The sequence below is a fragment of the Mirounga angustirostris genome, unplaced genomic scaffold (assembly GCF_029215605.1).
Source record: "Mirounga angustirostris isolate CCGP_5_RB_7025 unplaced genomic scaffold, mMirAng1.0.hap1 SCAF_2, whole genome shotgun sequence".
NCBI lineage: Eukaryota > Metazoa > Chordata > Mammalia > Carnivora > Phocidae > Mirounga > Mirounga angustirostris.
The window spans coordinates 133,458,579-133,519,526 of NW_026991710.1; the positions used below are offsets into that span (position 1 = coordinate 133,458,579).

General features: G+C 38.4%; 2 protein-coding genes across 4 annotated transcripts; both read right to left on the reverse strand.

The window, feature by feature from the left end:
- Nucleotides 1-10,546: 10,546 nt before the first annotated feature.
- Nucleotides 10,547-60,112, reverse strand: GASK1B (golgi associated kinase 1B). Of its 3 annotated transcripts, none has more exons than XM_045880233.3 (5): nucleotides 59,993-60,112; nucleotides 57,610-58,758; nucleotides 41,778-41,992; nucleotides 16,343-16,569; nucleotides 10,547-13,452 (listed from the first exon to the last, which is right to left on the reverse strand). In XM_045880233.3, exons 2-5 carry the CDS (start codon nucleotides 58,517-58,519, stop codon nucleotides 13,245-13,247), a joined length of 1,560 nt encoding a protein of 519 aa, XP_045736189.1. In that variant the 5' UTR covers nucleotides 58,520-58,758; nucleotides 59,993-60,112; the 3' UTR covers nucleotides 10,547-13,244. The 3 variants fall into 3 exon arrangements, with proteins under 3 accessions (XP_045736189.1, XP_045736191.1, XP_064441279.1); XM_045880235.3 differs by lacking the exon at nucleotides 59,993-60,112 and adding an exon at nucleotides 59,463-59,602; XM_064585209.1 differs by lacking the exon at nucleotides 59,993-60,112 and adding an exon at nucleotides 59,459-59,598.
- LOC123848133 (small ribosomal subunit protein uS10-like) lies at nucleotides 21,862-22,383 on the reverse strand. The gene has a single exon (XM_045880236.3). The coding sequence runs from the start codon at nucleotides 22,265-22,267 to the stop codon at nucleotides 21,908-21,910; it is 360 nt and encodes a 119-aa protein (XP_045736192.1). The 5' UTR covers nucleotides 22,268-22,383; the 3' UTR covers nucleotides 21,862-21,907.
- Nucleotides 60,113-60,948: the final 836 nt, after the last annotated feature.

A 60,948-nucleotide genomic window follows, 5' to 3' on the forward strand; every position in this document is an offset into this window, starting at 1 on the left:
CGTTCTTGAAAAACTGTGCCTGCCTGTCTATAAAAGGAGATGTATATATTTTTGCCTCTCAATCTTCCCAATCCTCAATATAAAGGTCCAAAGCTTTATATAAGCCAACCAAATAGATATTTAGTTGTTGAGCATGTATTGGGGATTCATTACCATTTTTAAGAGTGCTGTCACTCACACAACTGGAAACAAGAATGCAAAACAGTGTTTCGATCACAACAATGGTATAAAATTGTATAAAGTATTACACTTTGGTCATGAAAATCAGCTTTTTTTATATGACTCTAAGTGAAAGTAAGCATTCTTTCCCAGCACAGAGCTGATTTTATATGAGTTTAAGTGTGATTTTATATGAGTTTAAATACAAAAAATAAATGTATTTTTTCAATCTCTTGCTTTAAAACACACTAACTAATCAGCTGACCAAAGCTCTACTGGCTATTATATCTACTTGCAAACTAGCAAATTCAATTTTCAACATAACAACACAAAGTAAAATGAAGTGGAATGCTGTGATTTTAAGGGGGCTTTGCCCTCCTTTGTTCTGTGAACTTTACTGGCTTTCACACCACAGCAGTCTCACAGCTCTTTGTTCAAACTCAACATCGAATGTAAAGAATGGCTTTACATTGTGATTTTTCTTACGCAAGGAATCCAAATGTATCAAGAAAAATGCTCATCAAGGCTTGGAGCAGAAAGAGATATTTATTTTACATGTGCCCGAGTTCTGTGTAACTCAACATCATGGCAAATGAGTTGACATTGCAATTGAGAGTTGAAATTCTCTTTGTTTCCTATGAATCATAAAGCCAAAACACATGGCCCAACATTACACTTTCAAATATTAGTTGCTGATAGTGGGAAACATTAAAGATCACCATCTCATATACCTAAGTAGAACCGGACATGTGAGAGATATTGCAAACTTGACTGGCTTCTGCTTCTTATCTCTGTCAGATGTCTATTAGTCAATTTTCCTCTTAAACACAGTTCATAGTTCCTGCAATTATCCCAGTGTGCATAAGAAATACAAATTCTATCCGGGAGGTAAGTCACTTTGAAGAGTGGAGAGAACACTGGATGGAATTGGGAAGGGAGTGTGGCCTAATCGTCATAGCATAAGTTGTGAAGTCAAGCAGATTTGGATATGAATCTCAGTTTGGTCACTTCCTAGCTCTTTGTTCCTGGACAAGTTATTAACTTCTCCATTCTTCCATTTTCTCACTGGTCAGATAGAGTCATGAGGACTAAATTGGATGAATAGTATTTTTGAAGTGCATCACACCATGCCAACTTCATAGTAGGAACTTGATATGGGTGGCTGTTATTAAATTAGGAGAACTACCCCATTGTTTCATGCCACAACTCCCTGGAACTCATATGCAATCATTTTCAAAATACAAATGAAAAATTTGTACCAAATGAGCCTAAATAACAGCCAGATCTCCAACTGTGTTTATACTATCCATTATTTGCCTCTTGCTTTATCTCATGCTCTTTGAGTTGATTTAAATGGTGACCAATATGTATATAAGAAATTTTAAAGGGTTAAAAGATCAGAAAAGCAAGATGTTTGTAAAGTATTCAGGCTAATTTAGCTGCCATTTGTCTAAGCAGCAGAAACAAAGCTATGAATTTTTTGAGAGCAAAAATATGGGGGTGGGAGGGAGTAGATAGAGCCTAAGGGGAAGTGAGGAAAGCATGAGAATAGGAAAGAATTCTAAAGTCTGCATCTCTGTATCTTAGAGAAAGAGGGGAGAAATCAGCACTAAAGAAAAGGAGAAAGAATTGCTGGAGATTTTGCAAAAATGACCAGGCTGTGTATTGCAGAAAAGTTATTCCAATGATCAGAAAATACATTGAAGAGGCTTCTAGAAAAGACAAAATAGAAGTAGCAACTCTACAATGCAATTAAAAACAAAATGTAAAGAAAAGAAAAGAAGACTGCTCATAATAGAGAAAGGGATCTGAGATGCTGAAGGCCCTTGAAGGGGATCATGTTGCAACAAAGGAAAGCAGGCTTATGGAGACGGCTTCTTGAACTTCGCTGTCTGATTCCCATTACTCTTACTCTTCAAAAAATGTCATCCATTTCTTTCAGAGAAGAACATTTTGCCAAATATGCTATTTAAATATTGATTGTAGAACATTTCCTTGATTTGAAAATATACTACCAAGATTGGCAAAAATCCAAACTATTTCTTTCTGTAGTCTCTGTCATGATTTATACAGGTGGTCCTTCTTACCAATACAAAATGGAAAGAGAACAGAATGTAAACTGCACAATACATGCAATTCCTGACAATAAAATGCATTGGCTGGAGGTATTGTGAAGGATATTTGAGATATTACTCGAGAGATTCTGATTACGTCCACAAATATATCTGAAAAATACTGTTTCTGTTTTTAAGAGGAACATTTGAAGAACAAAAAGGGAAGGTTAAGGGAATGCTATAAAATTAGTTCTTCTCATGTATGAAAAAATTTTGGCCAATGCTTCTGATTTTCATTATATTAACTTTACAGTTTAATTTTCAAAGATTTGAAGAAAGGAAATTGTTAAAGATGCATGTGCTCACTTATTTTTCTCTGCTATGTCTCAAGACCTAAAGCAGGGCCTGGAACTGAACTGACACTTGAAAAATATTTGTTACATGAATGCATAAATAAAGCCTCAAAGAAATCGAATTAGCAAATAAACTCTGCAATCATCACTAGCTGAGAGCTAACTGGGCCAGAACATCCTGAGATATAAATTTAATCTCATGGTTTAGGGCACCCCAACCTGAGTGCAGAGCCTCAATCCTGATAATAGTAAATAGCTTGGTTTAAAATCAACTGAGAGGAGAAATCAGCTTGTTCATTATGAAAAAAGAAAAGGAAACAATCTAGCTCCTTATCTATTTATTGTTTCATGTATATGCCCACATGGTTATATGCATGTGTGTGGTGCATCCATCCATCCTTCTGAATCTTTCCATGATACAAACTCGGTCACCTTGTCTGGTTTAGATAGGTCTCTTTAGACAATACTGCTGTGGTGACTACAGCTGAAAAAAATATATCTAAAGCCCTAAGCAGCATGTTTTACATAGTATTTCTAGAATATCTTCAAGTCATCTCTAATAGCAAGGATACTTTTCTCAGAATTGTTAGTTAATTCCCTTTGAATCTTAAAATATGTAATGGTCCACAATTATGTATGAAAAATACTTCAAAATTAGACTCATTCTACCTCATCCCTTGATTATCTTATGCCTAAGTAATTTCGAGAACTTCCTAAATTACTTCTCTACATCTTCCCCACCCTCTCCCCCAACACACTCTCCAATCCAGTCTAACACATGGCTCCCTAGCTTGAGAACTTATAATGACCCCTCAGTAAAACATGGCAAGGGAAAAACAGCTTAAGATTATTCTTAGGAAGCCATTATTCTTAGGAAAGAATGATATATCTAGTGTAAAGCTATAAAACGACAATCACCAAAACCAGAAAGCACTGTGTAGATTTCTTTGAAAATAAACGATAGGGTTCTAAGAGACCTAGTTAAAAGAAAATGGGAATAATACCAGCGAAAACACTGCCAGTTTGGACTAAAAGGAACAAGAGAAAGTTAAGACTCTTAGAAGAGGCAAGGCTGTCGAACTGCCTAACTGCAGATCTTGAGACTTCTCAGCCTCCATAACTGCATGATCAACAAGATGAGACTGGAAGCTATTGGGTTGTGAATGTGCACTATTCCTCAGAAAGAAAAGGGAAGAACGATGCAGAAGGTGATTCAGAGATCATCAGAGCTGCTATTTTCACCCCAGGCCCCGGGACAGAAGGGGTTTCTGCTGGTTTCAGTGGGCCAGGATGCTGCCACCAGGTGCCTCAGGGGTAAGGCTGCCCTCCCAAGCGCTGTGGGTAGGTCCCCTGCAGAGAGTCCTGGGGCGATGGCAAGCTAAAGGAGCAAGACCAAGCCTTGCAGCTGTGAGAGTAAAGCTGTCACTGCAATGGGCCTGGGAGATGGGACATCAAGCCAGAGAGGATGATTCTCAACACTTAAAAGCCAAAATTTGCCTTTCTATGTTTGGACTTACTTGGGACCCATCACCCCTTTCTTCCTTCCTATTTGTTCCTTTTGGAATGGAGTGTTTCTCCCGCGCCTGTCCCAACACTGTATTTTGGAAATATGTAACTTGTCTGGTTTCACATGCTCACAATTGGAGAAGAATTTTGCTTCAGGATGAATCATAGCTCAAGTCTCCCCCATATGTGCCATATGTGATTTAGATGATATTGAGATGAGACTTTGGACTTTAGATTTTAGAGTTGATGCTGGAACAAGTTAAGATATTTTGGACTGTTTGCATGGAATTAATGTATTTTGTATGTGAGGACATGAATTTGGGATGATTAATACTATGGATTGAATTGTGTCACCCCAAAATTCATATGTTGAAGGCCTATGCTCAGTGTGATAGTATTTGGAAATGGGGATTTTAGGAGGTTTAGATGAGGTCATGAGGGTAGAGCCTTCATGATGGGATTAGTGTCCTTATAAAGAGAGACCGCTGAGGGGCGCCTGGGTGGCTCAGTAGGTTGAGCGACTGCCTTCGGCTCAGGTCATGATCCTGGAGTCCCAGGATCGAGTCCCACGTTGGCTCCCTGCTCAGCGGAGAGTCCGCTTCTCCCTCTGACCCTCCCCTCTCTCGTGCTCTCTCTCTCTCTCTCTCTCTCTCAAATAAATAAAATCTTTAAAAAAGAGAGAGACACCTGAGAGCTTGCTTCCTCTCTCTCCACCTCCATACACCAAGGAAAGGCCATGTGAAGATACAATAAAAAGGTGGCAATCTACACCCTAAAGAGAGAGCCCTTTCAGACATTGACCCTGCTGGCATCTAGATCTTGAATTCCCACTCTCCAGTACTGTGAAAAATAAATTCCTGTTATTAAAGCCTCCTAGCCTGTGGCATTTGTTATGGCAGCCCAAAATAACTAAGACAGACACCAAAACCCTAACCTAGATACGCTGCCTGGCAGATCAGGTAAGGGAGAAGAATGGGGGGAACGAGCAACTGCTGCTGAGAACAGAAAATATAAACCCCACCACACAAGAAAATACACAGACCCCAGTGTTCTACAGCAACATTGGCCCACAGGCTTTTCTACAATGACAGAAATGTTCTGTATCTGTGCTATCTAATATGATAATACAGTATCCATAAAGCACGCGTGGCTCCTGAGCATTTGAAACGCTGTGTGACTGAATTTTTAATTTGATTTAATTTTAATTTTAGTAGTTCCAAAAACTATTCCCTGCAGTCTCAGAGGACATTTTGAAAAACTCTTTGAAAAATTAGTTCAAATTTATAAAAGAATGAAAAATGAAGAGTCAATCAAGAGTTAATAAAGCCACCAAAGATGAAAGCTGAGGTCTCTAGAAAGAAATTTGAAGATAATAAAATCATTAGGAGAAATTAAGACTAGTGGGAAGCAGGAGGAAGCAGAATAGATGTGGCTGAGATAAAGTCTTAGATATAAAGGAAACGCTTGAGAAAATACATTTTGCAAGGAAAAAAAAAATACAGGAAAGTAAGCAAATAAGGAAAAACCAATTGATTCAGAGGCAGATTCCACACACACATAATAAATCTGTCTTTACCTGAGACAGAACAAATAGAATAGAACCAAAAAAATATTCAAATATATATTGTAAAAAGAAAGAAAATATAAGTATGTTGGTTCTGTGTTGTATTTCAGGAAAATCTGATGCAGAACAACCAACCTTAAGACACATCCTGAGGGTTTATTAAAATTAAAGGATAAAAAAAAAGAATTCAACATGCATCAAAACCAGAAAAGCAAATCACCTACAAGCCAGAGAAAAACAAAATAAAACAAAACAAAAACACAGTCTGGCCTCTGAAATCTTATCTGCAATGTTCAATGCCAGATGACAGTGTTACAATGTCTAAGACTTCCAAGGGTATTTTGTTTTGAAAAAAAAAAAAAAATTTTTTTTTAAGTGTGGAACCCAAATTTTATATCACCAGGCTGTTTACATACTTAAACAAACAGAATGCTATTCACAAATGAGCAAGGCTCACTGAATATGGAACTCATGGATAACTCTGTAAAAAACCATTTGATGAAGCCAGTCAGCAAAGAGATGAATGAGGAAAACAAACAAAAACCTCAGGAATGAAGAAGCTGTAATTGATGGTGGGCAGGAAACCCATTCAAATATAAAATTAATGCACCTGTGACAAAGTGGAAACCAGAAGGTAAGTATTAAGAAGAGGAACGTGTAAGCATGATAAATATTTTAGAAGTTGGTTTGTGAAGGAAAGAAGTGGGGAGGGAGGGGGGATTTAAGAGCATGAACATCTTTACCTGTCATAGGAAGAACTCATGATATACTTTCTAAATTTGATAAGTTAGAAAAAGACTTAATTACCTTAGAAACTAATCATAGATTTGGCGTCGGTTGCAATTACCAGAAAAGCTATCAACACAGATTAAGCTGAAGCAAAAAGGTGAATTAAGAAAGGACCCTGAGGAAACCAAAAATCGGAAGGGACCCCCCAGAGCAACTAACGCGAAAGCGTCAAAAGATACCGGACGTCCCCATCTCACCCGCCAGCACCTCTGAGAGTTTATCTACATTAAATTTTCTCCATTCGCATAGAGGAAAAGTCTGACGAAGAGCTCCAGAACATTACCCATTACTGCTTTAGGCTTGGGTCTTGGTTTCTTTTTCTGCTTATCCGTTCTAAAATCCTGAGGCAAGTTTTCTGAGTGACCTGCTTAGGTCAGGTGTTCAATTTTGAGCCAATCAATTACGACAGGAAACAGAGCTGAAGAAAGAGATGTGATTGGCCCAGGGTTAAGTCACATGTACTCCGCTGAACCTATCAACTGTGGCCTGGACGCCCTGGCAGAGGTCAAGCGAGTGGGGTCGGCGGGACGGGGGTATCCCCAAAGGGGAGAGTTACTGGATAGAGAGTAATAGATTTAGGTCAAGTTGGCCTCAAATATGCTCAGAGTTACCAGCACTACTTACCGAACAGCTCAAATTTCCTGCTTTTGTCCAGTTAGTTGTGACAAAGTGCAAAGCCCTTCAGAACTTTCTTTCCCTCAGGTACAGAAATAGAAACATCCAGGCTGCCTCATCAGGTTGGTTCTCTAGGTGTTTATGGGGAGCAAAGCCCTCCTGCCAAGCTGTGGTGGACATATGCTGTGAGAAATAGACATTTATCGCTTTAAGCCACTGAGATCTGATGCATTTTGTTACTCCAGCATCACTTAGCCTACCCTGTCGATAGTCCATTCTTTTCTTCTATTTCCGCTGTGATTCCTCACTGCCTATTGGCTGCTAACTGCATCACAGCGGAACAAGTCCGCTCTGATGCACTTTGCTACTCTTCTTCCCTCCTGCTAGTAAGGAAACACCCTCCACTTCTTTTGACCCTCTGTCAGCGGAGGTTCCCAAAGGGCTGTAGGGTCCCTGGTGAGAATATGGCTTCTTTATATTCCAGGCAATCTTCTCAAAGACGGCAGATACTGGGCCCCGGGACAGACGAAGGTAGAGCGCAGATTTTTAAGCACTTTTACTTCAACCATCATCCATTCCAAAATTTTTACCCTGATATTTAATTTGTCATAGGTTCCTAGATTAATGCTTCACTTTTCTAAAATTTTTATTTCAAAGCTGAATATGTCTCTTCCTCCTATCATGTGGCTTCTTTTATTGATCTCTTTCTCCAAACCATCAGACCTCAAAGGGCTCTGAGTGATGTCTTACAGTGTGGCAATACAGTCTAATACAAGGACTCTGACAGAGGAAACCTTCATAAGCTGAATGTGAAGGACAAAAAAACAAATTAAAAGGTTTACTTTTTATGGAAGACTTTCTATCAATGAATGTACTGAAGCACGAAGAACTAATGGTTCTCAACCAGGGAATGACTTTGCCTCCTAAGAGGACATTTTGCAGGATCAAGAGACATTTTTTGGTTGTCACAACTTGAAGGCATGTTACTACTGACATCTAGTAGGTAGCCCAGGCTAAAGTCGACTTCATTAGGAATTTGTGTCTTTAATTAGGACTTTGCTACTTCGGAGGCTGCCATGTCACTTCTCCTTGAACACAACATGCTATCTCTACTTGCAACCAACCGTAAGTACGACAAAGGAAATGACACAATACAAGTAGCAAATAGCATTGTCCTAAGAGTCACCAAAACTCAGGTCCTATATTGTAACTCTCACTTGTTACCTGATTAAAAGTGGAAGGTTGACTCTTAAGAGAGGCTGTAAATTATTTCCTCATTCTCTTAAGAAAGACCTGAATCTTGCAAGCTTAACAATAATGTATTCTCACAAAGTTAGAAAGGATATCTGAATCACAGTTGATTTTTTTTTAAAGTTACTAGGAGGTAAAAAAATAAATGTTGACCTCCATTTTAATACCCCTGAGGTCCTGAAACAAGGATGCAGAACAAGACCTCTTGTTCTCCTAAACAGAAGTCGAGCCAATAACATAGGGCACTTCATGAGCCAAATAATGTCTGGTGTCCTGGAGCTAAAGAAAATGTTGGCACATCTTGCAAAATCACAGCTGTTTCAGTCTCATTTAGTGACTGTCCCACTCTCTGCAGCCCAGTTTGCCTTTTGAAATATAGCACAGCTAGCTATGCTGCAGCATGTGATTAAAGCAACTGACAAGGGAGGTTTTATTTTTTAGCTCTTTGTCTCAAAAGCTTTAGAAATCTTGACAAGCACTGCTAAGAAACACAGATTACTTTTTTAGAAAGAAGATGCATAGAGATTTCTTAATGTGCACATGATTGTGCACATTTTTATCAAGAAACTAAATGCACTTTGGAATCATGATGGTAAAAAGGTAGCTTTCTAAGATAAAAAAAAAAGTTGAACTAATTTAATCATACACAGTGCTGTTGTTAAGAAAAGATCTCTGCGACTTCACTTACCATGTGCATTTTTGTAGGTTGCAAAACAGTCTGCCAGCAAGCCCTTCAGAGTCAGACCTTTGAACTAGATAATCAACTGATAACCATTAAAAAAATTAAAAGGTTAAATGAAAATAAGCTCCAAATGCTAATCACATGGTACCATTCAGTTCTCCAATTATATAACTGTGTTTTGAAAGATTGCTAAAGTAAAATTTTCAAAAAATTTAACATCATGACTCTCAAGCAAATAAAATATGAGTCTGTGGTCAAAAGTTTAAGGCAAAATTTTCAAAAAGGTAAAACAGCAATTCCTATGTAAATGTAAAATGAACATACATCAAAGATTTTATTTAAATAATTCATTAGCGAGGGAACCACTAAGATGGTAAAACCATTTCAAAGAGTGTTTCAAAAGCTAAGGTAATATTAGGATAAGATTGCTGGACTAGATATAAAACTGGTTAATGTCCAACAGAATAATAAACTGTAAAGCCATTAGAGTTGTCTTTTCCACCAGGCAGAAATTATTTGCGTCTCTATGGGATAAAAATCTATACGTTAACCTCTGCCCTACAACATTGTTAAGTAGACCATTCAGTACAAAAGCAAGGCCAGCTTTGCATTGAAAGAACACTCAAAAATCTCTTCTGGCTATTTCCAAGTGTCAGATAATTTTTCCAGTAAGTCAAATTATCTTCCATGAATGAAAGTTCTTAATTCTTGATGATACTATTTTTATTTTTATTTTTATTTTTTTAAAGATTTTATTTATTTATTTGAGAGAGAGAATGAGAGAGAGCATGAGAAGGAAGAGGGTCAGAGAGAGAAGCAGACTCCCCACCAAGCAGGGAGCCCGATGCGGGACTCCATCCAGGGACTCCAGGATCATGACCTGAGCTGAAGGCAGTCGCCCAACCAACTGAGCCACCCAGGCGCCCGATACTATTTTTAGAGAAAAGTCTTTATCATCTTTCCTTGACCCACGTACAATTTCCATATCATATTTTCAGACTAGTGCCCTAAGTGTGCCTTCCTTTGTTCTGTGCTGAGATAAACATTAGAATTTCCTGAGATACTATGTAGATAAATCTACATCTAGGTTATTTATTCATTAGATATAATGTAATATATATTTAAAGATATGAGGGAATAAACAGGCTATTATACAAGTTCAGAGATTACAACTTTTTTGAGCGTAAGTCTAAGACATTTTATATTTTGATAAGTTCCCCAGGGTGTCTAATAAACTTAATAAATATGACTGTTATAAAGATAGCCTTAACTATAATTCTAAGACTCACTCCCAGCAAAGAAAAACAAAAATTAAATAGTCTCTTACAGTTTGTGATAGCTGTTACCTAATTTGCATACCACTTAAGACAATGCTCTTTGTACACCAAGAGAAAGCATAAGATCACTAGGAACAATATCAAATATATGCATATACAAACACAATCCAATAAAATTCTTAATTGTTCAATTGTTTCTTTTATCATGGACAGTGGTAGCAGTCTTCTGTACTTAAATTCTGAAAATTAACCCATGTACAAAAGAAAACCCATCTACCAAATAAAAAGCACACATCTTTAATTTCTAATATTTTTATTACAGACTTTTAAGATATGTATTTATTTTCATATTATCAGCCTAAAGAAAATAAGTCACAAAAATAAGCTTTTGTATGTCTGCCAAGGTAAATTGTTCTACTTCAAATTTATCAAGTTATAAATAAACCACATAATATGCTTATGTGAACCAAACCACAGCATAATCTGAGTGCATTTGAAAGGCACAGAGTACTCTCATTGTTTCAATAAGAGAAAAGAAGAGCATTACTTAGGATTAAAAGCCTGGCCCTGTAGCTATCCATTATTCAACAATAATATGGCATGAATTATTCACTGATTATAAAACAAAATACTGTGTTAAAAAGCAAAGGTGACTAAAATAAACATGTGTTCCTGGACCTTTCATTTAATATTAAGCATGTCAGAATACCTGGAAGCAAATAAACAAAGCAAGACCCACATAAGGGAGAACCAAGCTGCCCAAAAGCTGTGTAGCTTGAGACGCAACATTAAAGGTCATTTTTAAGGAGACTGGATTCCCACCACTAATTTCACAAATTTGAATAAAAATGATCTATTCCATAAAAAGCTTATTAAAATGCGAGTATGCCACCTCGATAAGACAAAGTATAAGGCAACTTGACAAAGAGTTCTTTCAAGTCAGTGGCTCAAAATAGAACCTGGGTCTCCAAGCTTTTGTTAGGCTTATTTTTTATTAAAATCCTGATTAATGAGAGAAAAAGGGATCTTAAAAAGCCCAAAGACAGCAGGTAAAAGTGGAGACTCAGGAGAGCCAAAGAGTGCACAGAATGTGTGGAATCAGAGAAAGGAACTCAAAGGGATAATGGAAGAGAACGGTCTGAAGACCACGTCTCCAAGGGTCAGCCCAGCAAATAAGGATGCTAAAATGTAGTACTTGAATGTGAGCCTAAGAAAGTTATGCTTAGACGATCAAATCCCTCTCTCCTTGACCCGTCTTCTCTTCTAGTTACCATGTGTTGTTTTGACATTTTGCCCCTATACATTTACATTAGTTAGAATCTATAGGTATATATTTAAAAAAAAAAAACAGTCTTTATTGTAATGTCTTTAATAGTTCTAATTTACAGTGATATTAAGTGACTCGATTAGAACACATAAAATGCGGTGTTTTAGCAATAACATACAGAACTGAGAAAACAGAGAATTGAATGCATTACAACATCTTAAATTATATTTTTCAACTTTCAGGGAAAAAAGAAGTCAGTATATCAGCTTTTAAATAAGGAGTGGGTGAGGTGGGTGTGGGGGAAATGATGACTTGTTCGAGATTTGAAACCTCTGTATGAACATCTGTCATATGTGATGACATGCATATCTTCCCAGGACACAAAGACCCAACATGTGAATACTGTATGTCTATGTCCTATGCTTAATTAAGAAGTTGGCAGAGGGATGGGCGCCTGGGTGGTTCAGTTGGTTAAGCGACTACCTTTGGCTCAGGTCATGATCCTGGAGTCCCTGGATCGAGTGCTGCATCGGGCTCCCTGCTCGGCGGGGAGTCTGCTTCTCCCTCTGACCCTCCCCCCTCTCATGTGCTCTCTCTCATTCTCTCTCTCAAATAAATAAATAAAATCTTTAAAAAAAAAAAAAAGTTGGCAGAGGGAGTTTGGGGAAAATTATTTGAAGCTTAATGTTGTCCAAATTCACTGTTTTAGTTCTAGTCATGTGCTTTCATTGAGGAGAATTGAAAAGAGTCAGGTTTTAATTTATTTTGTTCATATTTCTCATATTAGAATAAGCTAAACAATATATTTAAATGCACTCAATATCTAGTTCTACTGTCAATATCTGAGCAATATCATTTAAATCAATTTAAATATAATTAGAAGAAGTCTGAAGAAAACCATTATTATTAAGAAAATATACAAAAACTATAGCATATCCTTTGTAAAAATGACAAAATTTGTTAAAAGAACATCCATTAAAAAAAGGCACTCTATAAGTATAGTTTCAAATAGGTAACTTATACCTTAAAATTGTTAATGTCTAAGCTACTAGACATAAATTGGACCAAAATTGAGAAAGCAAAACTCCCTAACACATAAAGGAGGAAACTGTGATTCTTCCTTCTCAGATTCACAGAGATGGCCAGTCATTTATAGATACAATAGAATATATACTGGTGCTTTTGTAAATAACCCACCATTTCTATGCAGAATTATGGTATACCCTGGTGTTTTTGCAGATCACATGCCTCAGTTTTCCAATGCAGAACTGCCTCTGGGTCATATTGGGATGGCTCTGTTTTAACAATCAGCAACTGAAGAATGTCAGTTCTTGGTCAGACCAGTCAATATGGCATAAAATATGCTTTGCTGAAGGAGTCAGCACCTCTGGTTTACACTGTTCTGTTAAATGGCATGACAAATGTTTTAACAAAGCTAGCTGGAATAATAATTGCAACCATTCTGTATAATCAGATGTTGAGACTCACATGATCCAATGTTAGAGAAAAATATGAACAAATATTTTTTGAGGAGTATGTTTTTTAAAAGGTTTTAAGTCTGCTTATCATGCTCAAACCCATCATATACACTTGGTTAAATTCATTTATTTTATATATTCATTTACACTGCCTCATTCCTAAAAAGACTTGAGGTTTGTGTACTTGATTTTAAAACCAAAAACAAAAAAATGCATAAATATATCTAGTATTCTAGCCAGAAGATCCTTTTATTCATTCATAGGTAATACTTTGGCCCCATGTGCATTGATGTAAGTAAGAAGGATTTTGGCTCTCTGCTCTATGACATCAATAAGCTTTTCAATTCCTTGTCTACCTCCTTGACTTTCCCAATAAACTTTATCAAGAAACAGGGACTGAAGGAGTTTCTGCCGTAAGTGCTGGCTCTTCAAAACAGAAACTGCAGATTCGGGAAACCTGAGAAGATAAAATGATATTTCATTTTTAGTAATTGCTTAGAAATATTATGCCTTACCCAATTGCTTTGCCCTTCATTAATCTGGCATAAATCACACTATCAAGTAGTACCTGGAGAATGAAAACATTTTTGTCACTGTCAAGCTGACACTTCTCTTAATAATAATATACTAGAAGAATATGTTTCAAGGGAACTGAATTTTCCATGTTGAATTTTCCATTGATAACTTGGCATACTAACATCTTACATAAAGTCATTATCTGTAGGCAAAGAGAGGCACGGAATTAAAGAGTTCTGTTAGCCCGGCAAAAATACTTTCCTCAATCTTAAGCTCCATTTCACCCATAGAAACCACTTCAATCTGTCAAGTAGAAGAGTATCCTCATAAGTGTCAATGTGGGGTTTTATGCAAGAAAATATGAGAAGCAAAATGCTGACAAATGCATGACTGAATTTAATGTGAAATAATCCAAAATGTAGGTAGCAAAAAGAGAAAGGAATCATTCCATAATGCCCAATTAAATAAAGAATTGTTTCTGATTCAGATTATACTTCAGGAATTCTGAAAATCTGGGAGCATTTTACTAAATTGGAATATTAAAGTGTTTTTCAAATAAATTTAACAACACTCAAGTTTTAGAGCCAGGCATTCCACAGTGACCCATCTCTGGAAAACCTGAGGCCAATTTGGAAGGGTCCTTGTTGAACTACCTTAAGAGAGCACTTTGTGCTTCTTGCTCTGCATTTAGAAAGTAAAAACAAGGGGTCTAGCATGTACATTATCTGAAGAACTTTGTCAAGTTTCAAGTTCAAACTCATAAAGAATGTTTTGCTGAATCCTCAATTGGCCCATCCAGCTTTCTTTGAAATACTGATGAAAGCACAATAAAAATATTGGGGTTGCATAATAAATTTCGCATAAACGTAGTTGCTCCTTAACAACTAAAACAGGAACATATCCTTGTTCGAGGAATACAGTTTGCCCAAAGTTTCAGGCCTCCTAAATGCCTTTTCCAAATTTCAATGGAATGAGCTAAGGGTGGCATTCAGGGAGCATAAATGCAAGGGACCCAGGTGCTCCAATGCTGCAGAAAAACCAGAGGCCACAGAGCTGGACTCGCTTAATGAGTCTGAGTAAGTGTGGAATTAAATAATGCTGATAAGATGCTCTGAGCTCCCTGAAGACATGTACTATATAATTTAGTGGCCATAGTATTAATTAAGTAAGCATTTTTGCTCTATGAACTATTAATAATCCATGATTTACAAATTCTATGACCCTTCAACTAATTTAGCTGTGGTAGAATGTATGAGATAAAACTGTGAAATCCATGGATCTCTTTAGTGACTAATCCTTTTCATAAAGGAAAAGCAAAAAATTACCTGTCTGTGCATTATATTGATTAATAGGAAAATTCTATGCATAAATCTGGGCTAGCAGTGTCTTCATTTTTGCTTTTCAATGTGTGACTTACTTATTCAAAAAAAAATTAACTTTACATTCATTACTCCTCATATTGCATTTAAAGTTAACTTCTTTGAAAGCATAAAGCAGTATTTATACTCATATGAATGTATAGAACAGATGGACCATATTCTTAGGCACTCCTAATTCCAAGAGAAAATTTAGAGATTTAAGAAGACCCCAAAATATCAACTCAGTAAGTGATGCCTTTGGTCAATTTTTCTACACATAAAATTTCCTTAGTTTAGTCACATTAAAGAAAGAATCTGTCATATATTCTACCTTCAATCCATAAAGAGATGTAAGAATGAGTATTAACAGGGCAAGATATGGCAAAAACTCATGAAATTGGGGCTCATGAAACTCTCATGAGAACAGTATTGTCTCTAGTCCTGAAAGTACATAAAATCCACACTACCTGATTAGAAGTGCTAAGAACAACTAATGAAACACACTTCAGAGCATTGTTACCAAGACTAATAGTAACAGCATGAACAGACACAAGTTACTGCAGAAAAATGATTGGACTTGGATTTGGAAGATTGGGGTTCTACTCTCAATTTTAGAGTAGATGTGCTCTTCATGTGCTCTCCACCAGTCACTTAGCTTCACACAGCTGGTTAACTCTTTTACTATTGCACCCCTCTATTTCCAATTCTCAAACATACCCCAGTGTCTTGGTCACTGATTTCTGACTAGGGTAGGAAGGCTATGAAGAGTGGCTATGACCTGGGGCCTAAAATCCAGCCTCAATCTTTGTAGCTAAGGTTGAATGGCCCAGACTCTATAGTGGGTTCCTGCCACTATTAAATGCATTAATTTCCTTTATTTCTTAATACATAAGCTCAAGATACTTTTCTCCTTGGTCTATGTCTACTGGAAAGATTTCCAAATGCTCAAAAACCCTCCTACCTGAATTCAAACAGCCGCTGTCCTTTGATACTGTGCCCTAATTAGAAGATTAGCTCTAATTTCCCACCACATTCAGAGAAGTCTCTTGAGTTTATTATGCCTTTGGACATCCTGCCATGTCAATATCTGTGAGTCTGTTAGTCCCCCTGCCCCATGCCCTGATAATGGAGCTCCTGCCACCTCCTCATCCCTGCTCTGCCAGTTCCTATTCCTAAGGTCCCTGCATGCTTCCAGCTTTACCCACATGGATTTTCACAGTGAGGGCCAAGGAAATGTAGTGGGAGTTTTGTAGGTTGCATGGGTTGGTGACACTTGACACCGTGGCTGCAATCCTGTTCTATTCTGCTTAGGTCTGGTTCCCATTTCTGGGCCTCCATCCCCAGATTCCACATCCACAATTCCTTTCAAGGGTTAGATCAGTCACACATAGCATTTGAGTTTTCTCAAAACCTTTACTACTTATTTAATAGAAATGTGATGTCCCATAGATTTTACTACATCTTAAAACTTACTCTTTGATGCCTTCTAACAATTTGAAGTTTAAGTTATCTTCGCTTCTGTCAAAGAAACCCTTGTTGTCTATGAAGACCAAATGCCTTGGGTCATGCTTTCGCTGGATAACGTGTGCTAGAGCCACAGAATCTTGGTGGTCACATTTTGGCCTCAGTCCATTCTGTACACAGGCATCTTCCTTTCGAGGTCGGAATCCACAGCAATTTGTATCTAAGCGATTATAAATCTGAAAATGGAAAGCGAAAACAAAATCCAAGATGCTGAGTAAAAACAAAACTTGGGAAAGTTAGATTTCTGGAGAATTAGTGCTTTCTAAATAGCTGACTTTCTAGAATCTAATAAGGCCAGGCTCATTTAATTAAAGGCAACTGTCAGAGTAAGTCCAAAGTTCATATCCTTTTGACTCAGCCATGGTTAAAAGCATTTCCAGCTTCTAACAGCTCTAACGTCAGATCATCCAAGTTAGACATCTCCACCCTTAATATTCAAAGTTCCCACTGACATCATATGTAGACACATGGCCAGAAGAATCTCTGACTCTATTCCTGACAGAAGATAGAAACCATTGCACTTTTATATAACTATAGCTTGTTTTTTTCCTTGAGTTGGGTTATAGAAAACCTGAGTTATCTCAGTGGCTCTAAAAGTTTCCTGCATCCCCTAACCAATCTGGACTTTAGAATTACACTATCTAACCTGAAATAAGTAACATAGTACAAATCTTTTGAAAAGATGTGACATCCAATAATGATACAAAAACTACTACCCATATGGAGCCCACAGCTAGATTCTAAATAAGTGAGCAGGATGAACAAAATTATTGGGCCCAGTGGGGTTTATTATGGAAATAGGGTTTCTATCCTATAGAAGAGGTAAACAGATTAACGAGAAAGGGGGAATTGTGTTATTTCCGTTTCTCTTGGGCAGGAAAGAAATAACATTTATTAATCAGGGTCAATTAAAGCTTCAGCTTAGGAATTAGATAAATTTCAAGTCAAATCTCTGTGACCTTGTGTAGATTCCTTTACATCACCGACTCTCAATTTAATTACCTATATAATGGGAATGGTATTATGGCACTGTACCTCGTCAGTTAGTAGGAAGATTAATGAAAATGTTTATACACAATCCAGCCCTAACCCAGGCATCTAGAAGATACTCAAAAAAATGAAAACAGTTATATTGTTGAACCCACACATATACACTATATAAAATGATTTACCTCAAAACAAGCTTCCAAGACAAAAGGCAATTTCTCCATATTAATGAAGACAAATTGAGTCTCAGAGAGGTTGAATAATCTGCTCTGGGTAGAATACAGGTAAGTAGCAAAGTTAAGATACAGACAGCTATATTTGTCTCCAAAATTGCCATACACTCATGATTCAAAAGACGGCTGGCCATAACACTGTCACTTTTATTCCTTTGGCACTAAATTCCCATTATTTCTCTTCCCCTGTTTTTATAGATCCTGTGGGCCTAGCCACTCTAGGAGGTCAATTGCTCAAGAAGGAATGCAGAAAGAGTAGTGCCAAAGTTTAGCCTACTTTGAAATGATCATTCATTCATTCATTCATTCATCCGACAAATGTTTATTGAACATCTTCTCCCATCTATCAGTGGGCTAGGCACCAAGGCAAATGTTGCCCATGGTCATTACCTCCCCCCACCACTACTCCCAAAGGAAAATGAAGTGGTCATTTAATCTTGCCTCATTACCACAGCAAACTTTAAGAACTGGACAAGTGACCTTCCTCTCTGTTTTCTGTACATAAGTGAACTTTGTATCAAATAGCATGTTTTGAGAAACAGGGATTACAAAGAGGTCAGCCTAAGCCAATTTTCTGTGATGTTTATGTAAAACCAGTCACATGGGACAGGGGTGGTCAGTGAGCCAAGAAGCATTTGGATAACACAGAGGGTACATTGCTGATCTACAAGCAACCTACAGATAAAGGAAGGCCTCTGTCAGGATTGGTTCCAGGCAGCTGATCCATGGGGCTATAAGTCTAAGCAATGATTTATCCAAAAGGTCACACAGGCTTACTGCAGAGAACAGTAAGTTTCCACTTCTGGTTAAAGTGTCTTTGTCTGACATGAGGACAGGAGTTGCCTAAAGGTAAGCAAGGGTACCCCAAGCAAATCACTATAGGTTAAATGACAAAAAGCACAAATAAGAACTATTAGAAAAAATTATTGAATCCTTTCTCTTCAAACAATTTGATTCATTTTGTGTAGTACCTTGACTGCCTTTGAATCTAAGAGAAATCAAGTGACATATAGAGATTGCATCTGGTTGGCAGTTATTTAAGTTAAGATCAGAGAGTCAGGGAGAACATGAAAAATAACCCTTCTAGAAGCTGCTTCTCACCCAATCTCCCCCTCCTATAAACATTAGCTAATAATTCCCAAAGATTCTCTATACCATGCTCCAACATCATCATATGTTTATAACCAGTTATAAATGACATTATATAATAGAAAAAAAAACAACCCTATTTAATTTTGACCACAACATGCAAGGTCTGTTATGTTGGATAAATGGTCAGAACTTAAGTTTTAAGGACTAATCTATCAACCACTTCATAAATGGTACCCTGAACCCTGAGCTTTTTCTTCACTGTTGATTTCATACCAGTGAAGAAAGGACTAAAACCTATAGCGACATTTCTGTTGTTTCTACAACAAAGCCATGAGTCAAATATATTAATGTTAAATAATAAGCACATTAGAGTTTAGACCCCAACTTTCAGTACTCCTATAAATATTATACTTTTCTATTTTTAAACTACAGGAGAATGTTAAAAGTCAGAGGTGGAAAAGACCGATTTAGGTCATTTTTTTATTGCCTTCCCAGCATTAGATTGTTTCCTACAGTGTATTTTTAAAGTGCTTTGTCTGATCTAATTTTGAATCACTCAACAGTCTGTGATGATTTCACCACTTCCCTAGCAGACTGTCGTTGTGCCATTCAAGTCTAACAGACCTTATTATTAAAAATGGGTGTGTGTTCAGCTGAACTCCTTGTCCAGAAAATGTTCACCCCCCACCTTCTATTCGGAACTACACGTGAAGTTGGTGGGTATGTTAATGCATGTTGAGTGTGTGTGCGGGTGTGAGCATGTACACCTACAAATATAGAATCAGACTGTAAGGCCTCAAATAATCTGGGTTTCACTTCATTTTTCTTATCCTCTAAGTGTAGCAAATTATGTCTTTGTATTACTGCCCTTGTCTAGCAAGGGTTTAAGTAGCTCTTAAATCTTGTTCCCTAGCTCTTCTCAGAATTTTGTTTATAGTCTTCCTTTTGAATTCACATTCACTGTACCAAAAATATTTTGACCACAAAACCATAACCCACTCCCTTAAATTCAGTGCCATGTTGCTGGGCATTTAATTTAGTTATATATTGAATATATTCCTGCTTACTTCCAAGAGAGTTAACGGATTTTTTTAAAGCCTAATAAAGCATATCCTAGATAGCTATGAATCCATAATATGGTTTCAGTATATTTTTTTGGCGCACACATTAAAACAATCATTTCATTTAACTACTGCATAATTAAGCACTGTAGTTCACATCCACGGGTCTGCATCCTTAGATAATTATCCTACAAAGAAGATTCATTGGGGGTAAATCTTATCAGTTAAGCGATCGTGAGTATTGATGATCATTAATGCAACTTGTTCAAATTCACAACCTCTCACTCTTTAAAACAAGGAAAATCTTTTACAGAGTTGATCTTCTGAATCTTAAGATGACTACCAACCATCATTTTCTGTAAAATTGCTCTTTCCTCTTTTAGGAAAATATATCTTTTCCATGTTTACCTAACTAAAATTATACTCAGAAAAATCCAGGTGTTCCAGCCAAATTTTTTTTGTTGGTGGGAATATTTTTAGATATACTGCCTTCTTCTAAAATTCCTTTTTTTAATTCCACTTTCCTTGTGGGGGTGTTGCTTTTGCCTGCATGAAGAAAGTATCTTTTGAGTGACTCAGTTATGTTTATGGAGCCTAAACAAGGATGCCTCTGCTGCACTGACCAGCTCTCCAAAGCCCCGTAGGAATCTAGAGAAATCCAATGACTTTCCACCCTTTTGCACACCACCCATTCGAGCTCTGTCTTCAAAAAGTGGCCCTATCAAAGCGATGGCTTCAGTGGGACTAAATGACTAATTTCAAGCAATGTCTGAACAAAAGCAAGAAAAAAAATACTCTAAAAGTGCTGCTAATATTAATGAAAAACATAAGAGCAGTCATTTAGCAAGTGTTTAGTATGTGCCAGGAACTGTACACTTAATGCTTTACACATATTGTTGCATTTAATGCTCACAGCAACCTGAAGGGGTAGGCGCTACCAATGGTCCCATTTGATAAGTGAAGCAAGTGAGGCACAAGGAGACTGGGTGGCTAACCCAAGGTCCCTCACTTCATAAATGACAGAACTCGGGATTTTAACCCAGATATTCATGCCCTTTTCCATCCTGATTATATCTCTTGTGCATAGCCAAGGTGATAGTGCAAAAAAAAAAAAAAAAAGCAAGTGCATTTGTATAGAATACTAAATATCACTATATTCAATAAATGCTGGTTATAAGGTTTCATCAGAAATACAAAAAACGGTACTGTAGGAGTTCAGGTAAAAACGCATGAAGGAGAGGATATTACGGTGGTGTTTTGAGAGACAGGAAGTGTTAGCTAAAAAATAGGCAAAGGCATGAAGGTAGGAAATCAAAAGACATCTTTAGAAGAACTGAGGGTACATTAGACCAGTGCTTCTCGGACTGTCTGTAGTGAAAGATCAGGTGGTTTTGATTTTTCTCTCCCTCAGCACCACAATCCATATGGAGTGTGTTTGTTAAATGATTAATAATAATTTATTACTAGAGAAATAAGATTTTAAAAAATACTAAATACCAGCCAAATATTTGTTAGAATCAACAGATGAAATTCCTCTACCAAATTGCTATCAAAGTTTCTAAGTGCTTATTTGCAATTTTTGTACTTGCCATGAACTAGTAAATTGGCAGGGTCCTGGAGTCACACTTTGAGTAGGACAATGAGAGACGGCGCTGTCAAGGGTTAGGGGAACGTGAAGGTAGGTAGCAGAGCAAAAGGTGGATAAGAGTATTGTGCCTACAAAAGAAAGCCAAATTTCTGATGTGCCTTCAAGTTTCTATCATTTTCTCACGTATTGCTGGAAGGAAGGTCAAAGGCAAGAGAGCAGGGCATCAGGGGGAAATGTTAAAAGAACCAAAACTGAAGGGAACCAAGACAGAGCACACTTGGAAGCTGAAGAGAGAATAAAATGAAGATGTTCTTCCTCACATAGATTAGAAATTCCCCTGATCCAAATCTTTTTCTCATTCAACTCTTTTAGTTAAATTACATAAACCTGTAGATGTTCCTACCGCAGTTTTTGTACACCTCTTTAAGGGGCTCAGTGAGCATATGTGTGTATGTATGTGTGCGTTTCTGGTTGGTGAGTCAATATCTTAAGATCTCACCATCTCTCTTTTTTTTTTTTAACAACTGATAATCAATTTATTAAAAAGGTTGATTTAAGCATCTGCAATGGTGACTTCAACCTCAACTCCTGGCTCAATACTGATGGAAGTAATCTGCTTAACAATCTCAGAAGGACTGTACAAATCAATGAGTCGCTTGTGGATCCTCATCTGAAAACGATCCCAGGTCTTAGAACCTTCACCACAAGGAGTTTTTCTTGTAGTGATTCTCAGAGTCTTGGTAGGCATCCGAACTGGTCCTTTCACTTGGAGATTCTTTTCCTTTGCGCCTCTGATCAAGTCAGCACATACCTTTTCCAAAGATTTTACGTTGTGGCTGGTGAGAGTAATTCTAATTCGGTGAATCATCACCTCCGGTTCCACGGGTGTCTTCCCAGTGTCTTTAAAAGCCATGGCTGCTGCGCGGCTTCCTGACCGACTTGTTCCTCAGTGAGAGCGAACAGCGGTGAGTCAGGAGCAGGAGCGGGGCGTCCAAACCTCCGCTATAGCTGCGACCGCATTTCCTCAAAGAGCCTCACCATCTCTTTTCAAGCTATTTGTTTTTAACTGCTTAAAAATTGCACCTTTACAAGGAAAACCGTACTTTTAGAAAGTTTAAATGATGCAACAAAACACATAATAAGTGGAATTTAACAATTTACCATAGTAACTCAGCCAATACCTGGCACATAGTAGGCACTTGATAAATGTGTATTATAAAAAGAATCGCTGAGAGTTGGTTACAAGAGCCCTGTAAGTCAGTTTAACCAGAAAACCCTGTTTTCTACTGGGAAGAATCAAATACAAAATAATGGTGGCATAGGAAGACATGGGTCTTTTTAAGGTAGCATCCAGTGAATGGAGTGGAAAAGAAATAGGAAGGGAGCAAAAAATGGAACTGCCTGTGCTTGTCATTTTCTCTTGGTTGGCTCCTTTATGTGCGTTTAATTTCACTAACCGTGGACCATGATCTGTTCTATCCCACAGAGAGTCTGCCATAACACACCTTGCAGGCAATAGGCATTTGATAAATACATAACAAGCAGGTGGGACAGAAATAGCAATAGGGCATCCTTTTCTATAATTAGCAGTGTTCTGGAAGATTCCTTTGTCTCCCAGTTATCACATTGGACATCTCATTTGTTTTTAGAAAATGCATCGGGAAAAAAAGGTCTCATTGTCTCATTTTCAGCAATTATTTCAAAAAGGCAAAAAGACACTGAGGATTGCTACCATTATCAGCCCCACCCTAGGTACAGAGAAACACAAAAACATATAGACTTACTTATTTATCAGCTAATAACTCACATTGGAAAATCCTTCTTTGCACATGTGTCTTGATGTGAACTAGTGTATGGTTACCATGTTACCAGCGAAACTAGATGGATCCCTGTAGTCTAATGAATGTGTGAAGGTAGACCAGATCATAGAGAAGAGCAACCTCAAACAAATCCCACAGTCCCCGTGGTGCTTGTTAATACAGACTTAGTGTCCTACCTTGGGAGCTATACACAAGCAAAAGCAAAAGTGCTCTCACCAGCCTGTATCACTTGGGAACTCTCACCTCATAAAATAATAGATTTCATTTTTGTTCTGTGCTGCCATGGCAACAGGTGCCCATTAAATTACTATGCGTGTAAATGTGACTAGCAGAACATCTGATGAACGATGCAAAAAGTCAAAATAGTTCGCAATATATAAGCCTAACAGTGGCCATAGGCTCGCTTTCGCCTCTGCCTCTGGAAATAGCAATCATTGCTCTACACTACCTAATCTCTAGAATTCCACATTTAAAACTATCAATATAAGCCAATTCAATGCAGAATCTCTAGTTTCTTCCCTGTTACTGAATCATAAGTAAAGATAGAACAGTATTTATTGATGCAGAAATAAAAACATGTTTAGTGCTATGATATACTTGGATCTATTTCTACAGATGCAATGTTTAGAATCCATATACTGTACCTCTGAGTAAGTACCAGAAGTCAAACATCATTCTGTCCCAGAAAGACTCTGAAGAGAGTCAGCAAGCAAGTGATAATCTATTTTTAGAGAAAGAAAATCCACATTCTGTAATTTGCACAAGCAGAGCTGCATGGAAATAGCCTCTGCCAAAGGCACACCCACTTTCCTGTAAAAATTTATAAAGAACACTCAGACTAAGAGAAACAGTAATTTTTACATTTGGTCAGGTTCTGATTTATGGAATGGGTTTATATTAAACAAAGAAAATTAAAACAAGAATAATATAAGTAAAATGTTTAAAAAGTGCCTTCTTTTGAGGAAATGAAACACCATTTTTAACAATTTAACATTAAATAGAGTTGTAAACAAGCTTAAGATCACACACACATATCTGAGGGAATACTGTCACTGAAAACATTCTTTGCTTGACTTGACTGTATTAATTTTTGGTATTCTCATGAAATTTCTGTATTTTATTTCCCCTATAATGTAGTATTTTATTACAAGGAAATTGGCAAAAATAAGATAATCTAAATGATTATGCAGAAAACACAATTCTGATTACAGTGACAAAGATTCTTGGCTTAAGTCACTTTCATCAAGCTTCTGAACCTTTCTCCTAGGCCCATTTGTGACTTCCATATATAACCCAGTTTTAGCAAGAGCCCTCCCTGTAAGTCAGTTTAACCAGAACCCCCCACCATTGATACCTGATCACTCTCGGTATCTAATGGGTTCCTCATCTTCCACTGGCCCCCAGGGCTATGTCTGATCGCCCTGGTCTGTCTTCAGCAAGAATCTGGTTAGGCCAGTTAAACCAGAACTCCTCCTACCCCTGGCCCCTCCTCTTCATAATTTGCCATCCACTGACCCCATGGCTGTATTCAGGGTGGAGCCCAATCTCTCTCCCCCACTGGAAAATCCCATTACAGTGTTTCCTGTACCTACAACCATCATCATGAATAAAGTCTTCTTGACCGTCTTTAACAAGTGTCACTGAATATTTCTTTCTTCAACAATGATTAACACAATCTAATATAACATATCCAAAAGCTATTTAAACTCGTATCTTTCAGTGAAAATTGGTTCTCTTTATAAAAAGCTAATTAATTCTGACACATTGATTATTCTCTGGTTATTGAAAAATAAGTACTGCTTGGGAGTAGAATGGTGGTTGCTAGGCACTGGGAAGTTGGGAAATGAAGCAATGTTGGTCAAAGGGTACAAGCTTCTAGTTGTAAGAAGGGTAAGTTCTAAGGATGAGACTATAGTTAATATTGTATATTTGAAATTCGCAGAAAAGATCTTAAACTTTCTCACACACATACAAAAGGTAACTATGTGAGGGGATAAACGTGTTAATTACCTTGATTGTGGTAAATATTTCACATGTATACAAACATCAGATCATCACACTGTACACTTTAAGTATATACAGCTGTGTTTGTCAAGTATACTTCAATAGAACTGGAAAAACAACTAACATAAAGTTGAATTTTCAACCTTTTTCAAAGATTACTGCTACACGTACTTATGTACTTATAGAAGTTCCTATTTGAAGACAGATTTGTTTTTATGCTCTTTGGGTTAGCAAGTAGCTATGAAGTAAAGACCTTTATGCAGCTTGGATAAAAAAATCCCAGGATACTGCTAACTCACTTTACATCATAAAGTTTCTAATTATCAAAATAACCCAAAGGGACACACACCATCTTTTCCCACATTACAAATAAGGAAAAAAACTCAAAGATGGTAAGTAACTTGCCCACAGAGACAAAACTAGTGTATGATGTGAATTTCTACCAACTTCTGCCTGACTCGCCACACTGCTTCCCAGGGTAGAAAAGACAAACTTTTTGCTTTCATGGAGATCACAGTCTGATGTGTCTAAGTATGATTCACTGTGCATCCTCCACATGGATCAGCATCATATTTTGCATAGTGCACATACTCAAAAATTTTTGTTGAAAAAATGAAGGAATGAATCCCAACTTCACTCAGCTCACCTACCCAAGCCTACCTAATGCAGAGAGCTAACTGCCAAAAGACCTCTCATTAGGCCAGACCTCCATGTTTTCTTCTATCCATTTTCTTGGAAGAAGCGCAGAGTCTTAAAATCAAAGTCACAGTATCTTAGAATCACAGACCTTTGAAGTTATGAGCTACTATACCAAGGGAAGTTTGTTTTGTTTTGTTTTTTTCCAGAAAAATTACCCTAGGCCCTGCTTCTCAAACCTTTTTTAAGTACCTCTGACACAAAGCGTTATTGAAGACACCAAAAAGGATTAATTTAGGTGGGCTATTTACCATATAGAAATTAAACCTGAAAAAATTCACTATTTATGGATTAATTTATTTAAAAATAACACTGACACTTCCATTACATGTTAACATATTTTTAAAAGAAATTGCTATATTTTCCAACAAAACAATAAGAGAAATGGAATTGTTCTTTCAAGTAAAAATGATGTTTAATGGGCGCCTGGGTGGCTCAGTTGGTTAAGCGACTGCCTTCGGCTCAGGTCATGATCCTGGAGTCCCTGGATCGAGTCCCGCATCGGGCTCCCTGCTCGGCAGGGAGTCTGCTTCTCCCTCTGACCCTCCTCCCTCTCATGCTCTCTGTCTCAAATAAATAAATAAAATCTTTAAAAAAAAAAAAAAAAAAAAAAAAAATGATGTTTAATGAAAAAAGCAGCTAGTTCAGCTCACAATTCAAACAACCGCCTAAGCAGTTTTCCTCCAGGCCGCTACCACACTGTGGGAGGCGTTAGAAGTGCCTTAGGCATGCTTCCTTTGTTAGCACACAGAATTTTTTTTTTTAATATTTTATTTATTTATTTGAGAGAGAGAATGAGAGAGAGCACATGAGAGGGGGGAGGGTCAGAGGGAGAAGCAGACTCCCTGCCGAGCAGGGAGCCCGATGCGGGACTCGATCCTGGGACTCCAGGATCATGACCTGAGCCAAAGGCAGTCACTTAACCGACTGAGCCACCCAGGCGCCCAGCACACAGAATTTTTATTTTAATTTTTTGTTAAGATTTATTTACTTGAGAGCGAGCACGAGCAGGAGGAGCAGAGGGAGAGGGAGAGAGAACCTCAAGCAGACTCCGCGCCAAGCTCAGAGCCCGACGCAGAGTTCGATCTCACAACCCTGAGATCATGACCTGATCCGAAACCAAGAGTCGGACACTTAACCGACTGCACCACCGAGGCACCCCTCAAAGAGAACCTTTAAAAGGTGCATACTTATGGGTAGAGATTTAAGAAAATTCATAGTTTTACTGCTTCGTCAAGGACATTCTTAAGTGAATCAGGCATTTTCTGCATGTAGTTTTCACGTGAGCACGGGGGCAATGAAGAGTAGGACAGGTGTTGGTGTAATTTGGTGCCAGCTCTGATTCATGCTAAAGCGCCAACAGATTTACCCACTACTGCAAACATCAACATAGTGAAAAAAGCAAAAACTGGCTTAACATTATTATGGAAATAGTGTTGACCAAAAAAAGCCATTGTTCCAAACAATCCCATTCAGTAATAATTTTGTGAAGCTCCATTTACCTCTTAGTTATCTATGTCCATTAAACAACAGCTTGAGTATGGTTGGCAAGAGCATGGAACCAATAGAATCTTTATGAACAGCCTCTCACTTAACCCTCTCTGAGTCTACTTTATCGGGCAAAATTATTTATAAAATAAATCTTTTAACAATGATTATATCAAAAAATATCTATTAATAATAAATTAATATTGAGGCCAGATGAATATCTGCCCGCCCTCTCAGGTGTTCTATGAAAATATTATCGTATTAAGTTTTCCATGGTTTTGTATTTGCTTCCTGGTGGATTTATCCAGGTCTGATGCTTAGACCTCCTATTTTCCTGGAACACAGCAGTTAAGGTTGGTTTCAAACTGTCTGTGGTTCAATGGCATAGGATCAGTGGGGAAGCCAATCCCACAGCTAGCTCAAACGATGCATTAAATATCAAAATGTTGTTAGGGAATCACACAGGCTTCCTCAAATCCTCGATCTCTCCAGCCCAGCTCTGTATACAACAAGATTTAGGATTGAGACAGAGTGACTATGCACTACTCAATTTCAGCACAGTTTATACATTCCATGGCAAGTGTTGAAATAAGCAAAAATGGCATATCATTAACATATGCTGTGCTTTTGATTAATAATTAAATTAGAACTGACCCAGGAATGCTCAGTTGGTTGTCACTTAGCAATATGAAGTTCATGAATATAACTTATTTGACCAGATATTTTTCCCTCTGATTCAGACTAATAAAAGAGCAAAGACTATGTGAACCAATTTCCTAGTCCATGTTTTATGCAAATTAGGCTTTAGTATAATCAATGCCAGGAATCTCTAAGAATAAATGCTAGACAGTAGGTGGAAAAGAATATATAAAATTCTAAAAGCTTTTAAGTTGGAAACAGACATCTGAGGAACTTGTTTGCTCCTTAACAGGAGGAGACACAGGGAAGTCTTAATGAGAAGTGGGCCAGGATCCAGAGAAACACATTCTTGTTGTAAAGGCCAAAAAGCCATGCCTCTGTGATAAACCAGGGTCAGTATGGCTAGACAACTGTTTTTCTTCAACGTTGCCTCCATGAAAAATCAAATAAATAGCTTCGGTGCTGTGAAGTAAGAGAATGTAGTCTCTAAAAGTCAGACCTCCACCGGAGCAATGATGTCAAAGTCCAAAACAGAGACTCACAGGCCAGTGCCTTTGTGTTTACTTTCTCAATCCTGTCATATTCTTGTAGAAAATTTTTAGCAGCAGACGTACATTCCACTTAAAGACCATAAAAAGTGAAACTATTTGCCTTTTGAAGTACAGGCCAATATAATTCTACTGTTGGTTTCCTAATCTCCCCAAGGTTTTGAGAAGGCCTAACTGTTAAGGGGGCAGGTACAATCTAGCAGGTCAGTTCCTTCAGGGAAGGAGGGTTTCACAGACTTCCTACATCAGACTCTCTTTGGAAGAGAGGATTCTGAAGGAGCCAGCATGTGTCAATGGGATGTATTCCATGAATAGTCAAAGGGAAATTGGTGGTGTGGATTAACCAAGAGGACATCTGGAGTGGAATCACACTGAGAAACAAGAGTACAACAGTTCCCAGGCATAGAAATGACATTGTGGGGGCGCCTGGGTGGCTCAGTTGGTTAAGCGACTGCCTTCGGCTCAGGTCATGATCCTGGAGTCCCAGGATCGAGTCCCGCATCGGGCTCCCTGCTCAGCGGGGAGTCTGCTTCTCCCTCTGACCCTCCCCCCTCTCATGTGCTCTCTCTCTCTCATTCTCTCTCTCTCAAATAAATAAATAAAATCTTAAAAATATATATTAAAAAAAAAAAGAAATGACATTGTGTCAGACTCAAAGCCAAGTCACAAAATCTCAAATGATGACTGAGCCTCACAGATTGACTAGGAATTATCTAAACAGAACATAGAAATTCCCCAATTCAAGTTTGTTCAATTTAACTGAATTCATGAGCAGTGTCTTGTATGTTTATAAGTCCTGGATTTTGTTTATAAAGTAAAATAAAAAGTACTAAGCTATGAGAACAGGAAAAAGAACAAATGGTTATAAAGTAAACTATCTAAATAAAACACCTACAAGGCCAAGCAAAGCCTTTCATATGATGTCAAAGTGGCCAGAAGCAATAAATAAATGCCCTAAGGTATTTGTTATATTAAGATGCTGTTTCGATCTAAGCAAATTTTCTTGGCTGCTGCCTTGTAGATCTATGTTCTCAGTAACAGAAACTCCCTGATAGCCACCTCTCACAACATCATAAAACCACAGCCTGCCTAAACCCTGCTTCTCTCTAATTGCTAAAAGGACAGGAATAACATGTGGCCAAAGGCACTTAAAGTACGTAAGTTTTTTAAAACACACAAATATCCACTTATTATGCCTATAAAATTATTTTTTAAAAAAGATTTTATTTATTTGACAGAGAGAGACATAGTGAGAGAGGGAACACAAGCAGGGGGAGTGGGAGAGGGAGAAGCAGGCTTCCCGCCGAGCAGGGAGCCCAATGTGGGACTCAATCCCAGGGCCCTGGGATCATGACCTGAGCAGAAGGCAGACACTTAACGACTGAGCCACCCAGGCGCCCCCTAAAATTACTTTAAAATTGGCTGAAAGAATGCATACTAATCTCATGACAGTGATCATCTATTTAGAGAAAGTGCAGGAAGGGGACTTGAAGAGATGGTCAAAGGGGAGTTTAACTTATTTTTAATGTGTTGATATTTCTAAAGTAAATTATAAAAGCAAACATGCAAAAAAAAAGTTGACAGGATAATCCTAGAAGGTAGAAACATGGTATTTGTTATGTTAGTCTTTGTTCTTTCAGTTTTGGCGGGGCGGCGGGGGGGGGGGGGGGGGAGGGGGTTGCTGTTTTTGTTGTTTTATGTCTCAACAAAGCGACTAGAGACCTTGAGGAACAGAATCTCAGAATATAATCCCAACTAGCTTCCCATATTCTGTAGGCTGAGAACCCTGCAGTTAACAAACATGTAGGAATGTATTCTCTGAAATTCCCTCATTTCTGCAAAAATGACAACCCTTTTATCCCAATTTGACCTGAATGGCAGGTCCATGGAAACAACCTTATGTGATCTCATGATCTCCTACATAGCATCAAATGCTATAATGAGCAGCTCTTTACTGCAGAAAATTCACAGAAAAACAGACATGAGCCCTACTACAAAGGACCTGCAGTATTTGGAGATTCAGGAAATCACAGCTATGTGTACATATGTACATTCAAATTCTTATAAATAGGGTGATTCTAGATGATATCTGTGCTGATCTATTGAGTACTTTCTATCTGCCAATGCCTTAGTCCATTTGCGCTGCTATAACAAAATACCACAGACTGGGTAATTTATAAACAACATTTATTTCTCACAGTTCTGGAGGCTGGAAGTGTGAGATCAGGGTGCCAACACAGTCTGTTTTTGGTAAAGACCCTCTTCCTGATTGCAAACTGCCAATATTTCACTCTGTCCTCATCTGGTAGAAGAGACTAGGGAACTCTGTCAGGCCTCTTTTCCAAGGGTACTAATCCCACTCATAAGAACTCTGCCCTCATGACCTAGTCACCTCCCAAAGCCCCCCCCCCCCAATACCCCACCTTGGGAGCTAAGATTCAATGTATGAATTTTGGTGAGACACAAACATTCAGACCATAGGCAGCCAGGTATCATGATAAGCATTTCATGTGATGAGCATTTCATTTCACATCAGTCTCCAAGTGAAGTAAGATCATCCTCCATTTAAGTAATAAATGAATCAAAGCTCAGAGATTATGAACTCGCCCTAGATTACAGAGCTGACTATTGAAGAAGCTGGGATATGAATCCAGCTTTACAACAAACAATACTATTGTTTTACTTCTGTTTTACATCAATACAATTCTGTTGTTGCCCTATGATTTTAACGTACTGAAAACTTGTGAACATTTTTTAAAATGATGTTAGAAATTCAGGGGAAAGAGGGAGCTTAATATGATTGAGTTAGTTCTAGAAGACTTTGTAGAGAAAGGATTTGATTGGAGTTTGAGGGCCAGACTGCACATTAGATGGGAGAGTAGAAGCAATGGCGAGTAAAGCGTGGGGAAAGTGGGGGCGGGGGGTCCAATAGACAGTGAGTAAACCAAACCACAACACACATGTACGCACACACACACAAACACACACACAGAGGCCCACACAACCCTGCAGTTAACAAACACATACCTCCTTACGTGTTTGTTACCTACAGGGTTCTCAGCCTACAGTACAGAAGTACTACAAGAGATCATGGCAGAAGAGCAGATAAGAATGGAAAGGAAGTCAGAAGGTCAGTTCATTTCTTTTTGTCTCAATTTTGGATTTTAATGTAATTATGCATATTGTCTTTCTGTGTGCTCATCAACCTGGAGTGCAATAAACATTTCTTAGACAATAAACTTTTGCAATTAAAAAAAAAAAAAAAAGGTAAGTTCATGGTGTTTCTTAAAAGAAATGTTAACAAGGGGCGCCTGGGTGGCTCAGTCAGTTAAGTGGCTGCCTTTGGCTCAGGTCATGATCCTGGGGTCCTGGGATCGAGCCCCGCATCCAGCTCCCTGCTCAGCGGAGAGCCTGCTTCTCCCTCTCCCTCTACCTGCCACTCTGCGTACTTGTGCTCTCTCTCTCTGTCAAATGAATAAATAAAATCTTTAAAAAAAAAAAAAGAAAGAAAAAGAAATGTTAACATTTATTTTATTTTATTTTATTTTATTTTATTTTATTTTATTTTATTTATTTATTTGACAGAGAGAGCAAGAGCACAAGCAGGGAGAGCTGCAGGCAGAGGAAGAGGGAGAAGTAGGGAGCCCGAAGCAGGGTTTGACTCCAGGACCCCGGGATCATGACCTGGGCCGAAGGCAGACCCTTAACTGAGCCACCCAGGTGCCCCTACATTTTTGTATATAAATTGTACCACTAGACAACCAGGTATTATATCCACTCTACCACTAGAGAACCAGGTAAGAGATGAAGGGAAATTACACCTTAGAGAAGTAATCCAACTAATAAATGAAGACGTGATGAGAGAACTAGAATATCCCCATTTCTCAATGTCTAGTGAATTAATGAATCAACATTGAGCATCCATAGCTACTACTGTCACAAAGGAGAAAGACCAACCAGACATTATCTCTCCCAGTAGAACAATATACAACCACCTATGTAGAAGTCTTGAAAAAACAAGTTAAATCTAAATCTGATCAAGTCTCTAAACTCCACACCAATGTCTATGAAATACAGGTGACAGGAAGACAAATAAAGACATCATGGAAGTACAACGAGCAGATTCCAGAATCTAGAACTCTAGAGAACAAGGCAAATGCTTTCTTCAATAAGTAAACTGGTAAGAAAAAAAAAGGAAGAGGTGGATGTGGAGTCTATAGATTAAAAGACATATCAACTGATCACAAAGCACAGGCTTTATTTGAATCCTGGTTCAAACAAACAAACTGAAATAATAAATAAGCAAGCAAACAAATAAGTAAATAAAACATTTATAAGACAATTAAAAATTAGACCAGTTACTGGATATGTTACTGGAATTATTGTTAATTTTTCTTTTGGGTGTTATAATAGTTATATGCTTATGTTTTATTTTCTAGTGATACTGAAAAATTTACGGATGAAAGAAAATGATGTCTGGGATTTGCTCCAAATTAATGTGGGCATAGGGAGTAGATTGGGATAGAGATAAAACAAGTCTGATCATGAGTTTATTAATTGTTGAATTTGGATGACAGGTACCTGAGGGTTCATTTACTTTTGTGTATGTTTAAGTTTTTTCATACGAAAAATTTAATGCATTACGGCATTTATTTTTTTTGAAGATTTTATTTATTTATTTGTCAGAGAGAGAGCGTGCACAAGCAGGGGGAGCGGCAGGCAGAGGGAGAGGGAGAAGCAGGCTCCCCGCTGAGCAAGGAGAGCCAAAAGCAGACACTTAACCGATTGAGCCGCCCAGGCATCCCTAATGCACTAAGGCATTTAAAATTTATTTCCAGGGGTACCTGGGTGGCTCAGATGGTTAAGCATCTGCGTTTGGCTCAGGTCATGATGTCTGGGTCCTGGAATCGGGCCAGCGGCTAGCTCCCTGCTCAGTAGGGAGTCAGCTTTGCCCTCTCCCTGTGCGCCTCCCTCCCCACTAATTCTTTCTCTAAAATAAATAAATAAAATCTTTTTAAAAAATTAAAATTAGAAAAAAAATATTTTCCAATCAAATGGAAGTTCTCAGAGTTTTATTTTTTTTTATTTTTGCAAGAAGCAATTAAAACAATTTAAAGGAAAGTAGGAAAAATAAACTCAGCAATGGTTTACACGGTTAAGTTGCAGTTGGGGCAGATAGAGACAAGGAGATCAGCTAGAAGTCTCTTACAACATCTGGACTTGTACTGATAAAGAGTTTGATCAGGATAGCATTAGGAGGGATGAAAAGGGAAACATAACTGGAGTGGTTTTGAGGAACTGTCCAAGTTTAGTGCTACTCGAATATGAGGCACAAAGCAAAGGAAGATTAAAAGATGACTCAAAAATTTCTGACCTGACAGGTTTTTAAAATAGTAATATTATGAGTAGAAACAGGTAAGTCAAGAGGGCAAACTGTCAGGGCATGAGGTGACAAATCCGCTTCTAGACATCAAGTTTGACAGGTTGACATGACCATTTGCTATTTTAAAAAGTGAAGTATTGTTTTGCTACATATGCATAAAAATGTTCTTTGTGCCCTCTCCAACTGTGATGACTTATTTAAAAATGAAGAGTCATGAATTAAAGTTGTATAATAAAATAACTGAATAAAAATATATAAGTCAAACCTCCTCAAACCAGTAAGATAGCCCAAATCCTTCTTTAATAAACATATTTTCTTGGCATAGGTTAGCCATTTCATCTATATCCTTTTCTCTGCAAAAATCTCTATATTCTTTGATACAGAAGCAAATCTGTAAACTTTTTTATATCACCTCCCCTGTCTCTATATATCTAAACATAGGTGTCCAGTAAATACCAACTTTTTTGGCCAATTTGCTCACATATGGTAAGTAGTACTTAGAAGAATAAAACTATATGTCACAAAATAATTTTGTTATTCTTCTGACACCTCTCTAAGTAAGATAATCCCTTGTATTATAGCATCAATAATACTGAAAATAATTTCTCCTAGTGACAAAGCATGAACATGTGTCTAGTAAAAACTATGTCAAAGTCAGACATTTGAATTTCATTTATAAGAAAGGGGACACATAGCTTTATACAATTTTAAAACTCTGCAGAAACCACAATATATTTTAGTTCTTAGCACATCCGTACCTTCGAAGTTTAGAGTTGGTCATTTCTAATGCCTAGAATATCACACTCCCATGTCCTTTACCTTATAGTAAGTGACCCTCTCTAATCAAGTGAACCACTGTGATTCTCATCATAAAAAGAAATTATGAAGATTTTTCAACAATAAAAGCAGTAATATGTCTTCTTGAAACCCTCTGATCCTTGGCCATCTTTGCTCCCTCAATCCCTGTCAACTCAGCAACCAATATTAACCAATATTGCCAAAGCTAATCACTTTCTTTGCTACTTGAAGACAAGACAGCATCTGACTCATATCATGTCTCATTGTTTGCTAGCAAATAAACAAAACTATATTATTTGCTTGCTCAGACTTAACAATAAATACATTGCTACAGGCTACTTGGATTGGCAATGTGCTATTTCTCCAAAACAATGAAACTGACCCAAACTATTAGAAATCCCAGTGTCCAAGACCCTGGATCAGTGTGCCTCTTGCTGTCAGAGCACCTGTCTGTGAGTGATCTCTGAAAGTTTGAGGCAAAATCCTTAATCACTGAGTGGTAGGGATAAAAGGAAGGGATGCTTGGAAGACCTTCATAATCTATCATGGAGGCCACAGTTGGAATCCTTCTTTGCCTAGCATTTGGATATTCCCGCAGAAACAAATAATCTTTTAGTGAAAGTTATATTTTCTCTTATTTAGATGATAGTTGATTGGAATTTTTACTTTTACTATTATCACATCATTAAGTAAAAAAAAAAAAGATGCATAGAAAAAAGAGTGGAAGAGAATAGGTCAAAGATTAACACCCATTAATCTAATGCATTATATTCAGGAACTAAATCATTAGAAGCCAGGTAAGAGCTACGAGAGTTGACTGATAAAAGATAACTCTAGGGGGACAAGACATACCAATTCATATTATTGTTGTTCGTTGAATTTATGAACATAAGTTTATTACTCACAGCCACCTGGGGGAAAATATACCTAATGGAACAAGAAGTTTCCATAAGGATAATTTTTCCCACTCTGAACTTTTTCACACCTTTAGCCCTTTAGAATCCCTCTCTCTGAAACTCTCTTCCTGTCTCCTGTACTCACCTGATTTCTGCAAGGTCTTCAGTTTCTAGATTAAATGTCACATTCTCTGTCCACACTCTCTACAAATCTCGAAGAATTAGTAGCATCTTATTTGTTTCTAAAGGATGTTAAACTTAACTCAATTATGACTCCTGATACATTCTGTTATGGTTATCTATCCCTGCTATAACTCTTAGACTGCATAACTCTTGAGGTCAGGGAAGCATCTCATCCATCTTACCACCAGCACTAAACCTGCCAAGTGTCTGGGACAGAAAAGGGCCCAAAAAAGTCTGTCAAATCCAAGTGGAAAGAAATATATGTAACTTATTTTGTTGAAGGTGGAAGCAAATATCTCTCAAAACACATCTCTGTTAGTCCTCCTCTACTAAATACTCCTTAATTGCTCATCAAATAAACAGTTATTCTTAGAAAATATAAGTACAGGAAGAACTCCATTAAAGAGTTAAAAATATTAAGTATTTTCTATTCATTTGATTTTTTATTTTCTAAACCTCTAATTATCTTATTTTAATAAAACTTTATTTCTTTATTGAAATTACACTTTTGTTTTTTTACTTTTAATATTTTTAATTTATTTTAATATAACTAGGTAGTTTTCTTTGATCAAAAAAAAAAAAAAAAAAACGTCCTGAGTGTGACATTCTCAGATATTCTGCTACTAATTAAAAGGTTACAGAGTTGGATAAGACAGGGACTTGCCCTTGAGAAATTCACAGCTTATTAAAAAAGACAGACTAGTCAAAATAATTAAAACTTAATAGGCTAAGATCTCTAATATAAGTACATAAGAGTAGAAAAATATAATGATTTGGGAATGACTTACAATTTAATGAATAAAAATAATGATAAAATACTTTAATTCTTATATTGATATTAACCTCTACTATTATTTCTGGATGATCAATTTCTTAACATGTAACACTCACTGAACCTATTATGTACCAGGCATTATTCTAAATCCTTCATGTGTGTAAATATATTGAATTCTCTCAATAGCCCTCTCTATAAACAATATTATTACTCCTGAGGGAACCAAGGTAGAGAGAGGGTAAGTAACTTCTCAATGTTAAAAAATTAGTATTGGTAATTTGGATTGAAATTTAGCAGGCTGGTTCCAGAAGCCCGGTTCCTAACCATTATACAGACTATGAGCTCAAAAAGCAAGTTTTATACATCCTAAATCTATTCTGGTTATTTTATATGACCTTTTGATAGAAATTTTCCAAGTCTTAGAAACTCAAATTCTCTCTAGAATACTATTCTTTGGCATCCTAACGGAGGTGACTTTTTGTCTCTGTAGTTCATACCCCCACGCTTCAAGAATAAAAGGTTATTTGTGCCTCTATCACATTTTACAGACCCAGTAAAATGGCATAGCCTTTATGAATGTAGATTTGTTAATTGGGTAAAACAAAAAGAATGTTGTGTACAGAAAATTAACAACTGGGTTCTGTATTCTCTTGCCTTGTTGTAGCATCATAGAACAAGTGATTTTAGTTTACTTCAGGCAGAACTTTTCTAAGATTGTTAACAAACTCCACCCAATACACTCCCAACACATTCCCAATCACCATTTAAATAAGGCATATATTTGACTTTAAAGTAAACATCTCAGTGTAATTGATGAGAAGGATTATTGTATAAAAGATAACTATTATGGTACTCATGAAAAATGGCCTACATATGTTCACTTATTCATTCATTTGTTCAGCAAATATTTTTAATAAACATCTCTATAAACATTGTACGATGCTAAATACAGGAAGTAAAAAGGTCAACTAAGATACAATCTTATAAAAAATGTAAAATTTCTCTGGAGTAATATCTACTGTGAGCAAAGTCAAATGAAAAACAACAAAGTAAAAAAATTATTTGAGATATATAGGATTGATAATGGCTAATTTTCAAGATATACAAAATGTTTTTATAAATCAATAAGGAAATGCTATAGAATGCAATAAAAAAGGGGAATGATATGAATAGGCAACTCACAAAAAATGAACTATAAATAATGAGTATTTGAAAATGTGATATCCTCAATATCACTCATAATGAAAAAACTGGAAATATAAACAACACCTTGCTGCCCTCCATAAAATTAGTAAAAATTTTAATCAGTTTTCCACCTCTCAAGGTTGGCAAGAAAGAGGAAAACATTCATTCTCCTACCTTACTGGTAAAATTGTAAAATGCTGCAGCATCTAGTGGAAATTAGCTTTTTGTCTGTTGCACTATGGGAAGCAAGTAAATGTTGGATTAATGAAAAAATGTAAGTCTATTCTCACAGATGCCATCCTCACATATATAATTTGATATATAGATACCAACCAAAGTAACTTTAACAATCGAATTAACTTCTGACTTAGATTCAGTGCTTTAGCCAGAGCCAAAATTGGGAACTCCAATATTGGTGTCATAACTTGGACAGGTTCTAGTAAAGTCCTGCAGAGATCACATCTTCATGGATTATCAAGAATGTGAAAGACACCCCCACAATCTCCCGCAGGCAGAAGGAATAAGAAGGTATATTACAACTAGAACTGACCTACAATAGAAGCAGTTCCCACAGAGTTAGCAGCAGCCTGATGCCCAATATCTCAAGCCAAAGGTGATCTTGGCTTATACAGTTTGAGTGGACTGGAGGAAGTCATCCAGGTAATAAATGACAAAGCCTGAACTAAGCTAGGAGCACAAGCCATACCTAAAAGAAGAAGGATTGGGGAGATATCAAGGATTTGGTCACTGTATGGATGTGAGGGTAAGTATCACGAGGCATATAAATGACTCCCAAATTTTTGACTTGGGAAATTGGAAGATGATGGTGCCATTGCCCTACACAATGAATAGGAGGAAGCATTGCTTAGAAGTTTGTCCCTTAAGCCAGAACTCCTCAGTTGGGCTCCAGATTCTATTAGATACCAACTATGTGACTCTAGCCAAATTAATTAATTTCTCTTTGCTTTGATTTCCTCATTTCTAAAATATGAATAATGATAAGATCTACTTCATAGGACTGTTATGAGGATTAAATAAGTTAATATATTAGTGCTCAGTACAGAGTGCTTAGAACAGTGCCAAGCACATAGCAAGTGTTATATAATTGTTAGATTACTAATAGTATTAGTTTAAGGACTTAAAATATTTGTCTTCTTTGAAAACTTATAATAGTGATATGTCTACATTCATCCTCAAGACCACAGACAATGGACACAATGATAAAAGTTGCTGATGCATTCCGGAGACTGTGGCTCAGTTGGAATTCATTCCTCCTCAGTCAAGGTAATGAACAGAAGGAGTTACAATGTGAACACACCTCTTGTAAAAACAGCTCTCTTCCTCCATGATCTATCATATCTCTTATAGGCAGGGAGCATCACTACTCCCCTAAATGACTCTGTTTCAGACAAACGGTATATGTAGGATGCCTTAAATATCATATGAACCTTGCCAACCCCATGTCCTTCCTCACATTTGTGCCTACCCTCTTTATCATTTACAGCCTGCAATCTTACTCAAACTCTCCCTCCTTTACTATTTTATGGCAAAGCCCTCTCCCTTTTTTAACCTCATACCAGTAAGAACTTTTCTATTGTTTCATCCAGCCCTTCTTACACGTATCTATTTTTGTTTCATACTATATTTTCCTAAGTGATTTTTTTAAAAACCAAACTTGGGGTAGGGCAGGGGGGGATAACCGTCTTTACTACTTTGCTACCTCTGTGTTAGTTTTCTTCAGTATAATGCACAGTAGATGTTGAATAAACACATCATCATTGATTGAATGATAGTTGTAGTTTTCCTCAATAGAAAGGAGAATGACAAAGACAGAATGTAGGTGGAGATTTAGTTGAAGTTTCCAGAAATAAAACAAATGTCATTAGAGACAACTTCTAAAAGGGTTTGCCCTCTATTCAGTGCACGTTAGTTCTTATGTTCTTCAGCTACAAACCTTAAGGTCATTCCCTTTCTCATAGACTTCACTGCCATATTCATGGATCTCCTCTCCCTCCTGCCTCTAGTCATCACCCTCAGGAACTTCAACCTCTATACTGACTATTCCCCAAACACCTGGCCTCATAGTAAGTACCTTTACCTACTTAGCCCTAGAAATCTTCACTCATTCTTCACTTTATTGCTAATACATTTTATCACACCAACTCCCTTCATTAACCTAAGGATACCCTGGTAGTTGCCATACAATAACAGTTAAAAATATGGAATCTAGTGTCAGACAAACCTGCCAAAATCTCTATTTGGGAACTTACTAGCTCTGTAAGACCAAACAAGTTAGGTAACTGTGAGAAACAATTCTCCTTGGCATTTCTGCACATCTTAGATGAGGTTTTGCTCTGTACTGTCTCTTCAAGGATATTAGTATAGCAAACAACCTTGGGAAATACAAAGAGTGTTTCCCACTGATGTGAAAGGCAGATTTGATGTATCTCCTCACCAAGATAATAAAGATAATTTCTCCTTCTGTGGCAATGTTGGACAGGTTTGCTAGAAACCTCTTATAAGATTGGGGGTTTCCTAAGCTTAGAGTTCCTCTGTAGTGACACAAAACCCTACATACAGCATTCACCAGGGTTACTCTCTATCATCCCAATGGGACATGAGGGGCAAAGGAACATGAAGCTCATGCCACTTGCTATACCACAAGTAATGAAGTAATCTGTCCGTCTCTGACCCAGGAATGTTTTGTCCTCTGCTAGCATCTATGAACATGTGGCTGGTTAATTTGTTAGCTTGTGAGAAAGGTAAGATCTCAGACTTTCCACAGTTCTTAATAATAACCTCTTTATGCTTCAGTATTCCTTTTGCCAACCCACAAAATGGAGAGAAGATGCCTATCTCACAGAGTTAGTATGTTAATTAAATGGAAAAATGAGATAATATATATACAGTGCTTAAGACCAGTCTGAGCCTCATAACTGAACTCTACAACAGTTTTTGGTGACTTCTGACTGCCTCCTTGCCAGTTCTGCTGGCCTGCTCTCCAGCTCAGTTCTCACTGGTGGTTTTGCAACACTGACACCATAAATCATCCTCTTCTGGAAAGTTCCTAATCCCTTGAAATTCTGTGACTCTGGTTTCCTTCTTACATTTTTATCCTTCTCTAGTTCCTTCCCAAATTGTCTCACACACACACACACACACACACACACACACACACACACAGGAATTAACAAAGGAGAATGTTTTACAAATGTCCTAAGATGGTCCTAAATTTCCACAAAATGTTAATTAGCAATGCAACAATAGCAGCCTACAGGTTTTTCTAAAATGGAGGAAAGGAAAAGCAGTAATCAGAATGAGGGGATGAAGAGAGTCATAAGATCTTTATCAAAAGGAGATAAGAGTTATAAGACACCTGTGACATTCTGTGTCACTCACTTATGTAGATGGTCAATATTTATTATTCTATTATTCTCCAATGCCTGATCTTAATGAAATATTTGCAAAAAAAAATTATTAGAAAGAAAACAAGAGAAATGGTGGCTGTAACCTATATAACCAAGTGACCATCGAAACATAATGTGGAATGATGGAAATACAGTGTGAAAAGAAGACAAATTTTTACCATCAACAGATCCCAGGGAACCCCAACTCCAGCTTTTAGTAGTTGTCAGAATGTGGGTGAGTTCCTTCACCTCATGAAACATCAGTTTACTCACCTCACAAATGACGGAAGACCATGCACCTTGAAGAGTTGTTGATGGGTTTCCTCAATAAGTTGGATCTATGATAAGTATGACTATTGCAGGACCGAAATACTGAAGAATTACTCCTTCAGAAACTCATATGAGAGCTGAGGGACATTTCTGAATATTTCCCAAAAGAATATAAAATTTTGCAATGTAGTATTACACTTGCCAAATATAGCATTATAGAACTTAAACTCTGGCTTCATGAAAATTCAAAGTATAGAAAATTCCTTAGTGTTAGACTTATGTAACTCAGTGTCAGCCTTAGATAACCCCTTACTTGACTTGATAAACTTACCTGTAACAAAAAATCAAAGAGTGCTAGCTTGGACCACTCGTGGTGATGTATTTCAGTACAACCCCATTCAGGCTTGGGTACTCGACCATTCTGCCAGCACTTCTGTTTCAACGACTGTTGGTAAGTTCCCCAGGTGAGCTTAACAGAAGAGTGGGTCTCATTACTTGTTGGAGATAAAGATGAGTCCCAGAGAATGAGAGGACATGGGCGGCCATCTACAGATCCAAAAAAAAAAAACCAAACTCACTTTAGCATGTTTAGCATGACTCAGTATGAGCCTTTAGGCAGTCCCTCACAGCTTCACCCTCTCACCTACCAAAAAAGTTTGATTAGATGATATTCCATGGTCCCTGTTAGACAACGAAAGGAAAGATTTTTGAGACAAGACCTTTTATTGATGTGGCGCAGGAATAAGCCACTAATCACCAATAACAATGTTCTGGTTAATGTGGTTTTATTCCACATCTAAAAGCAGCCACCACAAAAAGGGAAAGAATCCAGTCATTTATAATTGTCTATTCAATGTCTGAGAGGGGCTGCTCTCTCTTTGTAATAACAACTGTCTGATTTTCTGAGGCCATGGAAAAAGAATTTTTTGGAAGTCGCAAATTTAAAAGTGAAATTGTATGGCTCACACCAGCTACTATAATCTCCAAAGAAAGAAAAAAGAAGCAAGATGGAAACTTTTTTCTTCTCTGAAGGAAAGAGTAATGCTCTTGGTAATGGATCATTTTTTCACACATAACCTCACAAAGTGCATTTAAGCAAATGCGTTTCTTCAACTGCAAGCACATAGATGATATGTAAAAAAAAAAAAAAAATCTGTCATTCTAATTGTTTTTGTCTCACTCTTGATAGTTTAGAAATGCCACTGCTAGACTGTATAAAGAATGATGAGCCCAAGTGAAGTTATAAACAGGGAAGACCACGAAGGTCCATTATATGACACTTTAAGCTTAAAACCAATGACATCACTTTCCAGTCCCCATTTCTGACAAATAAAGTCACTGAGAGATGATGTTAAGCGGCTTTGCTTATAAGTTAAAAATCAGAATGATGCTCTTGGGGGAAAAAAAAAAGTCACAAAGATCTGGAAAAGTCCACTAAACTCACTCTTAACAGGCCTGGACAACAGAAGCCTCTGAAATTATGACTGGAATGTCTAAGACACATCACAGGAATTTTTAAAAACCTTTTTAAATAACCTGAGAGGCTCTCGATCTATGACTGTATTCCTTTTGGATAAAGACATTTATTTTTACCGTCTTGCTTGTTTGCCTTTTGTAGAGCTCTTATCTCTGTCTGGCCTTTACCACAGGAAACAGTCGCCTTCTCTAACCTCTCTTCAATTTGCTGTTACAGTGACCTCAATAATTTTAGTAGTGTTCTCTTGATCATTCGGATCCCCTACATTCCAGTTTTATTCAAAAGAAAAATCTTCCTCCTTTTAGCCTTGCAATTTCAGCCTGGGTTTGCAAGAAGTCCTTTAGATTTGGGGAAGTATGCTACCATCACCAACACACAATCAAGAAAAAAAATAGAGAAAGAACATAGATCTAAAAGACATCTCCCCTTTTACTTTCCTTTGACTTTCCTAAATGGTTTTGGGGCTGCTCGGACCTAATTGTCTTCTTAGGTATAAGATAAATATAAATTATATTTATATAATATAATATATATTTTATATATTATATATAATATATTATATATAATATATTAATTATATATATAATTTTATTATATATTTTTATATAATTATATTATATATTATATAATATATATTATATATTATTAATATTATATATAATATATATTTATATAATAAATATAATTTTAAATGAGTGGACCCCAAATATGACGCCAATTTAACAAATAATAATAGTAAAGTCCAGGTAAAAGCAGTCCATCGTGAGCGGGACACATGTAGAGACCAATGTAACCAAATATGAGTGGAAGATACAACATCGCTTTCAAAGACATGCGTACTTCAGACTTCGAAAGATAAACACCAAGGAGTTCTAACCATTGGTGTCTCTGGACTAAAGTTATACACAGACAGCACTTTAGATTCTCAGGGCTAGGAAGTATTCAAAGGGAGTTGAAACCTAATCCTGAACCTCAACAACACAAATCAATACAGGAGACAGACAGGCCGGCCGTTTCCTCAGCAATTCACATGAGGCCCGCAGAGAAATAGGGAAATGATCTACATAAACAACTGAAACAGTTAACCTTCTGGGCTGTTTTTCCTTTCCTTTAAAACGTTTGTTTCTTATTTTAAAGCAATTAAAAGCAAATCTACTCATTTTGGGAAATGTGGAAAAACATTAACATGTAAAGCTAAGAAAACAAAAAATCATCTATAAGCTCCGGATAGGAGCTTAGTAATTGGTTCTGTGATTTATATACTGACTTCTGGTATTTTCCCATCCCTTTCTTTTTCACCTCAAAATGTGCATTGTTTTTAGAAATTTAAGAAGTCGAGCTTCTGGTGAGAGCTTAGGCTCTGGAATCCAACAGATCTTTTGAATTCTGGTCACATTACTTCTTTGCTTTGTAACATTAGACAAGTTAAGCAACCTCTCTAAGCCTTGCTTTCATCCTCTGTAAAATGGGGGTGAGAATGTACCTTCCCAAACTGGCTTTTAGGATTAAACGGGCTCTTGCATTTGAAGTCCTCAACCTGATGCCTAACATATATGCACATCCCAGAAAGCTTCTGCTATAACTATTATTACATAGAGACATGATGCAATGACACAATCCATCGGTCTTTGACTGCCTTCCTTTGTTTATGGAGCATCTACTATGTGTCAAGCATTATTCTAGAAACTGAACCTAAATAAATTAATAAATAAATACCAATTTCTATTTATCTTCTTGGCACTGACACTTCCACCAGGGGAAAGAGGCAAAAATTATGCAAGGAAAATAAACTATTTGGGACTGTCTCATATCTACAGTTTGTCATGATTGTTTTACTAAATATTTTACCACAAACACTTCTCTTATAATTAAATATTTTTAAATGGCATCAGTTCAACTGTCATACAAGAACCTAGCCTAGTGGTCAGCACACTCTGTCAAAGGTAGGTAGTAAATATTTTAGGCTTTGAAGGCCGTCTGGTCTCCATCACAACTACTGACCCAGTAAGTGTTTAACTCTCCTATAGCACGGAAGCAGTCAAAACCAGTATGTCAACAAATGGATGTGACTGTGTTCCAATAAAACTTTATTACAGACATTGAAATTTGCATTGCACATCATTTTCAAGTGTCATAGAAATGTTATTAGTCTTTTGATTTTTGTCAACTATTTAAAATTGGAGAAAGCATCTGTAGCTCACAAGCCACTCAAAAACAGGCAAGGGGCCGTCTTTGGCCCACAGACTGTAGTGTATCAACCCCTGATCTAGTCTTTGAGAATACTGTCTTTCATTTGCCATTTCTCTACTTCAGTGCACTGGATTTTTTGAATGATACATTTTCTATACTATTATTTAAAAAGCTATTCTCAAACTGCCTGCCAAAGGGAGCTTTCAGCTGCTAAGAGTAATTGGTTTTCAATTAATACTCTGGGTTTTTCTCCACATCCATCCATGTCCCCTCAGCAAAATATTTTGAATGCTGACTATAACATAAAAATGTTCCATCCTGCCCTGCTGGGAATCTGTGCACCTCAGGCAAGGGGGATTTCCAGAAGCAAAAAGAAAGCAGGGTGAGTAGCAGTTCTCAGGCTGAGCATGGGTGCGGTGGTTCCTTTGCACACACTGGTCTCCTTCCTGCGTCTCAGAGCGTATGGCCCTCGAGATAATAGCGGTGGTCAGGATGGCTCCAGATCTCAGAGCCACAAGTACTAGTGTGAAAAGAATTCCACTTTTTATAAAATATGGCTGTTAAAAGAATTAAGTGAACTTTGATAGATCTGAAGGGATGACAGAAAAATAGCCTCTGAAAACAGGAAACTGGTTAAAGCAACTTACCCTGAAGTGTTTCAGAGATGAGGAGCATTCATCTCTTCACATTCAGGTTTGTCAAAATGATGCAGTCCTGCACTCTCTAGAGAAATCTTAACAGTGAAGAGATAAAATTCTAACTGTCAGAGTGGTGAGAAAGCAGGTTTCAAAAGATATGTGGGTGTTCATATGAATTAAAGGTTATACAGCTGCCTTAAAAAAAATGAGACTTGCCAGTAAAACTTATTTTTTTTCCAAAATCTGAATATTTCCCCTGAATTTTGATGTTCCCCCAAGTCATTCTCTATTCAAAAGCACAAAGAAGACATTCTTTTGAGAAGATGAACATGAATATTCACTAAGAATGAGTCCTATACACAATCTCCTTTGCCTGGATTTATTAAATGCCCTTCACTTTGAACACTGGCTGCCTGGTTTTATTGACCTACAGGTGAATGCTAAGCATGCTGGGTGGAGTTGTGAGGGTCTGTCTGCGTTTGTCACTGAACAAAAATAAGTAAAAACATTCTGAGTTCTGAAATCAAAAGTCCTTTCTATCATATGGGTCAGATTCCAAGACTGTTCCAAGACTCCTTGTGAACAAGACAAAAAGGAAAGTGGCAGTTCAGCTCAGAGCCCTTCATCAAAAACGACTCTCCAAAACCTATTCAAGAAAACAAAAGCCAATCAAAAATTGAAACTCATCTTTGTTATAGGAAATGAATTCTGTCGGGTTCTACCACAACTATCAACAGCACATTGGAGGAAAACCTTAATGCCTTGGATCTCTCATTGTTAAAGGCAATTATTGATGTTGATGTAACTCCAATGACAGTGTAGCAGGTGTCTAGTTATTAATGATCCCTTAAGTACTGTCTGCTCTATTTTTCTAGAGTGTCTCTCCCAGTAGGGTTTTGGCAATTAAAAATATTAGACTGAAGTGAAGAAGCAGGTAAGATCTCTTGGCTTAGAGTTGGTAAATGTGAACAAGTCAGTGAATGTGAGGGAAGGGAAAACAGAAATGCAAGATTCTGGGACAGCCTTGAGGGAGGAGAAAATTGGAAGGATTTGATGACATTTTAATTCTGCTCAGGGTTTTAAATGTTGTTAACTTACTCAAAACACAAGTTTTTACACTCATCCTCAAATGGACCTTTGAGTTCCTGGGTTTCGGACAGAAAGAATTCAGTGAGGCACAGCAAACACAGAGACCTTACAAGATCCCCATCCCAGCTAAGGCCCGGCCTCAGAAACAGACAAGTTGCACACAGAATGACAATCAGACAAAAATATTTGCCAGTTGAACAAGTATTTGAAGGGAACAAGTGAAGGACTAACATAGAGATGGAGCTTTCAGTACACAGTTAAGAAATGAAGAAATACAGTGCCCTACTAGAATAGCTCTAGATGTATGACAGTGCCCTACTAGAATACAACCCAGATGTATGATTAACTGGAAAAGCCCCAGGCCACATCCTTACAGTAAGCTGAAATGTCGCAGTTAATAAGGGGAAGAAACTTCGCTGAAAAGGAGCTAAGAATATGGGTGTGGTAGAAAAAGAAATTACAAATGTTGATTCCATTCCTGACTGATCACTGGTCTCCACAGAACGTGAGAAGAGTCCCTCAGCCACCTTGACTCAGGCACTGAGTTCCCCAAGGTATGAGAAGAGTACCTTCCAAATCTACCTCAGGATTATGTGAGAATCCAATGAAATAGCACTGTCAAATATTTAAAAGAACCAAGCCTATGTGAGGTTTTTATGATTTAGAAAAAGGAGAGGCAGAATTCCATAGATTTCATATGTATAGGTTCTCTACAGCCAACGAAGTCCTGGATACAGAGACCTGTCTCAGAAATAGGTTTCTGGGTGATTTAGACTACATTTCTTCAAACAACAAAGAAAGTATTTATTTACTTATATAACTGTTTTTCATTTTATAACTTGCTTTCTCTAGGTTGGACTGAGTTAAAATAAACTCCATATTTCCTTAAGAGTTAGCTAAGTGTGAAGCTGAGGAAGCAGGAAAGGAGAATGTCTTATGACTTCCGCCGCCACAAGCTACTTAATCTAAATCATCAGTTCTACTTTAAAAACAAACTGTCCTTCTCTTTTCTGAACCTTTGACTAATGGACAGGAGCTTCTGCTTTCTAGGTCTGCCCTGGACTTCTGCTATATATATAAATGAAAATTCCCAGAATATTCCTGTCTCAGTATTCCATTTAGAAAAACAGAAATCAAATGTGACTTCTGAGGGTGGTGATGATGTGGTCACTGTGCCAGGCTCTGCAAACAATCATATTTTGTGAGCAAGGTCCTGGTCACATTGGGGTGACCCAGTCCTGGACAGTTTCATGTTTATTAATGTAGATAAAGGAGCCATTAATTCCTGCCCAGGGTGACCTTCCTACAATGCAGAACTCATTATATCACTCCCCTTCTTCAAACCCTTCAATGATTCCCCATTATCTGCAAGATAAAGTCCATGTCCTTACATGACATCAAACCCAGCCACTTTGGAGACCACAGCTTTATCTCACTTCATCCCTGCCCACAACCCTCCCAAACCCTCCTCTCCTTCAGAGCTCTGAGGTTTCCTAAGCACCTCTGCCATCACAAGTTTTTCACACATCTATTCTCTCTACCCTTCCGACACCCACCCTATCTCTCACTCCACCCACAGTGACTTCAGATCCAGTTCTGACATTAGCTCTTCAAGAATTTTTTACAATGCCCCATCCACCACCCTACACACACATTCTGAACTAAATTTTCCCCCTCTATGCCTGCAAGGCCTCCTCAAAATATCTCCATTGAGATACCCTTTTTATATCATACCCTTTTTATATGGTGCAATTGCTTAGCTGTCTCCTAACCTCCAAACTGAGTGTTCTGTGAGAACAGGGACTATTTCTTAATCACCTTTGGACCTCCAAAGTCTGACATGATATCTACACCAAAGAAAGCACTCAAAAATGTTGGAGAATGGGGGCGCCCGGGTGACTCAGTCAGTTAAGCGTCTGCCTTTGGCTCAGGTCATGATCCCAGGCGCCTGGGATCAAGCCCCGTGTTGGGCTCTCCGCTCAGCAGGGAGCCTGCTTCTCCCTCTCCCTCTGCCACTCCCTCTGCTTATGCTCTCTCTCATGCTCTCTCTGTGTCAAATAAATAAATAAATCCAAAAAAAAAAAAAAGGTTGGAGAATGATAAAACAAATTTTTCGGAATCCCTCAATTTTCATCTATAGCCCTGAAGTTCCAAGGAATAGTCAATGGGCTCAGAATCAAATTCTGGTTAATGGGACATCCTTACAGTAAGCTGTGATTGAATTGTCCTCACTCCCAATTGAGTTAAGAAAGATCAGAGAGAAACTTGAGGAAAAAAGGTGAGGATATGCAGAGGTTTCCATGACTTGGTTCCATCTAGCTTGTGCTCAACAGTCCACTCCCACGTCTCCATAATCCTGTGAGTCACTGGAATAATAAAAATTAGGGTGGTGGGAACACCCATCTGCCTCTCTCTTCCTGAGCCCAGATCACTGTCATGAGAAGGGGAGTAGTTAAGGCATCATGGCTACATTCAGGAATCAGACTGCAAGGCAGTGGGGAAAGCAGGTTACAACCCAGATGTATGATTAACTGGAAAAGCCCCAGGCCACAACTACTGGAGGCTAACACGTGAGGTGAGGGCCCATGGGGCACAGGATAGCACAGTGGTGAAGAACAGGGCTATGGGGTTCTTCCAACCATGCAACACACGACCTGTGGGCCTTTGAGGACATGCATTATCTTCTGAGCCTCATTTTTTCCCACAGAAAATCTGTCTAACAATACCTAATATATGGGGCCATTGTGAAATTTCGTGAGATAATAAATGTAGAGTGCTCAGTGTTCCACAGATGGGAGATATTGGTATAATCCACTCTCAACTCCAAGCACTTTCTTTCAGTGACCACTTTAGGTGCCTGTTTACTTAGTTCAAGTAAATGTTAACCTAGATAAACAAATTAAGAAAATCTAAGCAAACACATCACCAAGAGCTAAATCAGCATTAAAACTGGATGAAAATAAAAGGTAACATTTACTGAGTATTACAATGTGTTAGGCACTTTTACAAATATTTTTTATATCAACTCACTTAATTTTCACAACTTCATGAGGTAAGTACTGTTATCATCATTATTTTTATTGTCATCATCCCTAGTATGCTAATGAAGAAAAAAGGTGCACAGAGAGTAAGTTAATTTATCCCAGGTCACACAGCCACTTGATTCACAAGTGGTAGAATCAGGGTTCAAACTCAGGAAGTCTAGATTGTCAATTGCCATGAACTGAATTGTGTTCCCCCCAAATTTATATGTGGATGCCCTCAGTACCTCGGAATGTGATTGTATTTGGAGACAGGGCCTTTAAAGAGATAGTTAAAATGAGACCATTATGGTGGACCCTAATCCCAAATGACTGGTGTTGCTGGAAGAAGAGATTTGAACACAGAGAGACACAAGGGAGGGCACGTACAGAGGAAAGGCCATGTGAGGACCAAGAGAAGGCGGCCATCTGCAAGCCAAGGAGAGAGGTCTCAGAAGAAACCAAACCTGTGGACCCCTTGATCTTAGATTTCCAGCCTCCAGAACTGCGAGAAAATAAACGTGTGTTGTTTAAGCCACTCCACCTCTGGTATTTTGTGATGGCAGCCCTAGAAAACTAGTATGACAATCCACACCCTTAACTACAAAGCTATCTGAATCAGTGTACGGCTTTTTCCCCATGTTTAGAACAGCACCTCACACACAGAAAGTAAATGTTAGCAATTACAACAGAATATGACTGCAATATTTGCCCATTAACTGAAATTGGAGCGAGGCTGTCTTGTCCTTCTGCACCTGTGTGGCTCTTAGACCAACCCAGAGACAATAACAGATTCAGTCCTAATGGAAAGACCACAACCTTGAGCTCAGGAGGGTTCTGAGTAGATCCTGACACCAGCGGCAGACGGAGATGCCCTTCGGGCCACCAAACTCTCACACTGCCCACTGGTGTCAGCTCTAAAAAGGCAGAGATTCCTGACGGTTTTGTTCACCGATGTAGACCCCAATGACTAGAAGAGCCACTGGCACAGAGTAGGTGCTCAATAACATATTTCTTAAAAGAAGAAAAGATGACTGTGATACTGGAGTAGGGAGCAGACTGCGTGGAACTGAGAGGCACATGCATCCTTCACGCCGTGGTAACCATTCATCATCCTTTCCACCCCGGCCATGGGTGGGATCAAGGGACAAGCTGCAGAGGCATGGCAGAGGAGGTCCCCATGTCCCCTCACTTGTCTACGGAGGTATGTAGTGAGCAAACAAGGGGACACTGGAGCGGATGCTCAGCAAACTTTTGTTCACCAATGAATGAAATGTATTAAGCTGACCAGCTCAATTTGATTGCTAAAGAAATACCCTTAGGGCTTTTCTGATAACACAATGTGCTTTCAGTCCAGATTTTTAACAATAAAACGTGATGCCTACACTCCCAAAGAAAGCTTTTAAGAAAGTTTGCTTTTCATTGGACTGTCTCATATTCTGTTGTAATGTAATTCTATTCTATTCTATTCTATTCTATTCTATTCTATTCTATTCTATTCTATTCTATTCCAAGACTTTTAGGATTTTGAGTCAATGTGTTTTCAGATTCTGGGGCCATCTAGATTATTCTCATTATTCCCTGCAAAATGTTTCCGTCCTGAGAGCCTGAAAAACATGAAATGGGCAGGTGTCATCCCCCTGCTCTGGCAACTGCCCCATCACCCAGCAAATACGGTGATACCCACATGGACTCGAAAAGAGAGTGGAAAATACACACTGTTTTTCTCCTACTTTATAATAAGATGAGGCAATGCAAGTTGGAAAACAGGGAGCGACTTGGGATCTACAATGAATTTAAATGGAAGTTGGTGGGGTGCCTGCAGTTTGTCATCTAAGCAGCCTTGACATACAGAATTCCTGGAACCAGGCTACCTTAATTTGGTATGGCAGCTCTGTGGCAATAAAGCAGCATCCTAAAAATAAAGCATACATAATGCATCTTCCATGCCGGGCATGAAAAATAGTACAATGCTTAAATGCTACCAAAATGGTGTCCCTTGGGATTCATTCACATTACTGTGCAGACTGCTAGGGAAGCTTTGGCAAAGCCGCTAAATCGAAGATCACAGAGGGGTGCTGGGTTTTCTTATGCTCTTGACTTTTATATGGATGTAGTCTGCTTTTCTAATCTTAGGTAAACATTTTAAAATATTTTATTAAAAAAAATTGAATATATCAGCACCATACAGTGTCTGGTGACCCTTGAAATGATGTATGACTTTTGCAAGGGTAGTTTGGCAGAAAACTTACCAATATGTTCAGTCATGTTTGCATATCTATGATCGTTTATGGTAAAACAAGAAAATCTGGTAAACATCAGCTTGCATTTAAAAAAAACCACAAAAACAAAAACCTTGCAGCAGTGTTCAGAGTGGTATGTCATACTTCCTTTATACAAAAATATTACCCCTGTTAAATTGTTGAATTGAAAACAGAAATTAAGTAGGAACGGTAGTGGCAAATCAGAAATCACCATGCTAAAATTTGCCCATTTTTGCCACTATCCCATAATTATACCAAGTTATACCTGAGAGGTGATGTGGTTAAGAGAATCCACTTGAGGGGGCTTTATGTATCAGACAGAATGGTTACAAATTTCAGTTCCATTGCTTACTAGCTATGTGTCCTTGGGCAAATTTCATAATCTTGCTGAATCTCAGCATACTCTGATTAAATTTAAAGTATCGATAGTATCTTCTTTACAGAATGATGAAGTGAGGCATAGACATATAATGCCAAATGCAGTACAGGAACTGGGTGATGTATAACACGAGATTCATTACAAATTCACAGATGAAGAAGTCGTCATTGTTGCAGAAACTGATTTTTTTTAAAGCCCTTTGATTCTATATTTCCATTCAATTTTGCATTTCCCACGTAGATATGCACAGGATGAGACTCTGTTCCAGTGGTAATTGCTAGATTTTGTGGCATGGCACACCACCAGCAGCCCCTACCTAATTACAACCTTGCCTCTCCCCAAGGACACCCTTCTCATTTTCGGGGTTATCTTTGGAGTCGCACCTGTCAGAAAATGGCCTCGTATACGGTACCGGGTCAGTGTGTCCACGAATTTCACATACATACTTTTTTGTATTCAAGGAGAATCACATAGAATTCTTCAAGTTATACAACCAAAAACCTGTCCCAAGCTAACCTGGGCTAGTGGGTCTTTGCTGATAGGATCACCCACAACAGTTTTACTAATTAAAAAAACAAACAAACGAAACCTGAAGATGAGCTTTATAATGGAGACCTTTTGTCTTCGGACTGAATCAACAGAAAGATTCATCTGAGAGGCTGGGGGCAGGTAGATCATTTAATCATAGCACTGGACTCTCTCACATCTCCCTCCGCATCTCATGTGTCCTTTACCCATACAGGCGATTACATGACTTTGAGCAAAGTATGTAATTACTCCGGGCCTCCACATCTACCTCAGAAAATGTCTCTCATTGAGGATCCACCTTGTAAAATGTTTATGAGGATTTAATGAGATAATTCATGCACGGTACTTAAAACAGTGCTGAGCATATTGTAACCTCAACATTACTTTTGCTCTAAAGGTTGTTGCCTCCTTGAGAAAAAAGAGGCTCTCATAGCCTGCACTAGTTCACAATATTAAGTAAGCAGATGTACTGGGCGCCTGGGTGGCTCAGTTGGTTAAGCGACTGCCTTCGGCTCAGGTCATGATCCCGGAGTCCCGGGATCGAGTCCCGCATCCGGATCCCTGCTCGGCGGGGGGTCTGCTTCCCCCTCTGCCCTCTTCCCTCTCGTGCTCTCTGTCTCTCATTCTCTCTCTCTCTCTCAAATAAATAAATAAAATCTTTAAAAAAAAAAAAAGTAAGCAGATGTACTAATATACTGCGGTGATGGAGGAAAAAAAAAAGTCATACCTTAAGGCCCCTTAAAGGATTCGTTGAAGAAAGCAGATTGATGAAAATAGGAAAGACAAGGAAGTTAGAAGACAAGAACTCTTTCTGGATAACTAACTCATTGTATGACCTAGAGCAATCTTCTTATTACCTTTTTTCCATCTTAAAATTAAGGTTAAAAAAATTTTTCTACCGCAAAGGTTTCTTGGAAAGATTTACTGAGATAAGCCAAATATCTATATTTGATTCACAGTACAGACGAACTATGTTCTTGGTACTGGGCATGAATTTATTTTCACAAACATTAATCAACACTCAGAGAACAGAAACAACACTTAGGGCAGGATTACTCACAGGATTTTCTGGCTACTCACTCTCCCAGATATTAAAATACCTGTTCTTAGACCAAGCCAGATCATCAGAGAAATATATACCTAAAATAATCCAACAGTTCCTCCGAGAGAAAACTCATTATCAAATTACATTACCGTGTGAGGCCAGCAGACCATATTGATGATCCTCACAAGAATAAGCTCTATAAACCTCATTATTTGCATAACACAGAGGTTGCCAAAGACATTTTTCATTACCTCTACAGTGAGTTCTTTATAAGATCCTCCAGGAGAAATCTCAGCCTGACTTTAGAACTAAAAATGGTAGTATTTGTCTCCTGAGTATTGGAAGCAGAAGCAAATACAGATTTACTGTTAAGAGTCAGTGGAACAGGCCAAGAATGTATTCCTGCATTCATTCAAAAATATTTATTGAACACCTACCATGTGCCAGACTCCCCACTAGGATCTAGAAATGCTAAAGAAGACAGGAAATGTCTCTGCCTTCACAGACCTAGAGACCAGTGGGAATGGAAAGTTGATTAAATGAGCAACTACAATACAAAGAGATGATATAAAATGAATCAGAAATAGGTCCTGGGCAACTATGTAAGATCTATCACATCCTTAGGTAGACAGGGAGCCTGAAATAAATCTAAGCTTGGACCAAAAGAAGAATAAGAGGATCCTAGAGGAAAATACACACTTCTGTGGAAATTGGGAGAGGAAAGACATGTCAGGAAAAGCCTAAAAATAGGTGGATAGAGATAGATACCTAGAACCTAAGACTGTCTATGTATCTCCTGCCCTGACCAGAACTGATCTGTTTATGTACTTTACATCAATATAATAGCCTACATGGGTAGAATTATATTGTGTAGAGCATTCATAACTATATTTAAATTATGTCATAGACTCCTGAGGAAATTGGCTTGATTTTATGTCTCTCAATAACTACATAGGAGAAGGTATCAAAGAAAACACAAAGAAAGATTTAGTATTGTTTGACATATAATCTTAGGTAACTCATCACACTGGAGAGTCATATTGATACAACCTTGTTGGTTTCTTTCCATCACCACTTACGTCTGAAATGAGAGAAGAACACCAAGATATATGGGGATTATAAACCCCTCCTTCAAATTGAGTGCAACTGCCCTTTTTATCCCCACAAATGCTGGATATTCAGGGCTGCCTAGGTGGCTCAGTCGGCTAAGCGTCTGACTCTATTTTGACTCAGGTCATGATCTCAGGGTCATGGGATCGAGTCTCGTGTCGGGCTCCACGCTCAGTGGGAGTTTGCTTGAGATTCTCTCTCTCCATCCCCCTCTGCCCCTCACCTCATCTCTCTATCTCATTCTCTCTAAAATAAATAAATAAATATTTTTTTTTTAAATGCTGGATATTCAGAGCACAGAATAAATACATACAAGGAATCCCAATATTGAAAAGTTTAACTGAGCAATCAAGAGACCAGGGCTTTACATCTGGTTGTGTCATGTAAAGACATGATATGTGAGGCTTGGAGGCTATGTGAGTAACTCAGTAAACTTGGTACCTCACATTTGTAGTGTAGTAACAAAAATAGACAATATTTATTGAAGATCTACTGTGCGACAATCACTCATTCCATGTGTTTTTCAGGTACTAACTAACAACAACCTCATGAGGTAGGTATTATTGTCCTTTTACAGCTGAGGAAACTGAGGCATTCAGAGATACTGTAACATTTCTGGGTCACATGGTTGGTAAGTTCCTACCCACTACTTTATTCTCCTGATGTCCATCCGAGAGCGCCCCAGAGAACTACCGTATTGGAGTACCATGCCTCAAGATCTATTCAAGAATTCACCTTCCCTGCCCAGGGGCCTTTATGACATGATAGTGAATGGCAGTATACGGTAATAAGAGTGACCCTATGCTACGCCCTGCTTTGTCCAGGACAGACTTGGTGGATGCCTGTTATCTCAATGCTCACCAATATCTTCTTTTATTCCAGGGTGTTTTTCCACTTTGGATGATAAGTTATACAGTCACCTAAGCCCAGTGGTTAACAGCTTAAGTTCTGCAGTTTGCTGGGTGTATGTTTGAAACTCAACTTAGCCGTGGAAATTGAGGCCAATTATTTTAGCTAAATAAGTCTCAATTTGCACACCTACTGAATGGAAATAATAATGGTCCCTACCTTATAGCTCAGTTGTGAGAAACATAGGGTCAAGGCATTTATCAACTGTATGAATCAATTAGTATAATGCCTAGCAAATAGTGAGCACCCAAGAAAAGTGACTTTTTACCAACCTTTTATTAAATGTTTGAGAGGTTATCTCATATCAGCATAATCATGGTGGACTATTTTGTGAAGTTGAGACATCAAAACATACCTGTGAATCTGAAGCACTTAGACATGGACCAGGATAAGTAAGGAATGCCAAGTCTTTCTAAGTAAATCACTGGTACTTCTAGAAGTACCCATTTTAAGACTAAATTATAATCCTAAAGCCATTGGAAATACAGTTTAGTTCTTGGCCACTCCCAAGAATTTTAATCCTTTCCAATCTGGACTCCATAAAATGCTAAATTTTATGATGACAAAAAGTAAGAAATATTCTTTGATCTTATAATCCCCTTGTGGTCCTTTCTAGCCTGTTGGGCCAGCCTTGATTCATACCAGCAAATTCTGGGATTATTCTGCTTTCAAACACGAGCCACTGACCCACCCTACTTTGTATTCAAAGCCTGGAACAGCCTCAAGACTCAGAGAATATCCTTCATATGGCATGAGCATGGCCACAGACCAGCCCCTTTGCTTGCCACTAAAGTGACTGGTTACATACCCCAGAGCCTGCCGAAATATTTGTCACGTGACAGAGTCTTAGCAATCAGGCTCAATAAATTATAGTCATGGGCTTGAAGAAACCATATAGCTAGTTAGTATATACCGAACAAATTCCCTATTTTCACTTCATTTTCTTTGTAAAATAAGGGGGTTAAATCCATTGTAAAAGAACCAAATGGTCAAATCTAACATGGTCTGGCTCCGGGCCTTTTAAAAAGATTCCATCTGCTGAAGAAAGATAACCTCCTCTCCCCTTCACTTTTTGGATGGGAGATCCCCTTCACTTTTTTAAAAACTCCTAAGGAATGAAATTCTACTTACTTCCACAGTAACCTCTCTAATAATATGCCTGACTGTCAGCAAGTTCTTTGCCTCCACCCCGCTTCCTCTTCTCATCATGCAAATTGCCACTGGCTTTAATTAGATTTAATAAGCCACTGGGAAGTGCAGTGAGGGAAAAGGAGAGCAAAGATTACACAGTGTGGGCTTACCCTTGCATGTTGAGTACAGCGTTTCCCTGGAACGCTCATATCCTACCAAAGTTGGGAAATAAAGAATGCCAAACGTATGGAAAGACATGCTGCTGCTGTCCAAATGTGAGACGTGGGTGGAGAAAATCATTTCGAAAAAGAGAGTGAGGGAAAAGAGAAAAATCAACCCGAATCCCCAACAGCTGCAAATCACGAAGCACGTGAAGCTGTTACCTTGGATGAACTCTGATTTCCTGCTCACAGACGGCAGGGTCCTGTTGAGCCCAAGGATCCTGTCCAGGTGGAAGGCAAACACCTCGCTCATGTCCAAAGGCTGCTTGAGTAGTCCACAGGGGCTGGGGCCACAGCCGGGCACAGAGCCAGCGGCGCTCCCCTCTAGCACCAGCAAGCGCGCTCCGCTTTTGGAGGACACGGCCTGAAGACCTGCCACTGCACCATCCGCCAACAGGCGCATTCGGAGGATGTCTTCTTTGCTCAGCCACGAGGGGGCGCTCTCACTGTAGATCCTGATGTTGCTCTCCTGGGTCTTGCGCCGCTGAAAATCTGAGCCCGCCACGTGCACTTCTGAGCCCCGTATCAGCCTCCAGGGTCTTTCCCCAGCCTTGGCCAGATTTGCTCCCTGGACGTACCCAGGCACTTCAGCATCAGCTGCCCTTGAACCATCCTGTGGCTGAAGGGATGGTCCGACCAAAGCCTCCTGTCCCAGGGCTGGCGATGCCACTGCATACTTCTTCCTGCGCTTGGGTTTCACGGTGCCACGGATATTGGCAGGCTTGCTGCGCTTGGAGCGTAGGGTAATGTACACCACATTGAGCTGCAGCGTGGTCCCATTGCCCTGAGACTCTGGAGGGGCCAGGGTACCATCCAAGGGTATCTCAGGGAAGGGTGCCTCGGCGGTGTCGTGGCTCTGGTGTGGCCCCTTTTCTGCTGCCCTTCCTTGCTGGAGAGAGGCACGTCCCACCTGGCTCACCAGAAAGCCCAGGTAGATGGCGCAGGCAGTGCCCAGCAGGAGGTTCCTCCGGGTCCTTGGGCGCCGGCTGCTCCAGAGTTTACGCACCCGCGGGACGCACAGGGAGCAGATGAACCAGTTTATGAGCTGCCCTGGCTTGTCTGGACAGGTCATTTCTCTGCTGCATCCACATGTTGAACAGAGTTTAAAGTCTGCAGTTGGTTCCTGCTGACATGATGCATGGCTTCCTGAATTCAGCTGTTGCCTCCGCTTAGGTATATAAGTGGTCTCCCGTGGGTAGAGTAGAGGTGGAAGTAAAGGGTTGGTGATGAAGTTGGGAATGTTTCTGACACTCGCCACAACAAATCTTTTAAACTCCTATCGGCCTCCCCAAGGAGAAGTGTGGCTTGTTTCTGGGAATGAATGGAAACAGAGTTAACTGAGTCACAGTCTCAAACGAGTTCAGTTCCTCTTCAAGAGTAAAGGAAAAAAGTAACCCTTTCCTTTCATAAATATCACCACCATAAAATTTTTTTTAAATAAAGTTTTAAAAAGAGTAACAGGACAGACGTATAGATTCGATATTCAGTTTAAATTAGTGAAAACAAGCCACGAAAATCCAAGAATATTTTATAACTTGTGGCTAGAGTCATTTAATTTGATTCTGAAAGAAAAGTATTAAAATTTGACAAACCCTTTTTGAAATCTAGAAATAATTTCAGACAAGGGAGAGATGGTTTTTAAGAACAATCTATAGCCATCCCGTGTTTATTTTTTAAAGTCCTGCATTACAAATTGGGCAGAAGCACCAAATATTAACATTCAAATTCAGAAACATATTCTCTTAATCTGATGGTACAATTTTTTCTTCATTCTATGTTTCATCATCCCTAATGAAGAATGATTTCAATATAAAGCCATAAATGTCCATATATCTCAGAAGAAGTTATGTTTATTCAGTCACACACACACTCACACACATAAACACAAAACACAAATCCGATTGCTTTTCATTTCTTTTCTTCACACAAAAGTCAGCTGAAAGAAAATAAAGGGATCTCTAGCTCTATTTTTTTCACATTATTAAAAAGAAGAACTCATAAGCAACCTTACTTACACAGCTGGCCCCATGCTTGGCTCCAGGAAGAATGTAATCCCTGACTGTAATGCAAAGAACTTTTAAAGGCTGAGGCATGTAAGTAGAACATATTTCATGGTCAAGAGTGTTCCACATTTCAAATAGCTCAGCTTTAAAAGCTCCCTTGAAAACTCCTGATTGCAAAGCAAAACGGTTACTTGTCAACTGGCCGCTGGTATCCCAGTTTAAGACGCGTTAGGTTTTTTTGTTTTTAATTGTCTAAAAAATAAACTTTAATTTTAAGATCTGAAAAAACAAAAGCCAAAGCCGTACAGAAGCAGTTTTCATTCAAATCATTTTCCACTTATTTTTAACCCCTGGGAGCCCTCTAGTGTCCTGTTTGGAAACAGACTCAGAAATGTCAGTCTCATGGAGTTTAAAAGGATTGAGAGTGTTTGCTTAGAGGCAGCAGGATAAATACCTTATAAAATGAGGAATGCCGGAACCCTGCTGTCCATCCCGTGTAGCTGGGGATTAGAGCACCAAGGTTCCCAGGGACTACGACTCACCTTACTGTCTTGACTGTTTACAGAGTAATATTTGTCCCCCACCTCTTCTGAGAAGGCCTAGAGGGTCGTAAAAAGGTAAGAAAGAGTTAACTTAAAAGAGGAAAAAAATAGAACGGTGAGATAAGAGTGCACACAGATAGGGGAAGACATTTACAGTGTGCTCTTGCATGGTGCAACGACTCACAAAAAGAAGTCATGGATTCTCTCTGATTGGAGGTTGTTTTAGAACAGGTTAGTAATTGGCTTGGGGAGTTTACATGTCCTGGCACAACGGCAGGGTTGATGACCTCTGGGTCTCATTTAAGCTCATTCTTTTTGCTTCGAAGGCAAATAGAATCAGAAGGTAGGACGGTGACAGGGATTGTTTGCCCCATTGGAAAAGAAGTTTGTGATATTGGGGGGCGGGTAGGAGATTAGCGTATGGTGTATAATCCTAAAAATACTGTATTTTACAATGCAAAAAAAGATCAAGGGACTGAAACGTAGAGAGAAGGAACGAATAAACTTCCAAGTGAAAAATGCCAAAAAATTATAATACAACTGTTATTTTAGCACTCGAACTCAGACCTGTCTTCTTTTTTAAAAGTTCTGCCACATGGAGAAAGGAGAGGAACAATTCCAATATTGACAATAGTCTAGAAGTACCTGTGGATTTTGGCTAAACTTCATGAGACTTCAAGCATTTTTCCAAAAGCATTCTTCTTTGTGTTCCAAAACTCTTAAACTCATAAGCACAGAATTATTTTCTAGGTAGTAAATGTTCACTTTTTGAAAGGAAACCATGACAGAGTTGTTTTATTATAACGATATTAGGGGCGTCTGGGTGGCTCAGTCGGTTAAGTGTCTGCCTTCGGCTCAGGTCATGATCCCAGGGTCCTGGGATCAAGCCCCCACATAGGGCTCCCTGCTCAGCAGGGAGTCTGCTTCTCCCTCTGCCCCTCCCTCCACTCGTGCTC

Coding starts and splice junctions, on each gene's coding strand:
- LOC123848133 (XM_045880236.3), bottom strand. CDS start 22,267: ATGGCTTTTAAAGACACTGGGAAGACACCCGTGGAACCGGAGGTGATG.
- GASK1B (XM_045880233.3), bottom strand. CDS start 58,519: ATGACCTGTCCAGACAAGCCAGGGCAGCTCATAAACTGGTTCATCTGC. Junction 41,993..57,609: donor GAAATCAGAGTTCATCCAAG/GTAACAGCTTCA, acceptor TTGGATCTGTAG/ATGGCCGCCCATGTCCTCTC. Junction 13,453..16,342: donor TTGTTAGAAGGCATCAAAGA/GTAAGTTTTAAG, acceptor TTATCTTCTCAG/GTTTCCCGAATCTGCAGTTT.